The sequence below is a fragment of the Lontra canadensis genome, unplaced genomic scaffold (genome assembly GCF_010015895.1).
Source record: "Lontra canadensis isolate GAN:19392208 unplaced genomic scaffold, GSC_riverotter_1.0 scaffold40, whole genome shotgun sequence".
In the NCBI taxonomy this organism is placed as follows: domain Eukaryota; kingdom Metazoa; phylum Chordata; class Mammalia; order Carnivora; family Mustelidae; genus Lontra; species Lontra canadensis.
Window position 1 is genome coordinate 13050790 of NW_022631034.1, and position 72089 is coordinate 13122878.

The following is a 72089-nucleotide window of genomic DNA, read 5'->3' on the forward strand; positions in this document are numbered from 1 at the left end:
CTTATTACTGAATGGTTATCTAAACAAGGGGTCTGCATTCAAACTACAGCCTTTTAGCTAAATCTGGCTTACAACATTTTTTAAAATAAAATTTTATTGAAATGCATCACCCCACTTTTTATTGATTTATTTTTTAAAGACTTTTTTTTTTTTTTAAAGATTTACTTATTTATGAGAAAGAGAGAGAAAAGAGAGCACAATCAAAGAAAGAGGAAGGGAAAAGCAGACACCCTACTAAGCAGGGAGCCTGACTCTGGCCTTGATCCCAGGACCCTGAGATCATAACCTGAGCGAAAGTAGTAGATGCTTAACTAACTGGACACCCAGTGGCCCCTCCACACTTGATCTAGATGTTGACATCATCAAAGGCTGTATTGAGTAGTTCCTGCAGAAATCTTATGGCCCACAAAACCTAAAATGATTACTATCTAGCCCTTACAGAGAAATTTTGCCAGTCCCTTGACTTCTTTGAATGTTGATAGTGGGTATACCTTAATGAAGCTTCAGCTAGATCACTTCAGAGATATTAATTACTGTTAGTTCAAATAATCAGAAGTAGTTTCTAGGACAATAGAAACCTAAATAAAGGCAAATAAATCACTTAATATTGGAGTTTTCTGAAGAATGTATTACTGTAAAGAATCAAATTTATAATCCTTCTAATCTCCAATACCCAGTTATAGTTCTAGTTTTATCTATGCATTTCATTGCATCCAATCAAGAGTGTAGCACCTCTGGGAAATTTGGCATTTCTCAAATAATGTATATTTTTCCCTTTAGCTATCTGAATCTCCTCATGAGGTTCTTTCTTCTCTGAATGCCCTTCAATTTTCCCTATCTGTCAGAATGCAGAAGAACAGTCAGAATGCAGAAGAACCAGAATCAAAACTCACATATGTGAGTCTTTAGCCCTATTTTTTTTCCCACTCTACCCTCTACCATGTTGCCCAACTTCTATACTGAGCAATGGATCTCATTTAGCTCACACACACACACACGTCCATGTACACACACATATATTCCCATGTTGTTATGTGTATGTGATATGTACATTTCATAATTCTACATATATATTCTGGAGATAAATATATTTTCAATACAAATATACACCATATGTTGCAAATATATAGCATATACACACTACATATTACATATGCACATTTATCACTATATAACTATAAATAAGTATATATCACCTATTATGTGTCAGCCTCATTCTAGACACTAGAAATACAGCACTGGCAATTTTAGATGGTGATCAGTGGCAAAAATACAGGGTTATATGGCATGCTGGGAAGCACTTCCTATTTTAAACAAATTGGCCACAAAGGGTCCCAATGAAAAGGTGACAATGGACCCAAATCTAGTGGAGGGAAGCCAGTGAGTCCAGGCTATTTTTGAAGCCAGTGAACCAGGAGAAGCAAGGGTAATTAGGGAGGTCCTGATGGGGAAGTATGCCTAGAGTATTATAAACAAGAAGACCAGATCAGCAAGACTGAAGCTTGGAGAACAAGAGGGGGGCGGGGATGAGACACAATTATGAGGAGACGTATTGGTCATCTGAAGAACCTGGGGCATGGCTCTAAGTGAGAAAGTAAACTCCTAGAGGGGTTTGAACTCAGTTATGGTTGCTTTGATATGTATGTCATCAATTTGCTTCTTTTACCTTATGTTATATTTTCAGATACACTTTATGATTCTTTCTAATTGATCTCAAGTAGGTATACCACAACAAGCTTGCTTCTGGTTATCTGCTATCCATTACACTGCCACATATCGAATAATCTGTTACCAAAAGTTCACAAGCATAGGAGGTACTTTGTCTATTTGTCTTCACAAAGGGACTGTAGCTTTTATATCATCAGTATAGAAAATCTACATTTTAATTTTTATATTTGATGTTCATGTGTAATCCTGGCAAATTTGTCATAGTCTGACAAATGTTATCTATTCATATCTGACTGGTTGATTGATAAGCATTTTTGGTGAAACTCTATAGAAACAGTATTTAAAATTTAATTTTATTTATTTATTTATTTATTTATCTATTTATTTTGGAAAGTGAGAGAGAGTGCATATGAGCAGGGAGGGAAGAAGCAGAGGGAGAGGAGAGAAAGAATCTCCACCAGGGGCTCAATATCATAACCCTGACCTGAGGTCATGGCCTGAACCAAAATCAAGAGATGGATGCATAAGTGAGTGAGCCATCCAGGCGCCCCTGAAAATTAATTCTAGTAGACATTTAGGATTTGGAAATATATATGAATACCATAGACACCTTTTCACTGATAAAGTATATTACTTTCATTAAGAATACATTTTAACTTCCAATGAACAAAACAAAACAATTCTGAGTGTTCTATTTTCCCTATGTGACCATAAATTTAGATGCAGTTATTTCAAACAGAAATTTCATATGATGATAAGGTAGACTGTTAAAGTTTTTGTTGTTGTTTTGCTATCTTTATGTTATTTTTCTGTTATTTTCTTAATAACTCTTTTTTGATCACATTTATTTCCAAATTTTAGAATCTTATCCTATGATACACCCTGTCTTACAGAATTTTCAAATCTATTATGAGTGAATTATGCTTATATATTTCTGCTTTAAGTCTCATGAAACAACATCTCTAACATTGCTCATTTTGGCCTGATTTGTTGATCAAAATAAAAACAAAGAACTATTAATTTAAACCTGTGGTAAAAATGTGTCCTATCTAGACACATGACATGTTGAATATTGTTAGAACTATATTGTGTATCTTTTATACATTTTCATCTTGCTTAGCTCAGTTGTGGGTGTAATACATTGAAGATAATTATCTTAAATATTCAAATAAAGTTTTAGAGGAAATTTAAAACATTAATGATTTAAAAAAAACAGCAAATCTAGTGAAATTGGAGTTTAATCAGGACAAAACAAAATAAAGTTTCCATTTTGTCTGATCATTAAATTGGAGGCAATAATAACACTGACCTCACTGGGCTGCTGTAAGGATTGAAGTTAATTCATCATATAAAGTGGCAATCCAAATAGTAGTTTCTCTAATGCTATCAGTTGTGATGAAGATGAACATAACGAAGGAAGATGAAAATTCTTCCAAGTAGAAACAGAGTTTTCTGTTAAGGCTATTGCTTTAGCTTTTCACCAACTTTTTTAATGAATTTACAATTCCTTAATCTGTGTCCTTAGGGTGAGTCTAACAATTTTTGTAGGGAGCTGCCAAAAATTAGTTATTGTTCCGTTAATCATTGCTAATAAGAACAGAGAATTTTTCCAGTTGTCCCATGAAAATTATACTAATTAGAAATGTCTGAATTTGTGCATCTCCTTGGAGATTAATTTATTCATCATAATCAGTTAATCACTTTTCTTTACATAATTAGATAGCTTCTGGTGGAGAGGAAGACCCTTTAGTTTTCGTAAAGTGAAGAAGACCATTTTAGCTGACACTAGTAATACTTGGAAGTCAGCTCAAGACCTTCTTAGCATGCAGCATCCATAATTGGATACTGATTAGTGCTGGTACCATTGTTGCTCCAAATAACAGGCTTCGGGAAATATTTAGGAAATTGACTTTGAAAAAGTACAATAGCCTTATTGATGGGCAGTATTTTTTTTTAATTTTATAAATTATTCAGCAACTGACATTAGCAGAGATTCACTTTATAAATATGATCAGTCTCTACTACTTTCCTCGTGCAGTTTAACAAGCTAGATCTCTCCAAATTATCTCTGACCGAAACACCATCACTGTTGTGTTATTCTGCTTCTTCAATAGAGAATGAAGGAAAGAAGGGAGTCATACATTTCAAGGTAAATAAATTTAATTAGTCAGGCAGTATAGAGTCAAAAAGTAAGTATGGGCAGGAAGAATGCAATTGATATTAGCAAATAATTATTATTTTAATAACATAGCCAGTATGTGTGTGTGTGTGGGGGGAGTGTTCTCTCTCTCTTTTTTTTTCCTCCAATAAATCAATCTTTATTTCTATTTATAGATTTTCAATTATACTTCTAAACTCTGATACAATTTCACTTTCTTGGTTTACATATTTATTCATTCCAAGGTATTTATTGAGCTCCTACCTAATGTGTCATTGTGCTAGGTGATTGATTCTATATTGGTGTATAAAACACAAAAGGTGACTGCCCTCTTGGAGTTGATAAGTGATAGAGAAAAAGACACTTAATATGTACATAACTAAATTAATTAGTACTTATCATTGCGGTAAGGACAATATAAGGAATAAACATGGTGCAAGAATGTCTACTATTATTGTTTCAAGTTTGATAACACAGTCGAGGATCCCCTCCAAGACCTTTGGTGATGCAGTGCGGTTGAGGAGAATTCCTGCCGGAAGTCCTAAGACATTTGAGGAAGTAAATTATATAACATCTTTTCTTTCAATATTAAAGATAAAATTGAAATAATTCATGCATGCCTTAAAAATAGGAAGACTTTTTTTCAAGTATATAGAATAAAAACAGAACACATTTGGTCATACCACAAAGCTACTACTAAAAAGTTCTTTCTTTCTTTCTAGTTTTGTCTCATGCCACACTTTAGTAAAATTCATATTACTCCTTGACTATTCTTCCTCTGCTTTTGCTTTCTTCTTTCCCTTCCTTCTCCTACTAGTTGAAGTACACTTGAGGATCAAAGCAAGAGGTCCGTCTCCTTGAAGATCATCACGAACGACTCACTCCTCTCAAGTTTACTGATAATAGAGGGCTGCAAAGCTTCAGAGCTTAGGGAAAACAGTAAGTAGCATTCTTTGTATTTTTATTTTGTAGGCTTTTTAAATTTTTTCAGGTTTTTCATATTTTTCATTTCTTTTTATACAATTTTTATTAGAGAGAGAGAGAGAGAGTTGGGGGTGGTGGGAAGAGGCAGAGAATCTTGAAGCAGACTGCCTTCTGAGCACAGAGTACAACTCTGGGCAGGATACCAGGTTGATTTCAGATCAATCTGAGCTGGAACTCAGCAACTAAGCCACCCAGGCTCCCCTCCAAGAGTAGCTTTAACTGAGAGGAAATTAAAATAAGATCAATCCTAAATATGTACGAATAAAAAGGGGAGTGTTCTCTTAATCCCAAATATCTTTTTACAAATTTACTAAAATAATAAAAAATTCCTCTTCCAGAACTTCATTAAAAAATTAAATTTACATTTTGAGAAAAAGCAAATTCAAATCAGAAATACGTACTGAAAGGCAGAAAGGAGAAGTATAAGAAGACACTGGTAAAAACTTGGGTATACCCAAATATGCATCTATTAAACAAAATATTTGATAATTTTGGCTAATGGAGTATGTAAAAGTGATGTTCCACTAAAATACTGGAAGATCATAACATTTAGGTTTGGAAAAAAGGAAGTGCCAATATTTTGCATTTTTCAGCTCATTTTACAGTGTATGAGGAGGGCAGATTTACAGAAGATAATTGAATTGATTGCAAACATTTTTAATTATCTTACCAATACCTATATCCAATCCTGTTATTTTCCCATGAATTTCAATCAAAATAATATTAGTAAAATATCATTAGTCAAAAATGACATCCCAGGTATTTGCATTTTCTACTATAATTTGTAAATAAATATAGAGATAAGTTTTTAAAAAAATCCAACCATCATGGGGCACCTGAGTGGCTCAGTCTAAAAGGTGGCTAACTCTTGATTTCAGCTCAAGTCATAAGCTCAGGAGTCCTGAGATGGAGCCTCACGTCAGGCTCCATACTCACAGCAGATTCTGCTTGTCCTGCTCCTTCTGCTGCTACCCCTGCTCTCTCTCTTTCTTAAATAAATAAATAGATAAATAGATGAATAAACTCTTTTTTAAAAATCTAAGAATCACTACTTCTTTTAAAGTATTTATTCTTACATAAATTCTGAGAAATTTGTAGAGATAGTGTAGGAATATCTCTTCTTCCATATTAACCTAATTTCATGTATTTTCCCTGTTTCTTGAGGAAATTTTTGACTTTTAAATATATTGCTTTATATTCTGGAAAATTAATTATTGAAAATATATTTAGCAATTATTTTATAAGAATCATGAAATTATAATTATAATTATAAAATATAACATAAATGTAAGATAAAATATAATAATAATTCTTATGTTATTATTCTCTCTTAAGGCAGAAGAGCAGGACATATAAACTGGTGTATAATGACTATTTTTAGATTTAACAACTTATCATCAAATTTGTAGGTAATCATTTATTGCCTCGGCACTTTACAGTAAACAAGAAGCCCACGTGAAAATCACAACATAAAATTTATTCCAAAAATGCTTTAAAAAACAAATATATTGAATATATTTTATATATTGGTTACATGCATTGATTTGCATAATGCACAACTTAAACAAGAGTAATCCAAACAGTGAGGTGATGAACCCAAATTTTATTGGTGATAGAAGAAGTTATAGACCAGGGCGCCTGGGTGGCTCATTTGGTTAAGCGACTGCCTTCAGCTCAGGTCATGATCCCAGAGACCTGGAATTGAGTACCACATCAGGCTCCCAGCTCCATGGGGAGTCTGCTTCTCCCTCTGACCTTCTCCTCTCTCATGCTTTCTCTCACTCTCTCTCTCTCTCGAATAAATAAAATCTTTAAAAAAAGTTAATATAAAAAAAGAAATTATAGATCAAATGTGATGTGTAAAAATTTCATGGAAAATTGAATAAAAGTTTTCTGATGTTTAAGTCTGCATTTTGGCAGAATCTAGACAGTAAAAGCCAGATTTAAAATAATACATTGGAAAAATTTGGTATTTTAAATAAGTTGTCATTCAGTGAATGGGCAAGACTACAGTACAACAGCAGTGGATAAGGTTAACACTGTCTAAATTAGGGGAAGGAAAAAAAATCTTTTGTATTTCTATCAGTATGATTCCCTGCCATTTCTGGTCATTGTCACCACAAATTCCTGAACAAACTAGAACTAGAAAATTGTATGCAGAGCCAAGAGCCCCCCCTTGGCAACTCTACATCCTTTCATACCCTGTCCCTATGTTTATTTTATTCATTAAATATTTACTGAGCACCTGCTTTATGGTGGAAGGTATGGTACAAGAGAAAGCCAACTTTAGACATGTGGGAAGTTAGTCTAATGTCAGGAAGACTTGCAAGCACAGTTTGGTGGTGTAACATTATATTATTTTTTATAAGAGTATGACTGCCATAAGAGCCAAAGATGGGTTGTGGTTAATTTGGCCTTGAGAAGTCTGAAAAATCTGGATAAAAGGGTTATAATTTTAATTAGGTCCTAAAGGATAGATCAGAATTTGCAAATTGAACAAGGTGCTAGAAAGATTTAATTATAGGACAAAACACAACACACACACACACATACACACACACCCAGAGAATGTGGTTAAGCTAAAGATATGATATAGACAGGAATATATGATGAGTTGCAAAAAATTATGCAGATGCTTGAACATGGTATTGGCCTTGGTTCTGTAATATTTATCCAATGAATTTTTTATGCAGGGATTTTCATAATCAAAATTGTTTTAGAAAAACCACGTTGACAACATTGGGAATGATAGATTAGAATGAGAAAAACAGATACAGGACCTTGTCTCCTCTACTACTTCTATCTCAGAGAATAATACAATTTTCTTCATATTTGCTAAAACAAGAAACAAAACGATAGATGTTTTGGTTCTTATCTTTCTTTCAAGCCATCACCAAATACTGTCTTATCTTTGCCCTCCAGTCCAAAACTCTGAAACTGCACTGCATAGAGGGCAATTATTTCCCCTTGTGATCATTAATGATTACAGATTGAGTTTCAGATCTTTATTCTTGCCTTTGTCTTTCCCAGGAATCCATTTTCCCACACAACCACAGAAATGTTGCTAAATCACTAATTTTGTCTGGAGAAAATCCTTTAATATTTCCTTGTTACACTACAAAGTCCAAAATCCTTGCCATTTCATATACGGGTTTTAATAATCTTGTGATTACCATAAATTATCTGCCCTAGATATCCATTTTGTTTCACTCTCTTAGGTGATCTCCTGTGTGTCCTGATAAACACCATAGAAATGATCACATTGTGTTCAACGTTTCGTTTTTACTTACCTGTTAAGCCATCAAACAATTAACTTTCTGAATGAAGAGATATTTCCATAGAACTGTATTCCAACACCTATTGAAATATGTGGAACAAAGTGATAAATATCAGTAAATATTTCTTGAGTTCATGAAGGATCCAGGAAAGGAAAAAAAAAAAGACCTGAACTAATTTAAGAATACTGGAAATATGAATAGAAAGAATATTCACAAACATTGTGGTTGAAGAGTTGATGATTAGGATGATTTCAATATTTGCAGCTTATTAATAGTGAGTGAATCATAATTCCACTAGATAACACAGTTTTCTTTAAAAGCACTATTTTGGGGTGAGCTCCAGGCAAACTAAGGCAAGTGGGTAATGGTGCCATGAGGACAGCATGTAAGGATGTGACCAGAGGAGCATGAGTCTTTGTGATGCATATATTTGAGGTTTAGATGTCATCATGTGATGAAGTCCTATAGGTGTAGGAGAGTCAAACTGAGAAAGAAAGCAAATATAAATTAGCGTGTTTGGTAACAGAACAGAAATAAGAAATAGTACCAGTGATGTATGAAATGGCAAGGGTGAAAATATGAGTAGCTAACAACTCATCTAGTATTTTGAATGCTCTATCATCTTTAGTATGGCCCATAGTTTGGCAATTAGATGCTTTAAAGGGAATTAAACATAAATGGTTCAAAAAACATATCAGTTCTTAGATGGCTTTCTTTGTAATACTCTGCTCAATTGATAGCAAATAATGATGACATTCATAATAGTTAACATTTACTTTATGCTATGTGTTGTGTTTTATATGTACTTTATTTGGTCTTTATAATAACTCTTTGAAATTATTTTTGTTTTATAGATCAGGAAATTAAATCATATTGTGTTTACCATGTTTAATTAAGGGTTGGATCTGAAAAAGGAAATCAGTCCTTTCTGACTCCATGGCCCATACTTTTTTTTTTTTTTAAGAGATTTTATTTTTAAGTAATCTCTGTACACAGTGTGGGGCTTGAACTCACAACCCTGAGATCAAGAGTGGCATGCTCTACCAACTGAGGCAGACAGGCACCCCCAAAGCCCATACTTCTAACCATAAGTTTAACATTTTTTTTCCACAAGTGATAGGAGAAAGAAGGAAGGGAGGGAGGGAGGGAAGGAAGGATGGAAGGAAGAAAGAAAGGAAGGAGGAAGGAAGGAAAAGAAAAGGAAGGAAGGGTGAGTGAGCCAGCATGAGAATAATTCCTTGAAGTAAGTCAAAAGGAGGCCTGGTTATACAGAATACACAGAAATTATAAATTAGAGATTAATTTTAAGGTCAAAATCAAAGAAGAAACCAGGAGATTATGAATAATAACAATGTACAGATGTCATTTTAGATTATGTTTAGTCCTGGTGTATATCCTAAGAATGGGCATCCATTTCTTATCAATCTGAATTACGTCTGCCAAGAGATGATTTCTGAGAAAAACTAACAGTAATATTAACTAGAAGCTAAAGATTGGTATCACTTTCAACAGATACTACCTCTGAAAGATGCACATGGAAACAAAATGCTTGTTGAAAATTCTCTCTACCATGTACATTGATTTTATGCAAGTAACTCCCTCTTCTGATGGATTCTCTTACTGGGGAAAAAAAAAAAGTCAATAGCTCAAAAAACTATAATACTAAGAATAAGGAGTTTTCAAGGGGCCTCAAAGAATTTACGTAGGATTGAATAAAGTTTAGAGTATGACTCATTAAAATTTAGTTTTTAGGTTTTTTTAGTTTTTTAGTTTCACTTGCTATTTGTTTCCTCAACATACATTCCCTCATCTTCTGGCAAATGATCATGGGTAGAGGATGAAGAAGACATTCAGTTCATGGTATGGTGGGGTTATACCTCTGGAAAAGTCCCAGTATAGGAAAATGTGACCTGGGCTAAGTCAGCATATCACATTACAGAGGCCTAAAACCAATCTCAAGGTTTTTCAGGAATACTAGGAAGGACTCCATCACTCTTCCACTAGAATTGAATCCATAAGTGTATAATCTCTCAGGCTGCTGGCTACCATCATGGAGCCTGGGGGAAGCAAAAGATGAAGCACCAAAAGAAAGAATCCAGCATATGGATTTCAAACCTTGTTGACTGCATGGAAGCCTCATCTCCAAAAGACTATGAAGCTACTCCACTCAATAAATTATTCTCCTTTGCTTGTATGCCAATTTAAAGGAGGCTTCCTATAACTTGCAATGCCAAGAGTCTTAAGAAAAGTTGTTTTCAAGAAAAAGCACTTGACAAAATACAACATCTGTTTCTGATTAGAACTCTTCAGAGCATAGGGGTAGAGAGAACTTTCCTCAATATCATAAAAAACCATCTATGAAAAGCCCACAGTGAATATAATTATCAATGGGGGAAAGCTGAGAGTTTTCCCTTTAATGTCAAGGAACATGACAAGGATGCCCATTCTCAGAACTATTATTCAATGTAGTGCCAGAAGTCCTAGTCTCAGCAATCAGACAACAAAAATAAATAAAAAAAAGACATCCAAAGTGGCAAGAAAGAAGTCAAACTCTCTCTCTTTGCAGATCACATGATACTTTATATAGAAAACACAAAAGACTCCACCCCAAAGTTACTAGAACTCATACAGCAATTCAGCAATGTGGTAGGATACAAATCAATGCATAGAAATCAGGTGCTTTTCTATACACTAACAATGTAACTGTAGAAAGAGAAATTAAGGGATCAATTCCATTTACAACAACAACAAAAACCATAGGATTCCTCAGAATAAACCCAACCAAAGAAGTAAAGGAGCTTTACTCTAGAAACTAGAGAACACTTATGAAAGAAATTGAGGAAGACACAAAAATATGATAAAACATTTCATGCTCATAGATTGGAAAAATAAACATTGTTAAAATGTCTATACTGCCCAGAGCAATTTACACTTTCAATACCATCCCTACAGAAATACCATTGGCATTTTTCAAGGAGCTGGATCAAACAATCCTAAAATTTGCATGGAACCAGCAAAGACCTCAAATCACCAAGGGAATGATGAAAAGGAAAAACAAAGCTGGGGACATCATATTTCCTGACTTCAAGCTATATTACAAAGTTGTAATCACCAAGACAACATGGTATTGGCACAAAAAACAGACACAGAGACCAGTAGAACAGAATAGAGACTCCAGAAATGGACCCTCAACTCTATAGTCAATTAATCTTTGACAAATCAGGAAAAAAATATCCGATGGAAAAAAGAAAGCCTCTTCAATAAATGGTACTGGGAAAACTGGACAGCTACATATAGAGGAATGAAACTTACACCATACACAAAGATAAACTTGAACGAAAGACCTCAGTGTGAGACAGGAATCCATCAAAATCCTAGAGGAGAACATAAGCAGTAACCTCTTCAACATTGGCCACAACAACTTCCTTGGAGAACATCTCCAAAGGCAAAGGAAACAAAAGTGAAAATAAACTTTTGTGACTTCATCAAGATGAAAAGCTTCTGCACAGCAAAGCAACCAGTCAACAAAACTAAGAAAACTAAGAGGCAACCCACAGAATGGGAAAATATATTTGTAAATGACATTACAGATAAAGGGCTGATATCCAAGATCTAAAAAGAACTTCCCAAACTCAACATTCAAAAAACAAATAACCCAGTCAAAAAGTGGGCAGAAGAAATGAACAGACACTTCTTCAAAGAAGACCTACAAATGGCTAACAGACACATGAAAAAAATGCTCAACATCACCAGCCATCAGGGAAATACAAATCAAAACCACAATGAAATACCACCTTACACCAGTTAGAATGGCAAAAATTAACAAAACAGGAAACAATAAACGTTGGCAACGATGTAGAGAAAGGGAAACCCTCTTATACTGTTGGTGGGAATGTAAGCCTGTACAGCCACTCTGGAAATCAGTATGGAGGTTCCTCAAGATGTGAAAAATAGAGCTACCCTACGACCTAGCAATTGTACTCCTAGGTAGTTACTCCAAAGATACAGATGTAGTCAAAAGAAGGGGCACATAGGGGCACCTGGGTGGCTCAGTGGGTTAAGCCTCTGCCTTCAGCTCAGGTCATGGTCTCAGGGTCCTGGGATCGAGTGCCACATCTGCCTCCCTGCTTAGCAGGGAGACTGCTTTCCCCCTCTCTCTGCCTGCCTCTCTGCCTACTTGTGATCTCTCTCTCTAATAAATAAATAAATAAAATATTTTTAAAAAGGGACACATATACCCCACTGTTCATAGCAGCAATGTCCACAATAGCCAAACTGTGGATGGAACCAAGATGCCCTTTAACAGATGAAAGGCTAAAGAAGATGTGGTATATATATATACAATGGAATATTAGTCAACCATCTGAAAGGATGAATTCCCACCATTGTATGGACATGGATGGAACTAGAGAAGATTATGCTAACTGAAGTAAGTCAAGCAGAGAAAGAAAATTATCATATGGTTTCACTCATATGTGAAACATAAACAACAGCACAGAGGGCCATAGTGGAAGGGAAGGAAATCTGAAGAGGGAGAAATCAGAGAAGGAGCCGAACCATGAAAGACTATGGACCATGGGAAACAAACTGAAGGTTTCAGAGGGGAAGGGTTAGGGGAAGGGGTAACAGGATGATGGGTATTGAGGAGGGCACATGTTGCGATGAGCACTTGGGTATTGTACATAACTAATGAATCATTGAACACTACATCAAAAACTAATGATGTATTATACAGTGACTAACTGATTGCAATTAAAAAGAAAGAAGAAAGAAAGAAAGAAAGAAAGAAAGAAAGAAAGAAGAAAGAAAGAAAGAAAGAGAAAGAAAGAAAAAGTTGCTTTCAATTAAGTGTTTAACTTGCTTTTCAGACACCTTTACCAGTGAATGATTTCCTATTTACTTTTTGGTTATTCATTCATTAATCTGGTAATTCATATCTGTTTTTCTACCTAATATTATCCTGACACTGTGCTAAGCACTGTAGAGGTTTCAGAGATGTCTGCGTCATCAATGATGGGTGGCATATGATCTAATGGAGTAAGGTAAACATGTATATTTTCTTGCTCAACAAATATAAGTAGGTTCAGATAGGAAAATCCCTCAAGGTTGATGGAATAAAGACAACGGATAAGATGACATTAATACAGACATTAGGGATCCATTATGTTTTCGATGTATAAAGCTGTGAGGAAAGGCATTTCAGGCAGAGAAAGCAGTAAGAAAACATTCATGTGGCAGGAAGAATGGAGTCTGTTTAAGGGAAAGCAAATATTTCATTTTTGCTGCCCACTTTGGCTGGAATTTTGTCAATTTAAAAAGCCTGTATTGTAGTATATTGAGAAAAAGGCAAAAGTATTATTTTTCCCCCTCTGGCAGCTGCCCATGAGTAAGACTTCAAGTCACACACACACACACACACACACACACACACACACACACAGAGGAAACTACTGCTTAAGTCATTTTTCTTGGAAACAATTCTGCAGTGTGGGCTGCTTATCATTCCTTCATCCCACAAACAGCAAATTTTGAAAGTGAGAACCTGACTTTGAGCTTTCACAACAGTGCTCACCTGACTTCTCTGCCAAATAAGTCAGCTTTACACCCAGAAAGCTCTCGACTCACTCAGTTCAGAAGGCACGGCATGAAATATCCTCTGCATAATCAGGACGGCTGCTAGAACATTAGGTGGTTTGAAAGCTGTTTAAGGTTAACCCTACAGGAAGCAACCTAGTATGTGACTTTGCAAAAGCACTCAATTCGTATAGTATCATTGAGATCTTTTTGCTTTCCGGTCACGCAGAAAATGTAACATGTGTCATATCCAGGACACTACTTCACTAAAGAAAGTGATGAGCTCTGTGTGATGCGAGCACAAAGGGGTGTGTTCAGGGGGGTCAGCAAGCCTTGTGGTTGGCAGTGTTTGTTGTCTAAAAATCACAGAAGCATTGACTGTGTGAGAAGAAATCTTACTTAAATGTCACTCGTGACTTCTGCCTAAACACATTTGGTAATTGCTGTCCAATATAATTGTCACTAACCACATATGGCCATTTAAAATTAAGTTTATATTAATTAAAAATTTAAAAAAGGCAGCTCCTTAGTCACACTACTCACACTCCAAATGCCTTATAATTATGTGTTGCTAGTGCTTCAGTATTAGAAGTACAGATATAAATAGTGTTTACATTCTGGCAGAAAGTATTGTGGTGCCTGGGTGGCTCAGTGGGTTAAACCTCTGCCTTCGGCTCAGGTCATGTTCTCAGGGTCCTGCGATTGAGCCCCACGCCCTGCTCTCTGCTCAGTAGGGAGCATGTTTCCCCCTCTCTCTCTGCCTGCCTGCTTGTGACCTCTCTCTCTATGTCAAATAAATAAATAAATAAATAAATAAATAAATGACAGTATTATTGGGTAATACTATTCTGGTACTGTCCAACAAATGCTTTGAGTACACCAGCAATATGGAAGTCACCATGCACTGACAGACTTTCCTCCAACTCCCTGTCTCCTTTTTCAGAAAGAAAATATGTCTCCTTTATGCTTATTACCCTCCAGTTGTAATGTGGTTCTTTAGAGACATATAAACTAAAACCATCTTTCATCTGTCAGTACTTCATGAGATTGAATTTGAAGTCCCTTACAATACCCTTAGATATTGAATATCTTCTATTTCCACTAATTCAAGATTTTTAAGACACCAAAACCAAGGAAAAGGAGCATAAATAAACAATTCCTGGAAATTTCAGGATGAACATCTAATAGAAACCTAGTAATAATTATCATTTTTTTAGCATAATAAATTACACAGAATTGACAACAAATGCCTTTGAACATGTGCTTTCTAAACATGATAGGTTATAACTATAAAAATAATAGGCTGTATTAAGTTAAAATATGATTATGGTTGTTTATTGAACAAATTTAAAACAATGATAAGCCAGCACATATTTTGTTGTAAGTGTCCAGCATAATGACCAATCTATAATGGACACTCAACAAATGTTGAATGAATTGAATTAACATGGTAATAAAGTAATATAAGTGGCTGACTGATTATCATTTTGTCCTCATTTAGCATGCCTGGCAATCAAGATCTTAGAGCTCAGATACAAATTCGTATTCCAATTGCAGTTTGAGGTATTCAGGAAGCTCAAGACTTACAAAAGTTCTAGAGGTGTATTAAAGGATGTACTTTACGATAGTGACTTCAACAACCAGATTCAAAAAGTAATGTTGTGACTTATGCATCCCACTTCCATAAGCTGCTCTTCCCACCCTAATTCTTGAGTACACTTTCACTTGACTCAAATATGAATCTCGAAAATGCCTACTTATTTCATAGTGAGGAACCTTATCCTTGGATTTATATTTAGAGTTTTAAAAACTAAAATGTTTACCATGTCTGTTATTAGGAGACTACTTTATACCCTGTGTAAAAACAAAGCAAGGATAAATTTTGTACTATTATATTAAGCAAATTTTTCTTGAATTGTTTGGATTACAACTCATTTATCTAGAATTTTTTTTTCAGAAAGCAAATGACTAAAGGAAAAAAATTGTATAATTTACAGCTCAATTTTCAACAGAATATATATTACACAACTTAGCTAATTAATAAATATCTATAATTATTCTGCTTTGTCGCTTTTCTGCAGTCATGCAGAAAAAGCCATTTCTTTTTTTTTTTTTTTTTTCCTGTTTCACATTTGCATCACCTCTGGTGGAATCCGGCATTGCTTTTGGTGTCCTAAGTATGGAAATGCAGGTTGGCTAGGGTGCACTGACATTTGGAAGTAAATCTACCAATATTACTACCACCAGCATAATAAACTCTCTCTAAATTACTCTCTCTGAATGAACTGACTTGTAATCATGGAGATAAGAGTACTTGGGACAGTGTTTGTGAGTTTAAATGTTAAAAAGGAGTGTTAATGGGACACCTGAATGGCTCAGTCAGTTAAGTGGCTGCCTTTGGCTCAGGTCATGATCGCAGGGTCTTGGATGAGTCCCGTATCAGGCTCCTTGCTTGGCGGGGAGCCTGCTTCTTCCTCTACCTCTGCCTGCCGTTCCCCTGCTTGTGCTCTCTCTCTCTCTAACAAGTAAACAAATAAGATCTTTAAAAAGGAAGGTAGTTTTGTATGAATAAAAGCACATGGAGCGCCAGGGTGGCTCAGTCAGTTGAACATCTGACTCTTGGTTTTGGCTTAGGCGATGATCTCAGGGTCATGAGATAGAGCCTGGTGTAGGAGCTTCTCTCCCTATGCCCTTCCCACCATTTGGAAGCTTTCTGTCTCTGTCCCTTTCTAAAAATAAATAAATAAATCTTTAAATAAAACAAAACATAACAAAATAAAAGCATGTGATAGCTGTGTGGACAAAATAGTTAAGAAAGATATTTTGTACCATTTTGTACCATTGTTTCTCAAAAAATGGTCTTCAGAAACAAAAGCATATTGCAAATGTCATGAATAAATTACATGAATAAATCTGTATTACATCATACATACAATTCTTCATTTTTAAACAATTTTTGGCAGTTTTGGCTAAAAATGTTAATAAATCCTGAGATCTTCCTTTGTGCAAATCTGTATCTATAGGTTTCTCATCATAAATTCTAGAATTTTAATTTAACCCTTTAAAATAAAAGCATTTTCATTTTTCTTATATTTGTAAATTTATCTAAAACTGATTTACTCTGCATAGCAGTATGTTTCTTGATGATAAGTCTATGCCACAAACTTCTAGCCAGCGGAATTCCAGATATTCAATAAACACTTCTGAACTGGTGTGAGTTAGATTTTAGAATATATAATTTTCTGTTGACATATTTGTCATGCAAGAAGATGTCATATCAATATTTGGGTTAAAAGTATGTATATATGTGTTTGTATACACAGATGTGTACATTGTAAATTAAGTATATGTATACATATATAATATGAAGATATACATATGTATATATATATTGATTATAGAAAACATTTCAAAACACTCATATTTTTGACTATCATTCCATCATGACTTAATAGGACTGGTAGTTAAATTAATTCTATGAACACTCATTCTCAACTGATATTGATTGCTACTCTGACATTTAAAGAAAAGTCAATTTCCAAGGTTGCTTCTATAAAACAATATACTTTAGTGATTATTTTTTCAATATGTTAACAGCCTTGACTTTGCTTCAGAACATGAACTATTTATTACAATAAAATAGTTGAAAACACATTTTCTTATTTGACTATATTCTCAAAACTACTTTTTCATAATTACCCATGCTTTGTTTAGAATGATTTAGTCGAACCAAAGATCTCTGGTGGAGCCAGAACTTTTTTCAGTAAAAAGTAGTGAGAAGTTGAAATTGAAAGCAAATGTTGTATAAATATCCTCTATATTAAAATAAGTTTTGCCACTTCTAGCCTTTACAAGGCTAAAGTTTTAAGTGTAAGCTACATTGGTCTTGCAGGCATACCATACATTCTAAAAAAATGGTGACGTTTCCCTATGCATAATAGGGAGCTATTGAAGGTGAGAGAGTGATATATTTTACATTTGTAATTTAGATTATTAGCCTGTGATATTGGTGAACATGGGTAAGGGGGGAAGTAAATATACTATTCAAATAGGTAAAATCTATGGAGACATAAAAGAAAGGTATCAGAAACCCACAAAAGACAGAGTAGGCAACATGGGATGTTTCATTTATATCATATGGGACCACAGATGCCATCAATGAGGTTGTGTACTAGAAGAGAAGTACGAGGTAAAGAAAAGTATATTTCCACTTTTACCAGGTAGTAAATGAGCCCTACAAAGGCTTTTCAAAAAGACTTACATTTTCTCTAATGTCATTTTACTCTCCTTCCTTCAATTTTCTAAACTTGAGTGAGACCGATGTAGCATTAAGCTACATCAGACATAAATTGTGCCCAAGATGAAGAAATGATGGTGTCATGTGGAAAGGAGAATTTCATAATTTTCTACACCACCATTAAAAGAAACTTTCATACTTTATGTCAGTTTCCTAGGTTTATGGAGGAATTGATTCTCTCAGGATCATCATATGTTGTGTAATGAGGGAAGCAGAATAGGACAGAAGGAGCTGAACTACAGCAACCAACTCTTCTGCTCTGAGGCGGGCAGAACCCTTCAGAGTAATCCACCATTGAGGCAAAGAGGCCACGCCTTTTTAAGAAATTTTTAACTTTTGCATTTTTTTTTTATTTTTAAAGATGTAATTTATTTATTTCAAAGAGAAAGCATGAGAAGGGGGAGCCATGGAGGGAAAGGGAGAAGCAGGCTTCCTGCTGAGCAAGGAGACTGATGCAGAGCTCAATCCCTGGACCCTGGGATCATGACCTGAGCCAAAGGCAGATACTTAACAGACTGAGACACCCATTTCTCCTGGGGGCACACCTTTTAAACCCCATGTGACTAGTCATGGGATGTATGTCCCTTTCAGGGACAGACGTGTCTTTGGTAAGGCATTTTGAGTCAATTCCCAGGGAGGGACTTGGCTGACTGAAGTCAGGCATCTCTTTCCTGCACACAGCCAGGGTTATCAGTGCTTTAGTCCTAAAAGAAGCATCTGGGCAGAATACCACAACATCTACCACACAGTCGAAGATAGAAAGTAATTTAAGAATTTTCAAACTACTGTCAAACCACACACACACCCATAGGACAAAATCAACAATGACAAGAAACCAAACCAGAAAGACAGTTAGCTTTATGGGAATTGCTTTCTCTTTTATTTATGTTTATATTGCATTTTTGAAAAAGGAAAATAAAGATAAAGGTCATGATAGCTGCATTAGTATGGATTGATCTGGCTCAGTGAACTGAATCCCTTAAATGAGAATTTCTGTAGTAGTTAAAATAGAAAGAACTTTTTAACAGGGACTTTGATTGATGACCATAACCTATATAAGCTTTTGCCTTAGTGATATGGTGAAGATGAAATGCTACAGCTTGTTTGAAATGAGGAATCATGTTTTTAAAGGACATTTTCTTCTGTTCATTGGACAATGTAGTGACTTATGAGTTGCAGCAACTTCTGGCTCTTTGTATCTAGAATTTGTATCTATTTTTGCTTACTACTGTAAGCTAAAGTTTTCAGTTGAGGAAAGTCTCGACTAAATCACATTTTCTTCCTGAAATTATTAAGTTCAAAATAAAATAAAACTATTCATCTATTTTATTATATTAGAAAATAAGTAATTAATAATTTTTGAGCAGATATTTTTCATAGCATTCTTTATTAAAATACTATGTATGTTATATCTAGATGTCTATAGGTCACTGTTATGAGCACTTTAAATATTTTCATAAGATCCTTTAACCTCTTATAGTTAAGAGAATACATTGAAAAAATATTTAAAATAGAACAAAGAACCTAAATACTTTGAAATTTCTCTAAGAATTTTAGAAACTTAAGGGAATTTAATCATAAAGGGTCAGCAAGGTAGTGGTTAAAGAAAAATGTGTTTCTGAGAGAATGGGTGATCGAAGTGTCATCATACTGAATACATACTCACAGTCACTATGTAACTAGGGATAAGCCATATGGTATGATTCTTTTCTCCTTTGGAAGATAAACTAAGTCAGGAAAAATCTAGAAAACAATAGTTCTGACTCATACATGGGAAAAGATCTAACAAAGTGGCTTAATGGCACCTGAATTGCTTTGGGATTACATAAAACTACATCATGTTAGAGCTGGAAGGGACTTAGTATTCAAATTTCCTCATTTAACAAAGAAGGATGTTGAGTCCAAAACAGTGAAGTTCCTTCATCAAGGAAACTCGTAGAGGTGTTCATGCTCTTGTCTCTACCCTATTGTATGCCTATCGGAGGATAAAGATGTAATCTCAGCTTCTAGTATAAACCTTTTGTTGACCCTTTCCCTAAACCCTGTGGTATATTGTAGATTTCTAAATTTCTGAATAGTAATTATAGAGTTCATTCACTTATAGAGTTCATTCCCCAACTATGCCTCAGTTATTTTATAAATCAGGCTATCTCTTATTGATTTTACTAATATACCTCTTGTGTATTTCTGGACTTTAATCTAGTTCAGTGTTTATCACTGTCATTATTTTAAAGATGAGATAAAGTTAACTGAGTTATAGAGGTTAATTATCTCATTCAAGGCCACTTAATTTTTCTGAGATAGATTCTATTTTCAAACCCAAGTTGTTCTGACCCCAAGTTCATTTCTTTATTTTAAATGCCTGAAGGAGTTTCTAGCATCTAATAGGAACTCAATGGAAGTATGCCAAATGATTGAACAAATGAATAGTGGCTGCTAGAACCAGCATCCCCTCCTTATAACTTTGAATTATGTGTTCTTTCTATTAATCATCACGTTTCATCATGTTTTGTCCCATTCTACCACCCTATTTTAAATTGGTCCTTTTTTTAAACATTCAGTTCCAAGAAGTCATCACTTTAAACGTGGCAAAATGTCTTAACTTCTTCATTTAAATAAGAAAGAGAGCAGAGCCTTGGATTGGACTCTCCCCACTACCCCACCAAGCATGTGGGACAAGAAGGAAATGCCAATAATCCTCTTCTGGTTTAAGAAGAAAACAAGATTTTATTATTTCAGAAAATGAATGTCAGTTTGGATATTACTAGGACGACTAATTGTTGGGTGACAACTAATCAGAGTCACAGATGTTACAGAAGTTAAGGCTTTATAGCAAAAGTTTCCACAGTCCAAGATTCTAAGACTTCTTAAAATAACTTTGCAAAAAGAGTATATTATGGAGAATTCAGTTTGTTTTTCTACAGCTGTAAGGGAAAAGGGAATATTTTGTCCTCCTTATCTTCCTGAGAGTTTTCTCACTGCAGTTGTCGTTTTTAAGGCCAAGAGCTACAATCCCATTAATTAACTCCAGGAGAAGAAAAGACAGGGCTGAGAAGCTCAAAATTCATATCATGCAGAGAAAATGGTACAGAACAAATTTATTAAAACACACACACACACACACACACACACACACACACACACAATATGGACTAAGCAATATTCTGTATCTGAAAAGCCTTCCTCAAATATTTTAGAAGCACAATTTTGGCTCCCTTTCCCGGTTATCTTGACTACACCTTCCTAAACCAATACTTAATATTTGACTTTATATTATCTGCTAGTTCTTTTTCTATGCTTTTTACTACAGGAATCACATGATTTTTGTTTTGTTTTGTTTTTTTGTTTTTTTCTTTTTGAGCCAAGAGCCATGAGAACCATTATATAATGGTCTATCACACTATACCAAATATTGCTTTATAGGCTTGGTATATCATATTATTTATTTGCACAGAAAATAAAAAGTCTTAAAGATTAAAAATTGGATGATTTGACCAATTATAGTGGCTCAAAAGAAAAAGAAGTAATTCTTATGAAATATATCTAACCCCTGTGGTCTATTTTAAAGGAAGCTTCATATTATTCACTAGATTAGTTTTATCATTATTGTACATAATAAAAATTATTTTTTTATCTGATGATCTATTTTAGAGGCTTTTCAAAATGCTTTAAAACTATAAAATGTTTTCTCATGGGGGCTACCCTCTAAGAAATATTGTTCATACATGAACATTTATTAACGTTAGCTATATAATAAAAAAAGGCACTGAATAATGAAAAATGATCAGTAATAAGGTATTTACCACTGTTCTATTTTTTCACTGAGCTGCAGTATATAGTTTTTCCAAAGAAGCAGCACAGCAGAGTGGAGAGAAAACCATTTCTGGACTGACACAAATCTGGTTCAAATACTATTTTGGAAATCTACCTTCTCAATAACTTTTGGCAAGCCATCAGTCTTCTCAACTATTAGATGAGGGAAATATTTCTTGTTTTTATTAGTCAAAATCACAAACATCTTTCAATAAGAGCATCTGATTCATATGGAAAATTCTACCACACTTCAAACTTGGTGCAAATAAGTTCAGATTTTTTATTATCACTTTAAATCTTATCATGGATAACTATGCAATATTTTAGTAAATTTTGCAGTATTCACAACAAATACTTGTATAGCTTGGTGAAACACAGAACACATTTTGGGACAAAAAATATGTTAGGTCAACAAAAAGCATATTCCACAGAAGATAGTCAGTGATTTATTTTCTATTGAGTAGTAAATAAATTGAGCCCAAACTGAAATATATTGAAAAGGAAAGACTGATAAAAAATCAACTTTATTTTCTTTCTTTCTTTCTTTCTTTCTTTCTTTCTTTCTTTCTTTCTTTCTTCTTTCTTTCTTTCTTTCTTCCTTTTTTTTTTTTTTTTAACTGACAGAAGTTGGGTTAAAGAACATGACCTTAGATATGAAAGCCTAGTTTTCTCCTCACAATGAATCCCAGAATCAGGAAGAATTACCCACTTTGAAGGACTTACCTTTGTTAAGATAAAATATAATGGAGACCAGGCCTGAAAATACCCCAAGCAGAAAAAGCCCTTTAAGCCACATAAGCAAAACTAATTAATTCTACTCTATTTCATGAACATAAGTGAATTTTAACTTAGGTTATTTCTTGTAAATGCCTTTGCTAATCATAAAAAAAAACAAAACAAAACAAAACAAAAAAAACCGACAACTCAAGTCATCTTCCTATAATGGTAAAAGATAATCACTTTTAACCAATCCCCTGCTGTCTCGAAAATGAAATGCCATTATAATAACCTATCATTGTAAAGGTTAAACAACTTGCTCATTTTCACTTAAGAAGCCATCCTGTAACATCTATGCTTCTGAGTTTCTTTTCTTTTTTTATGTAATTTAATTTTATTAGTGTGTGTGTGTTCCAAAATCCATTGTTTATGCACCAACCCAGTGCTACATGCAATAAGACCAGGCTCACCCAACCCCCACCCCCACCCACTCTAAATTTTGGGTTTGTGAAGAGTTGGTTTTTCACTCAGTAAACTGTTGGTATCAACTATAGCTCTCTGAATTTTCTTTAAATACTATGTACAAAACAACCTGTACCAGCAGAAAGGAGTAATTAAAAGTAGGCATGTTTAATTTATTCTTCCCAAATTTACCAACCAGAAAAGCCCTTCCAATTTTCCTGAAAAAAGTAACAAAAGAAGTTGAAAGTGGAGAAGGTCTACAATCATGCAGCTTCCACTTGGATGTATCATTACTAATCAAACGAATATTCTCTCATGTGTAAGTGTAACAGTAAAACATACCACAGGTAGAGCGATTTTGTAAGATATGATTGTTCTATCACTAATGCAAAATGTAACTGCATTTATAGAAATACAAATGATTATTTTATAAACTTGGATTTGATAAAATTTAGTTTTGTTTTAACATTCTCTTTATTTCAAAATTTGTTAACATATTAAGGAATATGCTCAGGATTGATTTGGTTTCTTTACACTTATTCACCTCTTATTTTAATCAACTAACTTTCTGAAAGTACAGCATTATGCTTAAGTCAAGTACTGAAATATATCTGTTTCATGGATTTTAGTTGGAAGCTAGACATACACAGTATTCCATCAGAAAATCATTTCTTTCTATTGTTATGATCGAATACAACTCAATAAACAATGTTGGTGCATTTAGTGAACCAAAAAACAACTGATCACTCAGAATATTTAGAGATTTGAATGCTTTTCCTGTATGCGATTTTGCTTTACTGAATCTTATCAATTAAAATACAAATAAATTAATTTATGACATATTAAAATAAAATAAAATCTCTTGCACCTAAAATGTTTCTGAATATAAAGTCTTTAAATGATTCCAAATGAAGGTGAGATCTACCTTTTGTCATTTTGTAACCATATTTAATATATTTTTCATTTTATTTTATTTTATTTTTAAGATTTTTTTATTTATTTATTTGACAGAGAGAGATCACAAGTAGGCAGAGAGGCAGGAAGAGAGAAGGCGGGGAAGCAGGCACCCTGCTGAACAGAGAGCTTGACACAGGGCTCATCCCAAGACTGTGAGATCATGGCCTGAGCTGAAGGCAAAGGCTTAACCCACTGAGCCACCCAGGTGCCCCAATATATTGTTCATTTTAACTGTAAAAGAGGAAGTTTAGTTAACATAAAATGTGTTCATTCAGTGCTACATAATATAATTTATTTAATTTGTTTAAATTTAACTGGCAAACAAATGGAAAAATAGGTTAAATAATTAAATAAATCTTTATAAAACTGGACCCGTAGTTGGGAATGGACTTGAGATTACTTCATATACTTTTTATAATTATTATGGTGAAATATACAGAATCATTATATTTAAAAGGCTATAATTGAGGAAAAATGTGCAAAAATTTGGGACCATGTGACTGGCAGAATGAAGGAAAGGATTGAGAAACTGGGTAAATCTAAATAGATGACCAGTAAATTTAAATTAAAAATTATTTTAAAAGGGTCCTTCCCTCTTTGAAAGTTCTTATATGAGAGCCAGCATCTCATACTTCTTGACTTTCTGGAACTGATCAACTGCAAAAGCTTTATTCAAGTCCAGAAGGTGTCTATAGAAGAGGGAATAGCTTGACCAGTCCATCCACCCTGCATTGACCATTGATGCTAAACTTAAAGTTGCTGTCAGATCACTACTACCCCAGGAATACATGGGAGATTGAGTTTGGGCTCAAGGATATCAGGATAACAGGAATGTTAGTTTTCTTTTTTACTTTCTTTTTTTTTTTTAATTTATTTTTTAAAAAAGATTTATTTATTTTAAAAGGGGGGAGGGGCAGAGGGAAAGGGAGAAGGAGAGAGAAACTAAGCACTATGCACTGAGTGAGAATCCTGGTCTCATGACCCTGAGAGATCATGAGCTGAGCAGAAACCAAGAATCAGAAACAACTGTGCCACCCAGATGTCCTCATTTTTATTTTCAATATCTCTGGAAGATTCTTAAGGGATAGAAAACTGCAGTTTTTGTTGTTGTTTGTTTGTTTTTAAAGATTTTATTTATTTACTTGAGACAGAGAGAGAGCAAGAGAGAGAGAGCACAAGTTGGGGGAGGAGGGGCAGAGGAAGAGGGTGAAGCAGGCTCCCCGCTGAGCAGGGAGCCTGATGTGGGGCTCAATCCCAGGACCCTGGGATCATGACCTGAGCCAAAGGCAGATGTTTAACTGACTAGACACCCAGGCACCTCCCCACTGTTGTTTTGTTATGAAGCCAAAAAGTGCATGCCATCAGGAGAATAGATTTCTGATTATTCCTAGGTGAATGATACTTCTGGGAGAAGAACCCAGTGGATAGAAAAGATGAGCTACTCTGTATATAAAACTACATGAATTATGCACTGAACAGAATCTATGTGTAGAAAAAGCAGATCTTCAATGATCCAGACTCAAAGTACATTTTTTAAATACATGACTCAAATTCTTATGCTCTTAGGATCTCATCTTTTATCTGGGGAAAATATCATTTCCAAACCTTCCCATTCCTTTTGCTGAATTAAAATTACAAAGTCTATATATGTCTCCATCTAGAATTACTCTCCTATTTTTCCTCAAGTATTTTTTTTTTCCCCTGTGTGAATCGATTAGCTAGGGTAAATGATGGTCATTATACTTTTAATCAAAATTTATTTATGTTCAATCAAACTCTCACCATGTCCTTGATTCATTTTACCTTTTTTAACCCTAAAATCTGTAAAATCTTCCATATTTCTCCTGGCTTTTGTTTCTTTTCTGACATAAACCCAAATGGCTTTGTCTCTTTCTTCTCAATTAACTGGTAACCAACCAACTTTCCATCTAATCAATACACCCACTCAAAAATGAACCAGAGGGCTTTAAAGCTGTGTGACTTAAGTAGTTCATGTCACCTCTCTGGGCTCCAGCTTCTTAATTTATAAAATGTAAAGTCAAACCTATATGTTTTCTAACATCTCATCTATATCTTAAAGCTAGGAAACCAAGAATGGGAATGGAGGAGAGAGATGAAAGATTCTGTGAGGAAAAAAAAAAAAATCTGGTAAATCCATGCCAACTACTAGCAATAAACAAAATAATAATACTTTTCCTGGTGCTATTTTGTAGCACCAGAATTTTGTCTTAAGCTTCAGATCATTTTGTTACTTCCAAGTTGAGGTTGTGAAAAAACTGGACTGGAGTAGAAGCAATAACAGCAAAGAACAATTCCAGGCATTCTACTTTCACCTATTAAGTTGGACAATAAAATAGTCTCTGTGATGCCCTAATTATGAATAACCACCATTTTCCTCTTCTTTCACTAAAAAGTTAAAAAAAAAAAAAGAACAAGTTGTAATGAAACATGTAACTGAAATAGGGCATGACACCTTTAAAAAATAAGCTCTTCCACCAAATGTCAAGGATTCTGTGGTTTAGATGAAATGAAATACCAATAGCTTTGTATTTCTCTCGAGATTGGAACATTTCTAGAAGAGGCTGACTTATACAAAAATGAAAAAAAAATCAAACCACAAAATTCTTAATAAGAGCTGTTTTGAACCTCCAAATATGAGCTGTTACTTTCTAAAATATTTAAGTTATACATTTATGTGTTCAAGTAATTCCATATATTATGTAATCCTTAGGGCAATAAAGAAACAACTTTCATGTGAAAATCATAGTTAAGGCTAGGGAAGTGGAGGTATATTGAATCCCCCCTAAAATGATGATTGGCCCGTACTAGGTCAAAAGTTCATGTAGAATATTTAGTGAATTAATATTTACTTCCATGGACATTTTCTGAATTGTATATACTGAATTGAAATTTTTACTTTCACTTCTTCAGATTTCATCTGTGACTTTTGGAAGATCATTAAACTGCAACCTGTCTATTCATTTATAAAATCAATATTCATTCATTTACTTAAAAAATATCTACTGCATACTTTCTAAGTACAAAGCGAATGGCTTGCTGCTATGTCAGATACACTGACAAATTTAGACATGAGTCTCACTGAACTTATTATCTTGAGAGAGAGAGTAAAATAACATATATATAAATAATGAGTTCTCAGAGTTATGTAAAACAAAAGAAAGACTATTATATAGGGTTGAAAGCGACAAATGTCATAAAGAAGTTTGGATGAAGTACAATGTAAATTCAGAGGAAGGCAAGATTATTTAAAGCAGAGATATATACAAGGATTGTGATGAGTTGAATTTTTATCTGGGCATAAAAATGCAGATTGAATTTGAACATAAGGAAATATGGAAGGACCATATTCCAGAAAGGAGCAGGTATCCACCAAGGAGCTCAGTTAGCCTAGAGCTTAATGTGCAAAGAAACAAACAAAAAGAGCATAGCAATAACCAGATTTGGATCAAATTGCAAGAAGTGCTGACGACCAGTGTTAGGAACCCAAGATTGATTCTGTGAACTTTAGTTAGACATGGAAGGTTTTTGAGGCAGGAAGAGATAGAAATTAATTATCATTTTAAGAAGATTAAATCTGATTTATATATATTATTTCTGTCTTCCCTGGGTATATAAAAGAATTCCTGGACATATAAAAGAATTCCCGGAACACTCTTACAAAGGCTGGGAGAAACATCTTACTTTTTTCATCAGCAACCTATGCACTACTGTTTGCATTAACTGTAATAAAAGATTAAAACATAATGAGCTCTATCATAGTTTATTTACCTTGATACTGAAACAATGTTTCTTATAATAAATTTACTTGCTGAGAAGGAAAAGAATAGAGAATAAGTGACAATAGCTTTTTCCCAAGTAAATTAGATGTTAGTGTCAATGAAAAATTAGTTTTAGGATTTGAAGTACTGTATCACATAAGAATAAACAATATTAGGTGAATGGGAAACCAAATGGCATGGAATCCATCTTAGAGTGAGCACTGTTAAGTTATTCTCAGAGAGAAAATGTATATAATTATAAACAAGACCAATTCTCCAGAGTTGTGTCAGCTGGATGGCCCGTTTGCACTTACAGTTGTAACTACATTTAGAGCAATGTATTTACACCTTCCTGCCCATGTCCCCCTTATGTCTAAATTCCTTCACAAAAGCATCAGAAATCTGAAAGATGGCTTGTCCAAATTTTGTGTGTGTGTGTGACTTCTCTATAAGATTATCTTTTCTTTAGAAGAATGCACAGAGGTGCTTCAGTGTGGGCATTGAGACTACTTATTTCCATACTCAGCCCTTTATAGTATATATGGTCCATCTTTCCTGCTTCAAACAGCATCTCTCCACCATATACATTTCCTTTGATCATTTCTACTCATCTTTGCCTTACTTTGTTTTGAGGTCTGGGCCATACCTTTAAAATATTTCTGTTTACCTTCATGGTTTTACATATGGTAAACATTGAAAAAAAAAAAAGAAAATATGTAAGTAAATAAATAAATGGTCTATTTGGGAATAAAAACAACCTGAGGGGGGAAAAAAATGCTATTTTCAACCCTTTCCCCAGACATAAGTATTTTGAAATCACACCATCTTCTCATTTTACATTGGGGGGGAAAAAAAACAAACAAACAAAAAAAAAAAAAAAAAACACTTACAATCCTTCATGTGGTTAGAAATCTAAACACTGCCAAAGATACATTTCTCATTTCACACTTCAGAAATGATGCAAAAGATCATTTTATCCCCCTAGGACTTGAAATAATGGGTAGTCTTTGTATGTGCTCTGGTTAGAAAAGACTACAGATTACCCACTGTTCCTTTTAACTATACCCATCCAGACACCACGTCATCACCACTAAAAGCTTCATTTTTTAACAGGAAGGGGAAAAAAGAGAGAGAGAGAGGGCACATGCAACACACCTGTAAATGTGTTAACTGCTCAGTAAATGTTAATTATCCATTCAGGGTAGCAGTGGGCTGTTGCACATCCACCAAGTGCTTGGAATATGTTGTTTGAGGTTATCCACTTCTAAGCCCCAACTGATTTTACAAATTTCTCTTTCAAAGCATACTACGTGCAAGATCTTACACCAGCTCTTCAGAAGCAAGGTAGAATATAAATCTGGCATATAAATAAATAAATATTGCTCACAGGCAGGACACCCAGTCATTTCTTTTTATCTCCTTCTGTTTTTGTTTTTCAGGTTTACACATTAGCTGTGTTGATTTCCCCCTTTCACTCACTTCATTAGCATTGATGAATTCTAATTAGCTATTTTTTTTCCCAAATATAAGAGATACAATTTTCTGAGTACTACAATTACCAGTTTACTGAGGGAGTTTATAATAAGTGAATAACTGAGTTAAGTATTGGATGAACTATTTTTACAATTTTTTGTAACATGAAGTCTCAAGGAATTGTGTAAGAAGTATAATATGTATAGGCTTAGAAACCATTTACTTGCTTCAGTGCCTGGGCTGGTTCCCTCCATTTTCTAAGACATCATGTTCTTGTCTATAAAATTGTGATAACAAACCCTAATGCGTGGGGATATCTTGAGGATGTAATTAATTTTTGTTACATAGTAGGACTTTTCAAGTATGTTTTATTTTAACGTAATATAAAACAAACAGTCTAATGCAAATTAATCAGGTTCATAGTTACGGGAACCCAAACACCCTTTCAATTCAGTTGATTTTTGTCAAACAAGTCCCATTATGAAGCCAACAGTGAATTCTATGTGGGTACAATATAATTAATATCTCTTAAAATTAATTTTCACTGAGTATTATAAATGAGCACAAATAGTATTAAGAGAAAACTACTGATATTCTGTGTTAACTCATTAAATGAAAGTGCATATTTAGGTCTCTTCTCCAGCTTAACTGTCAAGCATTTTCTCAGTCAGTGACTTGCTGCTATTGCCGCTATATCCAAAATACAGAATCTGACATAACAACCAATAAATATTTATTTCATTTCTATGAAGGGGAAGGACATTATGTACAAGGTACAGCCCACGCAAGACTGTTGAAGATGACATGCCTTGACACGCCCTGATAAGGATTTTGGGAAAGAAAGTAGCTCAATTTTCATTATATGTTCTTTGATACATTTTGATTTTTAATGTATATTCATGTATAATATTCAAAACAACTAAAAGAACGAAGAAAACATCTGTCTTCAAAGATTTTAAACTGGAGTGAGAAAAGAATATGACGCACGAGCATATGATGCCCTGTGTTTGGTTTAATACTCTGCTGTCATCTTAAAAGTCAATAATTTTTGGATAAGGGGTCCAACATTCCCATTTTTCATTGGGCCTGTGTCTTATGTAGATGAACCTTGATACACATAAATGTGGATTATAAGGGAGAATGTGGTAAGAACAAAGTGGACAGTACTCACAGTTCCTGACAAAGAGAAAAGAAAGCCACTGTGTCTAACAAGCAGGCCAACATAGGATAAAATGTATCATCTGTTAAAAGGAACAGGTTATGCAAAGCATCTTCTTACTACTGTAAATAGTCCAATCTCTAATGTGTCTTAACTCATTTTCAAATAGACCAAACCCTCTCTTCCAACCAAAAGATGATTAGATTTCTATGGTTATGACGTTTTTCAACCTGGATGCACTAACATTTCGAAGTAGCATCTGTTCACTCAGGTAGAATAGGTTCCTAAGTGCAAACTAATACCTATTAGTAATCAAAAGAGTGTAGACATTTGTTAACTTAGCGAAAGTTAATTTCTCTCTCCTTTAAATTTAAATTTTCTATCCTTCGACTACGTTGCTGCTATTGCCCTTTAGAACGACCCCTTTGGGGATTTATCATGTCTATGATTCATGCAACAGGAGCAACTTGTTGTCAAACCACTGACAAGATCCTGTCAGATGGGTCACTTTGTGACCCATCCGAACTTAATTGGTACGAATTGTCAAAATCTTGGAGATGCTTCTGAATGCAAGAGTTTATTGATCCAAACCATCAAATTAAGTTGCATCAAGAAAAGACGTGCCAGAAAACCTAAGTTTTTGAAAATTGCTATAGACCAAAGGACGCCTGTAAAAAATGGAGAAACAGTTCAGCACCAATGCCCCCTTTTCCCAAATCTATGCATATTGACATGAGCATGTGGACATGATGCGTGGTGCCTAGCTTTTCTTAAGGAGAGAGACTGAGGTTTACGCCAAGTGACTAAGGAAGCCAAGCAATGGCAGCTGACTGTTTCAGCACACAGACATGCAGAGATGCCACAGTGGCAAATGGCACTGAAAGGCATGAGAAAAGTGGGACAGGAAAAGCACTGGGCAAGACATAGGATGATTGATGGCATGCCTCTTTTGCTGGGTGCCATCTGGTGAAGAGTACAAGGAGATAAGTGAATAGTGTGTAATTCTGAAATAGCTTGTTACTTTTATGAAATCAATCAGTATAATAGAACTTAAAATGTACATGTCTACTTGCCCTCACAGATTCCAGCCCTTTCCTTCTCCTGTCAAAAATATTTTTGGTAAGTAAAAAGAGGGCGCTTGCCATATGTGTTTTAATATGATAATTTTTAAAGTTTATATTTTCTTTTCCTTCCCTTGTCAAAGAAAAGGAAAAAATTCTATTGCATAGATTCTATTCCAAAAGTCACTTGAGAAAAGATTTGCAGAACAAGGTCCTTCCTATTTTGTTGTTGATTATTATATTCACTGACATTCCCTAGTGTTTAAAACCATAACTTTAATTTAGAGTGGAAAATGAATAGTCAACATACACTACCACCATGCATTTTAGATATGTCTTGTGAAAACCCTGTTATTCCTGTCATTGATGGGTCCTTAATCTGAGTAAGTTTTCTTAATAACCTTGCTATGTTTATTAAAACTTACTTTAATTTCCAACTCCCGCTACCCATCTCACCCTCACAGAGAAAAGAAGAATTTTATGTCTATGCCCAAATCCACTGTTTAAAAGTCCTAAAGTCATTTGAAACATTAAACTAACATGAGGCTATTTTTTTCAGTGAAATGCCACCAAGGCTTTTTACACAATGACTACACTGGAAAAGTCTCATCTAGTGATGGTGAGGTCCAGCATATAGTTCACAAGAAAATATACATCATTATTGATGAAGGGAAAGTTGTGTCTATATTTCCATAAGGAATTTGCATAAATCTCCACAGCAATAGGACTTTAAAATATTCTATGAATTTTGTCTTGCAAGTCAAGCTCCTACAATGAATTTAAAATAAGGTGGGTTAGGTCTGTGTTATAAAATGAAAATTTACTTATTTTCAATTGCATGGATTAGAAATGGGATAGGGAGAGGGCTTATTCTATCCTTTTACCCATTTCTGGACTCTGTGTATACTGATTTCAAATATTATTATGGATCAATATCATCTTTAAGCCAGTATTTTAGCAATATATGTGTAAAGATGAGATCAGTTCTATCAAAAGAAAATTAAAATTTATTACATTTAATGCAACAATTTATAGAGATTACAGCTCCTTGTTAAAAAGCAAAATTCCATTAACTAGGTAATTATTACTAAAGAAAAAAAAAGTGACTCTAATACCTTTAATGAAATTTTAAAGGTATTGCTTTGGGGCTTAAAGTAACCAGACAGTATCTTCTATGAATCTGGTTTTAGAAAAAAATCTAGGTCCCCTTTTGTATCCTACTCCCAGAGTCTCACCAATGAAATGGAGGCTCTCCAGGATCAATCCTAAAGCTCTTACAATAATACAGAGGGAAAAATTAAACCATCAAAAATAAGAATCTGGTAAAAAGATAAAAACTCAACCATAGACCACTAATCTGAAAAGCCAGAAAGACCTTTTTTTTTTTTTTAATGAATTAATTTATTTATTTTAGAAAGAGAGACAAGAGGACGTGCACATGCACACATATTCACAGGGGAAGGGGCAGGGAAAGAGGGAGAGAATCCTCAAGTAGACTCTCCACTGAACTCAGAACCTGATCCCATGGCCCTGAGATCTGAGTTGAAATCAAGAGTCCAAAGTTTAACTGACAGAGCACTCAGTCACCCTTAGAAAGACTTATTAAATTTTATATGTGAATAGAAACCCAGTTCCAAGCTTGTTCCTTCCCCTCCTAATATTAATAAGATCCTTCCAGAACATACTCTTGGTTTGATTTACTCCACCATGTTGGGCTGTGTTGAAATAATTTTTATCAAGATAATTAATAATATAATAATCCTGACCTATCCAGTAATTTATGAAATATTTGGTATTTCCTGAGATCCTACTAGGTTCTCTTCTAGGTAGTGTGTCAGTATCTGGGCTTAAAGAGATAAAAGATAAGTCCATATGTACCTTTAGAAAGAATTAACAAAAAAGTAAAGAAAGAAAATTAAAAAATGAAATTCCATTCCAAAAACATGAAAAGCATTTTCCAGATCCCTCCCCTACTGGCTTCATTACTACTACTATGAGTAGACATGTGATAGATATGTAAATAAAAGTTATTATGTGACAGGTGGAATGACAGCATCACATAGAAAACAAACAAATATGAGATGGATTCTGGTCATAAGCACGTGTTTGTGATTTCACAGTAGGAGTGATGCTTTAATGATTCCATTCATGTATTCCAAGCTGCTACTATGTCTGCTTTTTGCTTTAACTAAAGAAATATGCTACTTCAAGGTGTGGGCCATGGATAATAGTGATTGAACTGAAGAAAGCAGATGGAAAGAGGAAGAAATAAGAAGGCCAAGGAGAGAGAAAATACAACTTTCTTACCAAAATTCAGAGCTCTACTTCTCCTGAGTACAGTAGAGGAAGAGCGTAAACTATGTACAAAATTACCCAGAAATTGTTAAGGAACTAATAATGAATACATCTGTTAGGAACACACAACAGCCTGGCATGACAAACTTGGAAAAACAGGAGGGTTTTCTATCTTTCTATCATTTTGTTCCCTTCTTTGGGGCTTGTGATGTGTGTATGTGTGCATATATATACATATTATTAATCAAACTTTTCTCCTCGATCTGATTTTAAGAATGTATGTAGGTAAGAAGCATGTACCAGGATCAGGCCATTTTCATGTGCTCTGGCAGTGCCACACCATGATTGTGATATCGTGCTATCCAGCACCCAGGCTCATATCATAGAACAAGAAGGTTACAAGTAGCTTAAGAACAGACATCATAATGCACAAGAGTCAGAAGAGAATGACCGATGAGAAGACATATAAGAAAAAGGTTTAACATTTAACAAAATGAGGTTAAATTATACTAATAAAAATGAAAAAGCACATGAATATAGTTAGATCTAAGTCACTTCCCAGAACATCTCACAGAACATCTTATGCCTGATAGCTACTCAGTAAATATGGATTGACCATGTGGGCCTCAATATTGATTGTATATGGCCCATTAGGCTGACCTTACCCTCCACCCAATTCCTATGGAACATGGGACCCCCAAACCTTAATGCCAGCCACAGAGAAAGCTAGGGAAAAGAACCAGTGGACAGATTTTATTGTCTTTTTAATTAACCAATTCCATCTTTTGATTAAAGTGTTAGAATAGTCATGAGCCCTCATCATTACATTGGGGATAATGGGAGTCATGTTTCCCAGAGCTGGTGAAGAGAGTAACAAACACAGAAAGGAGAAAGGTAGAATAAAAAATCCTTGAAGTTGAATCAATATTGAGAATGCCGGTGTGAACTCATTTTTTAACATAGTTATCTATAAATATACATATAGAGTTGATACAGGCAAGCATGTGGATATGTGTGCATGATTATACAAACACCCATTTTCCAGCTTTGCCTGCAGACTACCCCAGCAGCGATAATACTCCAGCTTGGATGAGCACAACTATCATCTATAGATCAGTTTCTAAATTTAGTTCTCCAATAAAAGAAGCCAAAGTTCTTGGAGAAATGACTGATTCCAGATCTAGGTTAAGAGAAGTATAAGCTATACCTAGAATATCTTTTTTGTGCTAAAAGAAAGGGCATGATTAAAGAACAAGAGGAATCATCATGATATAATATCAAAGGACACAGGATTCAATTTAGGGCTCTTTCTGCTGCCAAATCTGAGACAACGGGTACATCTAAATAAATAGTGAACATAACACATCATAACCCATTGGATCCTGAGTTTCTGAAAGATACAAATGAGAAAACTGAATACATTTAAATGGGGTCTGTATTAGACTAAATGATAGTATGATATCAATGTTAATTCCCTAATTTTTGATAATCCTTTATGAAGACACTGTCCTTGTTTTAAGAAAATGCACACTACTCTAGAATGGTCAAGAAAAAATGATACATATAATTATATACAGAAAATGATAAGGCCGATGTGGCATAATGTTAACAATCTGATAAAAGGCTTTGCCTATAAAAAAGGTTTTGTCTTATTCTTGCTACTTGCTACTTTTTCTGTAAATTTGAAGTCATCTCAAAATAAAAGTTTAACAAAGAAAATAAACAAGAACACAATATAGGTCTGGTGCTCATAAAAAGTCTCTTTTTAGCCCATTTTCTTGTGATTGGTTTGTTAGTAGGTTGCAATTTACATACAGCTATATCTCTTCCAATACTGTATTTCAGCATTAATTTACAAGGTAAGCTTAGGAAAGTTTGTGAAAGCCTGTCTTTGAAACCAAGCAGAATATTTTAATCTGACTTTAACAGAATGAAAAGTAAAAGTTGCTATTTTACTTTGAGGTATCTTCATGACATTGAATAAGCCTGATGACTCACAGGTAAATATTAAAAAAAAAAAAAGTCAGTAACTCCTGATTCCTCATTAATAATGTATAGTGTTAAAAAGGTAGAGGGCAGGAACGCCTGAGTAGCTCAGCAGGTTAAGCCTCTGCCTTCCGCTCAGGTCAGGATCTCAGGGTCCTGCGATCGAGCCCCAAGTCGGGCTCTCTGCTCGGCGGGGAGCCTGCTTCCTCCTCTCTCTCTCTCTCTGCCTGCCTCTCTGCCTACTTGTGATCTCTCTCTCTCCCTCTCTGTCAAATAAATGAATAAAATCTTAAAAAAAAAAAAAGATAGAGGGCAGATATACAAAATGGGGGATGCCTCTGGTATATTGAATTACCGTTCAGAGTTTAAAGATGTTTTGAATAATGCTAAGAAACTAACAAACCCTAAGGTCAAAAGTGAAGAAGAATCCTCTTTGGAGTATAAGAGATTAAAGATTTTTTTCTGAGAAGTCAGATCATTAGACACTGATTCCTATGCCATGTACTGCCTTTATCTCTATCTATAGTATGTCATAATAATAATAATTCATAGGCTGTCCCTGAGTTATTGAGGAATACTCTATCACATCTACATATTTACTTCACAGGCAGATAGATGCATATGGGTTATACTTCAAACAATATCCAAGAAGTATTTTAAATTTAAATATCCCAGAAATATCATAGTATCATTTATTACATTTAAAACAATGCAATAGGGGCACCTGGGTGGCTCAGTGGGTTAAAGCCTCTGCCTTCGGCTCAGGTCAGGATCCCAGAGTCCTGGGATGGAGCCCTGCATCGGGCTCTCTGCTCAGCGGGGGGCCTGCTTCCCTCTCTCTCTCTCTGCCTGCCTCTCTGCCTGCTTGTGATCTCTGTCTGTCAAATAAATAAATAAAATCTTTAAAAAAAAATAAAACAATGCAATAGACATCAAATAAAAGATAGTTATTAATTTTACATATTTATTATGTAACATGAGACATGGTCCAAGTCTTACAACTTAGATTTAGAATTTAAGTAATTAAAAAAACTAGAATGTAAGTAATAAAGCAATGTAAAAATAAATACCCATTTGCAAAGGATGATACATGTGCCAAAAAATGGGTAGCATGTATATTTCTGAAATTGAATTTTGAGATTCTCATTTTGGGTTTTTTAAAAATATTTTTCCTATTTTCAACAATGTTAAGGTTCACTATGTGATTGGATAATAGGTATTATACCTACATATGTAAATACATAATATTCTAATGACTAAATGTCCTTGGCTACCCAGAAAAAGCTTTTGGCTAGAAGTCTTAATCCCTGAGATTTCTAAAACATTAAGGCTTTATTGTGTGGAGCATTATTGATTATTGAAATAGAACATTGCACGCTGAAACTGCATGCTATTTAATCCATAGGATTAAAACTGAAAGAATAATCAATTTAGCCAAAATCTTTGATAGAGACAAACCCTATAAACGTGTATACCAATATTATCGGTGGTTACCCTAGTCTTCAGTGGATAGAGTTCAAGCATGGATTTCCAAAATTCCCACTAGAAAAAAATGTGGAACATCAATGATTTTTTTTTCTTTACTGTTGATCATATAGACCTTAGGAACAATAGCATAAACCACTTTATTTATCTATACAAAAAGTGACTTCAGAGGCACCAGGGTAGCTCAGTCAGTTAAGCATTGGCTTTCATTTTTTTTTTTTTTAAGATTTTATTTATTCAATTCAGAGAGAAAGAGAGCACATGCACAGGAGAGCCTGAAAGAAAAGCAGGCTCCCTGTTGAGCAGGGAGCCCAGTGTAGGGCTTGATCCCAGGACACTGGGATTATGACCTGAACAAAAGGCAGACACTTAACCCACTGAGCCACCTAGGTGCCCAAGCATCTGCCCTGAGCCCGGGTCATGATCCCAGGGTACGGGAATCCAGCCCTCCTCCCAGCTAATGCTCTCTCTCTCTCTTACTCTCCATCTCAAATAAATAAAATCTTTTAAAAATAAATAGATAAATAACAATAAAAAAAGGACTTCATACAAGAAATTAGATGCTCACAAATATTTCTGAAAAGTTGCAATTATGTGCCCCACCATGAGCCTCCAAGTTACATAAGTCTTGGCACCATCCACTGAAATGGCCCATCAGGGATACCCCCTCTGCCAGTATCAAAAAGAATTGAGAGAGTTCTTTTAGAGCTATAATTAAGGAATTAGAGAGCTATCACTATTATTGTGGCAACTGCCTCTTGACACCCACAATTAGTAATTTGACCCTGTAACGCTGTTACAGAAATGCCCAGTGCCTCAACGAACATGCATTGCAACAACAGCCAATGGAGAGAGAAAAGCCTCATTAATTTTCATGTTCAGAATCAACTGTAAGTGCATCTATATGAAGGGAATTAATCTGGATATTGAAACTAGGTGTAAAGGATTCTGGGATATTGTAGTTTCAATTTTTCAACGTGTGCCATAAGGCAAGGCACATTAAAAAGGTGGGTCATTGAATTCTGTGTTCTGTATTATGATACCTACTTCATTCTTCTAGTCATACTTTCAGTAACATACCTCAAAATCCTTCATATAAATTTAAGTGGGTCACTCTATAAATTGGCTATCACCTAGTGACTTGTTTCTTCCCTTCAGTTTTTCTGCTACTCTTCCTCTATTTGCAATCTTTCTTCTATCCCAAATGAGTTATTCTAATTTTATTCCTCATCTTGCTATTCAGCTCTTTTTGAAAATATTGTCCTACAGAAGTCAGTTTCTGCTACTCTATACCCATTTCTCAGTCTTTCTGATCTTCAGGAGCTGGCTCCCAAATTAATTCATTTCAGGATACTATTCTGAAAAGGAAGGGGAAGAAGAGGAAGAGGAAGAAGAAGAAGAAGGAAGAAGAGGAGGAGGAGGAGAGGAGCGGGAGAGAGGAGAATGAGTATAGAGCAGCCTCCTCTTCATTTCTACTTTGCTCTTATTTTGCTTTCCGTCTTTTATTCCCTAGTAGATTTTGAGGGCCTTAGAGGATTTACTGTACTTGGTATTTGTAACAACTCTCTCCATATCAACTAGCATACTGCTTTGTACATGGTAGATATTCAATAATTACTGGTTTTGTTATTAAAATGATCTATATGGTTATCATATAAAAGGATCTAAGTAAAATGTGATATTGTATTTTGAAAAATTATAATTAAAATAATTTTCCAAGTGCTTAGTAAAGCATATGGAGATCAAAGTTAAATTTTCAAGGGAACTGAGATTTCTATTTAGAATCTGGATTAATTCTGCTGTCAGTGCAAACTAATAGCTAAAATCCTCTAGTGCTGAAAATACACTTTGATGGCAGCATGCATATAGTACATTTGACAGTATAAAGTATAAAAACAAAAATTTAGCTAAATCTAACTAAAATCTAGATCTAAATCTAGGTCTAACTGGATTTATTAAGCCATTCAAGAATGGGTCAATATCCCATCTAGCAAGTAGACCAGAGTTCAAGGAATTGTACAAAACAGAAAGATTTTACAGGAAAGGGTGAGTGGAGGAGATTATTAGCAAAACAAAAGAAAGGATTGTTTCAGGCAGGGTAACTTTCCCTTAGGGGTAAAAGGGCAGGGAGTCTTATGCAAATTATTTCATCCTCCTTTGTGGGATGAAAAGGGCAATGTGACAGATTAGCTCTTTGGTGCTGATGGAAATCCTGACTGACTGGTAAGAATCCAGTCCTGGAGGCACCTGGGTGGCTCAGTGGGTTAAAGCCTCTGCCTCCGGCTCAGGTCCTGATCCCAGGGTCCTGGGATCTAGCCCTGAATTGGGGTTTCTGCTCAGTGGGGAGCCTGCTTCCCTTCCTCTCTCTCTGCCTGCCCCTCTGCCTACTTGTAATCTCTGTCTGTCAAAAATAAATAAATAAAATCTTTAAAAAAAAAAAAATAAAAGAATCCAGTCCTGGAGGAGGTTGGAACTATAGTTAGGTATTAAGCCAAGGTTTGGTTACTTGGCCTGACAAAAAAGTGATTCCATTTCGAGCCTGTGGTTTCCTTTTTTTTTTTTTTTTTAATTGTTTGTGCTTTCCTTTTTAATTAAAGACAAAGTTCATTCTTAAAAAGTAAAGAGGTGACATCTTAATAATATGTGTAATAAAGGGGATGTGATAAGCACACATGAGCCTGATACATATATGAGGCTTTATGAATATATGATTTTTATGGACATAGAAAATATTTGTTTGAAACAGTGTAAAGACTCTTCTATTAAGAAGTAAGGCCCATCATTAAGCAAAATAAAGAATGGATGAATATAAGAAATTTTAGAAATATTCTCAAAATGCAGATCTACTTGGATAATTTAAGGGTCTCCATAGTCTCATCCCTTAAGACATTTAGAACTGAATTGAAGAAAAGATTATTTATTATCTTATTAGTTTAAAAAAAGTCTCATTTAAAGGAATAAGTCCAGATGATCCTAATTAGGTCAATGTAATTTCTATGATACATCCATTTTATTTCCAGATGCTTCAATTTTCAACTGAATTACTTCTGGCAAATAAACTGTGAAGCTACTGGTGTTATTTACTTATTTATTAATTTAGTCACTAATATATCTATTCATTTATTTTACTTTTAGTTGAACAATGAGTTTTGACAATAATTTTTGGCAAGCTATGTAAAAACTTATAACACATACATTTGCAAATATATATCATTAGATGCAATTGCAGGTCTAATGTTGGAATTGAGCAAGAAACTGGTGCATTTCCTTGAGCCAGCTAAAGCTAAGATGGCAGGCTTTATTTCAATTTAAATAAAACCTGAAGGTATTGCTGCAGAAAGCTGGCTCAAGCTGTCTGGCATTCTGCCTGGAAGAGAATCTTTGATAGTGTTCTTCTTTAGACTATATTAGCTTCACCAGTTTTTCTTAGTTAATATTAAAAATTTAATTCTCCAAACAGTATAATTCATCAGGGTTTTGCAATTGTTTCATCCGCCTCCTCTTTTCTACATTTTATAAAGCATTTCATTCAAATCAGATCCTTGAATTCACGAGATGAATAATCTACATTTTGCTGACAGTTTTCCTTTCTGAATTCAATATGATATTGTCATTCAGAACTTAGAAGCCCCATTTAATTATATGCTACTGCAGAACTCTGAGCTCAGAGTAGTAAATATTCCTAAAACCTAAAGGGGACATTTTTAAAATGTGTTTCTTTACTTTATTTTCATGTAAGTTTTCAGAGGCTGGGGATTATCAGTCAAAGTGAAAGGTGGATTAAGAAGCATTTGTAGGTTTTGATGTGCTTATGATAAAAAACAGTCTTGCTTTTCATCTGCTTTATAGGAACAAGTACTCCCTCTATAAAATTGCCCAGAACATGTAAAGGAAAAAAATCATAATCTCAAATGAACTAGGTTTCACTTCTTTCATGTTTTGGGCTTTTGGATTTTCATGTCCTGATATCTGAGCACAGGAATTTCCTCATGCCCCATGGGTGTAAATTTCCTCAGAGATGCTGAACCTCGCCATACATGCATTCCACCATTCCATCTCCTAGTATCTTCACGGGAGGGTCACTAACAGATATTAACACAATCCGAAAGCAAAGTCATTGAGTTTATTTTTCTGTGAGAATCTATTGGTAATTTCAGGAGGCCTGGAAGTTTATCAAACAGATTTCTTGGTCATTCAGAACCATTTCACTCCTCAATTCTCTTTGACGTATTTTTGGAATAACTCTGTTGCCCCTTTTATCAGTGTGCTAGGGATAAGAACCACCAGAGTTCAGATTTTTCATATTTGCTATGTATTTTGGGGTCTTGTCCAGTTTTGAAAGAAAAATCTTAAAATGAAAAATTAAAATGACCTCTTGATATGTCAAGTTTGATCTGGTAACTTTTGTTTCTGCTCTGAGAGTTTGGTTATGTCACCTTAACAATTGCTAACTTACTATTTATAGAAGTTGATTTCCTTTTTGATATTACATTTGTAAGGACCTATTTAGCCCGAGGCTTCCATCCAGGTTAAACAATAACCTTGTTGTTTAACCCTTAAACTGTCCCTCTCCCCCCTTCCCTCAAGGGACTTACTCAAAAACAAGTCCCGGAAACCAGCCCCAGGCAACCAAGCCCAAATACAAGGGTGGGTCAGGCCAGGTGGAGACATCCGATCAGTGGGGGGTTACATACTGTCTCCCTAGTTACCAAGGAGTATGGGCCCCGCCGTTTGGGCACCTTTTGGGCACCAATTCTGACCAAGGTGTTAGGCTGGTTCAAATGTCTACTATAGGGTAAGTTGTAATTCAATTGGTCACTTATGTGTGACCTAGCATGACTGTGCAGCTTTCTTTGTGTGTTACAATTTCATTGGCCACCTATGCGTGGCCAGGCCCAACCACATGGCCTTTGCCCTTAAAAGCTAGCTTCAACGGACGAATGGATAAGGAAGATGTGGTCCATATACACTATGGAGTATTATGCCTCCAAAAGAAAGGATGAATACCCAACTTTTGTAGCAACATGGACGGGACTGGAAGAGATTATGCTGAGTGAAATAAGTCAAGCAGAGAGAGTCAATTATCATATGGTTTCACTTATTTGTGGAGCATAAGAGTAACATGGAGGACAAGAGGAGATGGAGAGGAGAAAGGAGTTGAGGGAAATTGGAAGGGGAGATGAATCATGAGAGACTATGGACTCTGAAAAAGAACCTGAGGGGTTTTGAAGGCGCAGGGGGTGGAAGATTGGGGGAACCAGGTGGTGGGTATTAGGGAGGGCTTGGATTGTACGGAGCACTGGGAGTGGTGCAAAAACAATGAATACTGTTACACTGAAAAGAAATAAAAAAATTAAAAAAAAAAAAAAAAAAAAGCTAGTCTGTGAAACAGAGAGGGATTGCCCTGTCTTGTAAGATGTGTGGCCCCGAACGTTCGGTTTGATTCTTGATGCTTGGCACAAAATAAAGCTTTGCTTAACCTTCGCTTTGTATCAGTCTCGCTCCTTTAATCACAGACCCATTATTGGGGGACCTAACACATTTATTAAATCCCCTTGCCTCATTCAACTACCAGGCTTCTTTGCAATTTTTTTTTTTTTTTAATTATGCAGCAAAGGTTTAGTGACCATTTAGTATGTGCAGGCTATTACGCTTTGGTGCTGCGATAGATGCACTCTTAATTACCACAACTTTTTTCTCCCATGTGAACTTGTAGAAATATGAGAAAAGGCAAGATTTTCATGTATTGCTTTACAGTTTTGTACAGTTTTACAACTGTGATTGTAGTTTTCCTAGTCGTGAGAGACCACTCAGCTCCTTAATCTGAATGGTCAAGGTTACAAATAAGACTCTTTGCAACAACAATACTAAAAAAGTATTTCTTACAGGAAAAAACATATTAGAAATTGCAAGCTAAATATAGAACTTTCTTGCTAGGTTATAAATATGGATAACATACACAACATACAACATATATAACATATAAATACGGATAACATATAATCATTTGGCATTAACAAATAAGGATTTGTTATAATTTATAGCTTAATCATTGAATGAAACCACTGGCAACTGAATGAAAATAAAGGAAGATACCAAGATTCCATCTGATGGCATAGTCTTTTCCTCGTCTTTTTAATAAGCCTCACAAGATTACCTATCAATGTTTTTAAATGGTAAATATCATAGATCAGTTCCCTCAAAAGCATTACCAGAGCAAAAGATTTCAGTACATGTAATTTATTTGGAAGCATGGCAAGGGATTGGGGAAGTGAGAAAAACTTTAACTCTGCAGAAGATACCATAAAGAAAATAAAAGAAACCAACGGCATGACAGAAAATATTTACAAACCATATATTTCATAAGGAACTTTTACCCAAAGAAGGCAAATGACACTTACAACTTAACAATAAGAACAGTGCCTCAATTTAAAAATAGATAAAAGTATTTGAATAGACATTGCCCCAAAGATATACCAATTATCAATAAGCTCATGACAAGACTTTCAACATTATTAGTCATTATGGAAACACAAATCAAAACCACTTAAAAGCACTGGGATCACTACGATCATTGAGACAGAACATAACAAATTTTGGCAAGAATATGGAGAATTTGATACTCTCATGTGTTGCTGAGGGAGATGCAAAAAAGTGCAACCACTTTAGAAAACAGCTGGGCCATCCTCAACCTGTTAAACACAAACCTACTGCATGATGCGGCACTTCCACCCTGAGGTATACACGGAAGAACAATGGCAACATGAATCCACACAAGAACTTGGACACAAATGTTCAAAGAAGCATTATTCACAAAAGCTAAAAAGTGTAAATGACTCAAGAGTTCATCAGCTACTGAATAGATAAATGAAATGTTACATATATCTCTATAATTATGACTTGGAAGTAACAAAAAATGAAATTGAGACACATGTTACAAAACAATTGGAACTTGAAACATGCTACGTCAAAGAAACCAGTCACAAAAACACCACGTACTGCACCCTTCCATTTTCATGAAATATTAGAAATCAACAGAAACAGAAATTTGATCACTGTTTGCCTAGGGCTGGGGGAGTAGGGAGAGTGAGAAGTGATTGGATTTTGTGCCAACAAAAAATGCTCCAGAATTAGATTGTGTTGATGGCTGCTCTACTTTGTGGATATACTATTAAAATAGGAAACAGGCAAACAAAAATGACTAAATCATATACTTTAATCAGATGAACAGTACTGTATATACACCGTATCTCAATAACGTTTTTGATTTTGATTTTTGGTTTTGGTTTTAAGTAATTGTGAGTAAATAATAGCAATCAGTACCCTCAAATTTAGTTAAACCTAAAATAAAACATTAGGTATTAAAAAAAAAAAAAACCCTTGTTCCTAGCAGCTTGTGATTTAAACATTGTTTATAGTAGTCTCCTTATATAGAGAACTAAGGTTTGAAACATTAAAACATTAAGTACATTTCTAAATATCTATAAACAATTTCATGCAAATGCCCCACCGTATCTAACTGGATCCTTTAGTAAACGATCTGATACATTTGCATTAATGGAGATACCTGTGCAATCCAGAGAACTGTCAAAGAGAGTGGTTTGCTGAGTTCACTATTATTTTCTAAGAGAAATAAGATGACCAGTAGCAGACTAAAGTAGGGTCACACATTATCATAATCTGCCCTCAACATATAGAAGGGTAGAGAGACATCAAGAGCTGCACTGTTTCTTGCTTTGTCAATACATTCCCAAGGTGTCTCTATCCAGGATTTTCATATAGTAGAACCTTAAATAACCAGGTTAACCATTTAGCTTACTACATGGCTGTGGTTCTTGACCAAAGAATGTAAGTAAGCAAGTCTATAATACATCATAAGAAATGAAACCTAAAACTCTGGTAAATCTAACATTCTATCAGTGTCTTAAAAATCACTCTCCATCAGGCAAAGATTAGTAATTTGGTCTCCTTCTAAACCTGACAGCTAAGGCTTTAGGACATGAAGAGATGGGTACTAGCTGAAATGCACGTCTGCCTAATACATCTCTAATCTGAAGCCAAGTGCCTAAAATTACATCATGGACAACAGTAGAAGAAAAATTACAAGTCTAACCTCCCTAGAAATTTCTCTCTCTCTCTCTCTCTATCTCTCTCTCTTTTTCAGGGCCTCTCACAATCTTATCCAATAATAAATGAAAATGAGCTGATGAAAAACACCATATGCAAGCTTGGAGTTTCCTTTTTAGAACCTAAAAACTTTGAAAAAGATAGTGGTCTCTGCATAAAAGAAAATTCTTTTTTTTTTTCTTTTTTTTCTTTTGATGTTCTGCAACTAGTAAGCAAAATTACTTACATAATTAAATCAAATACTTGCATTAACATCAAAAAGTAAACTCATACATGCAATGAGTAATTTAAAAAAAATTCTAATTACAGAGTGGAATTTAATTGGTTCTCTGTAATAACAAATATATAGCTTCTTCAAGTAGTCACTTTGCTTCAGTTCACTAAAAAACACCACGTGCAATAGAAAAATTGATTCCAATCTGGAAATAGCTTCAATTATCCTACAATATTATGTCCAACAACATATATAAGGCAATGCTTCTTAACCAATATAATAGGATGACAGAAAAGAAATTATACAGGGAATAGGCTTATTCATGTATTTATTTATTTATTTATATCTGCTTTATTCCCTATAAACAGTTTGTGCCTACGCAGAAAGAGCTTGTGTGTGAGCAAGGAGGGTTGATGAAGTACACATTTTAAATTTAGAAAGAAAACAGAGATATAGTAAAGATATAATGTTTAGGGCAGGTTGGCTGATGAACAGATTTTATTTTCACTGGAAACTTATGCAAATATTATCTATACCTTGAGTTAAATAATCATCAAGCATTCATTAGACAAATCAGGTGTCAGGGAAAGCTTTCAGTGATACGTTGGCAATCCTAGAAATCATTTTTTCATCAGGTTTGGTAGAAATAGATCCTGTCAGCACTTACCTTTCAGCTCTGTAACTGAAATAGTGTTCTTCTGGAAAGAAACGTCAATTGGCCATGTTGCTTTAAATATAATAGTGACAAGACTTTTCTTTCTTAAAGTGCAATCTCTTGACCTTGAATTTGGCAAACTTGCATTAACTTCCAGCTATGCTACAAAGTGCCTGAATAATCTTGAATGGTTTTCTGATGTCTCAACTCCTTAGTGTTCTCTCCTAAAAATGGTGACAATATCTGTTCCATCTGGAACAAGTATACTAGTGTGAATACCAAAAATAAATAAATAAGTGTAACTATACAAACTACTGGTGTAGGTTATGAGAATAATGTACATTTATACAACCATTGACTTTCTGTAAATTGATTTCATGTGTACCCTCAAAGTAACTACAGGAGCTCTAAAGTTGAGACTGATAGGTTAGAAGACTTGCTGTAGCCCATATGGCCTATGAGAACAATAGAGAGGACACTTATTTGCTAGTCATGTAATAATAAATTATCATTTGTATCACTTTAGATTCTATAATGGGTTTTGAGTACATGTTATATTGTTTAATTATCTGAGAAAACTTTTTAATATCTCCATTTGTATGTAATAATAATTGTTGACATGTCTTAAGTACTTACAAGGCATTATAAACATGGTGCCTATGCAGGTCTTAACCATTTTCATTAGATAAGAATCCAGTGGAGTAGGTACTATAATTCCTCCTATTTACAGATGAAGAACCTAAGTAAAGACAAACTAACTAACTTGATTAAAGTCATCCATTTGATAAATGGCCGATACTAAAGCCCAGGCTCATACTCTTAAGTATTACTTGCTTCTCAACAGATGAAGCTAAGACTCAAGCAGCAACAACTCATATGGGCTCCTTAGTTAGTCAGCATCAAAGATCTCTAACCTTTACTTTGGATTATTTTGCTATTCATGAAAGTAAAGTGCATATGTGTATCTAATGTCATTAAAATGAAAATTAATGGAGCAGTCAAATGGCTACAGAGATATAATTATAATAAAAATGAAATATAGTATTTACATTTGCAGAAAATATATATCTTCACTTTTTCAAATATGACATGAGAGCATATCTTCTCTCTAATGCAATATTAAAATATAATGTAAAATATCTAAAAATTCTTATCTTCCAGAAAATGTAATGTTTTGTATTTAGTTTATGCCCCTTGACTGTTTTCTACATCAATTTTTTTTTTTTAAACTGGAAAATCATGCTGTTTTTCTTGCTTCTAGCTACCGGTTTAGCAGCAGGTGCTTCTGTGTAATATAGCTGTATTTAATGTTTAATTATTTTCCAAAATGTGTAAATCATTAACAAAAGATGATATTCTTATCAAATTCTCCAATATTCTTACATTAAAGCAGTTGTTTTAAATGTTCAACAAGTACCTGATCCAAAATGTATACAAATATGAGAATATGGAGATATTCATTTAAAAATAAATAAATATAGGCACTCTCATTGGAAGCAGTTTTAGTATATCACTTGAAGAATGTTCCACTTAAAATTCTGTTTTACCAAGTTCGTTGATTTAATCCTGTTTTATATTCAGATAAACTAGCTGTTATTTATTGCCTGCATACTAGCTCTTCCACAAGCAAATATAATTCACTTTTTTTACTTTCCCCTTGCTTGGTTAGTCCACAGTTATTAAAGAGTCAGGAATGGAAACAGGCCAATCTAAATAAAGATAATATAAAATGAACTAAAATTTTAAAATTATTATGCATTGTGAAAAAAAAGTCTGCTGAGATAATATTTGTTTTCTTCTCAGAGGTGCTATTCCTGTTGCACAAAGTCTAACTCTGCTCGTGCCATTTTCCTCCAGTGGAATAGGTGACTACGAGGTCAGATGTCACTTTACCTATGAGGATGTCATTGACTTACAGAATAAAGGCAGTAAGACAGGCAGTATTATTTTCCAGAAAGGTGTAGGGCATAGCTTACTAAGCTCATGTTTAGGTTAAAGTGCCAGAAAAATGCAGTAATCCCAACCAAATCATTGGAGGATACTCTCATGGTCATAAGGGGTTTCTTTCAGTAGATCCTATAAATCATATATGGAAAGCTTGATCTTCAAAGTTGTTGAAGCTAAAAAACAAGTGAGTCTCTTTTCTGGCTCATTTTCTAGAAATAGGAGTGGAAAAAAAAAGTATTGGCTGTTTCTGCTGAAAAGATTGAGTAGGTAGGAAAAGCAACTGAAGCACAGAAGCTTCTTTCTGTCATTTTTTAATAGACACCACAGTTCTTTGTTCACCTCTATCAAGTCCTCCCTCTACTCTCTTCATGATAAATATCACTGTAAGAGGTATAAAGTGCAGACCAGCATCAATCTTGTTATTCCTGGTTTTGGAGAGGCATAGATACAAACAAGTTCAATGAAGTTATGAAAAGAACTCGGTTTGTTAAACCAAAGCCAGGTATCTTCTATCCTGGAGAGGAATTACAACCCAAATATTATCTTCTACAAGGAAGGATTCATGAGTTTGGAAAGCAAAACAATTCTTTCAAACCAGTGAGGCATGAAAGTTGGAGAGATTATTGGTATCCATACTAGACCTGACCATATTTCCAGAGTGGGTTGACAGAGATGGAGCATCCAGGAGCTGGAAAAGATAGATTGCAAACCCAAGTGCAAAAAGTGGTCTGCCTAGAATTTTTGTACAGACAGTAGTGATTATAAAGTAACAGTGTCTCTATGGCCAGGCCACTATTGACAATGCATTGTGCATCACAGGTAAGTTGTTCTCCACCTTCTTGGTCAGATCAACCTTTACTTGTAGTTCAAAATTCTTGTTTAGACGTTGCAGTGAGTTGAATAGTATCTTTCTAGAATCCATGTCTACCAGATCAGAATTTGGCCTTAGTTGGTAATAGGCTCTTTGCAGATGTAATCAGTTAAGATGAGGTCATAATAAATTTGGCAGGTGTGGGGTCCAGAGGCTAAATCCAATGACTGATCTCCTTACAAGAAGAAGAAAGAACAGATGGAGATACAGCTAGGGAAAAAAGACATGTGATGGTAGAAGCAGAGATTGTAATGATGCAGGTACAAGCCAAGAAATGTCAAGGATTGTTGGAAGGCAACCAAAAGTAGAAAGGTACAAGGAAGGATTCTTCTGTAGAGCCTGCAAAGGGAGCATGACCCAACCTTGATTTTGGATTTTTGGCCTCCAGAAATCAGAGAATAAATTTCTGTTGTTTTAAGTCACCTATTTTATAGTAATTTATTACAGCAGCCCTAGGAAACTAATACAGATGTCATGTCAAATCCTCAAAAAAGTCTTCTCTGACTCTCCTGTGCTTTATGTCACTACTCCAGCTAACCTAGAAGTTTGCATGTTACATTGAACTCTTTTTTTCTATCACATTTTAAAGGAAGCTCCTCATTTATTTGACTTTGTTCTTTGTAAAACAGTAAGATATTTAAGGTCAAGGATTTTACTTATCTTTACAAACCCAGAACTTAGGTTGGGGACAGAAATCTAAGAAAACAGTTACAAAATGAATGGCTGATTTTTTTATTATTATAATTGAATCATTAACTACAGTATTTGATGATTTTCTACAAATAACCAATGAGGTGAGCACCATTTCATTTAATTAGTAATAAATACCATCACCATCTATATACAGTAATAATTTATTGAGCTAGGTGCTGAGAATATTGTAAACCTGACAAGATCCCTGCCTTTGAAATAATTTAATGGGATGCAAAAGAAGGAAGGAAGGGAAGGGAAGGGAAGGAAGGAAGGAAGGAAGGAAGGAAGGAAGGAAGGAAGGAAGGAAGGAAAGAAGGGTGGGAAGGAATGGGGGAGGAAGGAGGGAAAAAAAGAAGGACGGGAAGAAGGAGGGAAAAAAAGAAGGAAAGGGAGGGGAGGAGGGAAGGAAGGTAAGAAGGAAGGAAAAGTGGGAGGGATGGGGGAGGAAGGAAGGAAGAAAAGAAAGAAGGAAGGAAAGAAGGGAAGGAGGGAGGGAGGAAGGAAGGAAAAGGAGGAAATAGGGGGAGGAAGGAAAGAAGGAAGGGAAGAAGGATGGAGGGAATGGAGGAGGAAGGAAGGAAGGGAAGAAGGAGGAAAAGAAAGAAGGAAAGGGAGGGAGGGAAGGAAGAAAGATAGGAAGGGAAGGTGGGAGGGATGGGGGGAGGAAGGAAGGAAGAAATGAAAGAAGGAAGGAAAGAAGGAAGGAAAGAAAGATGGAAGGAAGGAAAGAAGGAAAGGAGGGAGGGAGGAAGGAAGGAAAGATGGAAGGAAGGAAAGAAGGAAGGGAAAGAGAGAGAGAAAAAAAAGAGTGAGCCCAGAGAGAAGAGGAAACCTACCCTAAGATACAAACTAAGGTCAGATGGATTTTAAAATTTTGCTTTTAACTACTTGGATATGTCTTTGCCCAGGAGAGAGCATTTTTGTTCCCCCTCTGTGAATTTCCATCATATTTGGAAAGGGAGTGCCAGTACGGACTACTGTGTACTGACAGCAGTTTTTGCATCTGGCTAAACTTTATCCATGTAAGATGGTTTACAAAATGTGGTGTGCATGATAATCACCAGAGATTTTTTGGACTCACATCGAAGAGGTCTGGGTCAAAATCCAAAGATGCATCTTTTCAATAGCCATCCCAGAAACTTTGGTTTCAGCTATGCCTTTGAGAAACACTGCTTCAGGGAATTCTAAAGACACTTTTAAAGGAAAATGTGATCTTTGTTCCCATCTATGTATCTTTTTTTTTTTTTAAGATTTTATTTATTTATTTGACAGAGGGAGAGAGAGATCACAAGTAGGCAGAGTGGCAGGCAGAGGGGGAGGGGGAAGCATGCTCCCTGCTGAGCAGAGAGCCCAATTCATGGCTAGATCCCAGGACCCTGGGATCATGACCTGAGCCCAAGGCAGAGTCTTAACCCACTGAGCCACCCAGGCGCCCCCCATCTATGTATCTTTGTTCATACCTTCACTATAGCATGGAATATGCTATCAGTTTTTCTCTACCAATACTGAAAGATGTTCTTCAAATTCATTTTCAAATCTCACAAAATTTCCTGACCATTTCGTATCACACCAATCACTTCTGCTCTGACTGCATAGGACTTATTACGCAGTTGTTATTTCTTTCAATTTTTCTATTTTTTGTTGTATTTTTACCTCCATTCAGATGGCCAAGCACCTTTTGATACATGTAGTAGAAATTAAATGTTTTACTTTTACATAGAAGTGTATTGAAACTAATTTTGAGAGACCACAAAGAAATAAGTTTGCCACACTAAATATTTCTTGGTAATCAACTATCTCAGACATTTTAAATATTTCTTGGATACTGGTTTTTAGAAATCGTCCTAGCAAAAAAATATATATGTGTGTATTGTGTATGTATGTTTGTCTGTGTATACAGGGATTGCAAATCATTATAACTAGTGTTGTTCCTGCTCAAAATTTTTCTTGGAAAATTTAATATTCATGCATAATATTATTTTGCCTGAGAAGCTTATTAAGCCCAAGTAATATAATCGCATGTGCTGAGAGTGTTTCCAATCGCATACATACAACCAAAGACCATAGTAACAGAGACTTTCATTAGTTCGTAGTGACATTATAGGTAAAAAAGAGGGCATTTAAGAAAAGCTTGATGAGACTGATTTCTTCATAAACAGCCTGCAGCACATAAACACCCCTTTTAAACGAATTACTAATAGCATAAAATGGGTTGACTATTGCATCCAAATGGAATTCAGAAATGTGGAGTTTGTTGATAATAATGAGTGGCAAGGGTGCGGAAAACTTTTCTAATCCAGAAATTTATAGTATTCTCTATATATCTATCCTTCCGTCAGTCGGTCATCCTGAAACTTGATTTAAAAAATTGATTTTACTTTTGCACTTTTAAATACAAATAATGATCTCCTTTGCTTTCCACCCACAGCTGCAGAATCCCACCTGGATTAATCTAGTGATTTATCGAAAATGAGCACATTGATCTTCCTTTCCCTTCCCTTCTTGGCTCGGTAGAGGTACTCCTGGACCCAACTTTAGCAGCAGTATCTGATATTTAAAACCCTATAGAGACCGAGCTTCCCTGGTTGAAAATAAATTGCTGCTCATTTTGGTCAAGCTCAATTGGTTTTCTAGAACAGGGCTAAGCTTGATGGTGATGTCATGACCACTCAGTTCCTGGTGGAAGAAATTGATTGATTGGTCTTGCTCAGAATGTCAGAGGAACAATGCACAGAGCGCAAGACATGAGCCACAGTGGGATTCCTGGGTTGACTTTGTGGTGAGATTTAAAATCCCTGGCAAAAAGGAAAACATGACAGTTGTGATGATAAGTGCCTCTGTAGGGTGGCTTCTTCAATTGTAGCAGGTCATGTCACAGAAACACTCTAAACAGCATGTATCAGGTAAAATAATTGCTTCTAGGTCACTTACAGAAAATTCTGAAAAGAGAGCTGTTAAAAAGGCATATCATCTTTCTTGAATACAATGTACACATAATTTTTAAAGGCATTTGTCCAATTTTGTAATTTTTGTATATTCCCCCTTATTATGAATGTGTAAATGAGAATATTTTAAAATACAATGGCTCACAATTAACAAACACCTTACCCAAACAAACAAACAAATGCTGACTAATGAAAATTTTAGTGCAGAAGTTGCATCTGAGAAGAGCATTGAGGGTTGCTTGTTTCCATATGGAGAGCAAGGCTGTTGGAACTGATTTATTATTTCACTCTTTCATTTATTGATCTTTTCAACACTATCAAGTGAAAGACATGCATAGACCTTGGGGCCACAATGGTGAATAAGTATTTCTCACCACCAAAGAGTAAATACTGAGGTACATTAAATGCAGTTTGATGGATGCTATAATACATACAGGAACAAGTTACTATGGGGCATTTATGAAGAAAGTTCCAGTATTAACTACCACTGAGTGTAAGTCTGTTCGAGGAGCACCTCACAAAGGCTAGAGTAGGAGATGGAGCCAGAGAAATCTTTGCTTTAATACCTACTTCACCATCATCATCTATTTACTGTGTAACACTCTACATTTGCTGGACTAATTAACCTCGAATTTTGTAATTCTTCCAATAATTTAATTTCAGTCTGATACCAACAGAACATTTTCCTTCCTTCTTACAAGATGCTAAGGTAGTACAATCAGATCTTAATTCATGCCATACACTCATTCAAAGCAAGGCCATGGCTTTTCATCATCACAAAAACTATTCCAAGCAATTAAGATGGACATTACATTCTTCATCACCTGACTGCTATTATCCTCTTCAGGCACCTCTAACCTCTTCACTTTGGGCTTTAGACCCAAGGACTAACAAGTTGCTCGTACTTGCTGAATATGTCACACAGCTTCACGTACCATGACCTTCTTATGTTATCTTCTCTGACTGGGGGCCTTTTGCTTAGTTGGCAGAGGCCAATAAATATGATCTCATTCATCATTCACTCTATAGAATGTTCTCCAATGCCCCCAAGAACAGTTAATCTTTTCCTCTCTGTGTTTACCTTCCTTCGGGTATTGTACTACTAAGGTAACACTTATTTCCCATTCTTTCGCATACAGTTGATCTTCATTATGTATGGATTCCATATTTGCAAGTTTACCTACTCACCAAAAATTTATTTGCCACCCCCATACACTTGGCATGTTTGTAGTCATTAGAGGACATGTGTGGAATGATGAAATATTTGAGTTGCTCAATGCAAGTGTTCCCAGCTGAAGTAAAACAAGGCACACACTGCCTTTTGGTATGAGTTCTCATACTGTAAGGAGTCCTTTTCTTAACCTGATTTGGTGACACATTTTACATTCTTGTGCTTTGATTCGTGATTTTTGCTTTTGAAAATGGCCCTCAAATGTAGTACTGAAGTGCTGTCTAGTGTTTCTAAGCACAAGAAGGCTCTGATGTGTCTTATGAAGAAAATACATGTGTTAGATAAACCCCTTTTGGGCATGAGTTATGGTAGTGCTGGTCATGAGCTCAGTGTTAATGAATCAATAATATATATTGTATACAACATCTTTAGACAAAAATGCACACAACAAATCCAGGTTATGTACTGTTCAGTTGGCAGAAGCATTGTGAAAAGAGGCTCACAGGACCCTAACCCCGTATGCTCTAATCGAGTGTTCATGATAACTTACAGAACACAACCACTGCGAATAAAGAAAATTGACTATGTGTGTCTTAACTATTCTATTGCTGACTCTTGAAGTGTGGCACCGTATTTTGTTCATCTTAGTGTCTTTGGGACTGACTATCATGCTTAATACTATAGGAGTTAATAGGAGACATTTATCAAATGCTTGTTTAATAGAAGGATGGATAAATGTATTAATTAATCAAACAATGACAGTAGCTCCTTTCTTTTGGCAGACTAAAGGGAGCCATTGAAAAATGTTAAACTAGCTATTTCCATGAAAAAAATCCTAATTCAAGATTAATTTGGAATCAAATTGGAGAAAGAAAAAAATATATATATATGTTCGAAATATTTACTCTTACACACATACTATTTGTATGTATTTACAAAGGCTTCTAAGACTTTAGGTAAGAACTATGTACACTTAATATAAAAAAAGAGTGAAGAGCCTAGATGAAATTAAAGAAATTCTAATCAGAGAAATTTTTAAATATCCATAGTAACTATATATCATATAGATTCCTCCCATCAATTCACATACCAAGAGGCAGAGCCAGGAAAGAAACTCAGGTTTCCTGCCTAGTAGTCCAGTTTTTAGTATTTAAAATGCTTTGGGCTGTCACAGACCACAAAACTAAAACAAACAAACAAACAAACAAAAACAAAAACAAAAACCATAGATCCAACTTTGCATACTATCTTTTACTATCTGAATATAGAATAGGGTTCCCCAGGGAGAACTGAGATAAAGGTAAAATTAGGACAATAGGGAGGACAAGTTTCTCCTTAACACCGATATCCTTCTGGTTTTCATCATGCTCATGCAGCAGAGGCAGCAGTCAGGGAAAAAGTTCCATGTGGACTCTGATTTCCAAAACTCACGCCTAGACAAAGCAGTGATGGCAATATGGCACTCATTCATTTGTCCTGTAGAAAGGGAAGAAGGGCAGAAATATTCACCTCCCAGAGCATCGTGAATGTTATTGACGTCTCAGTGGTAACAGAAACTTCCTTGTGAGAGCTAGGTCCTCCCTAACTAGACGGAAGCTTTTGTTTATTACTCCTAAATAGAAATGCAGTTAGCGTGGCGTATCAGGGCACCTCAGATAATTCTGCTCTTAACATTTCTCCAGGTTGATATTGCCCTACAACTATAGTTCAGTTGAATTTTGAATGACAGAAATTGTTTGAAGATATAGTTTGACAACCAATATTTGCTGTTTGTCACAAAATTCGATCAATTAATCCATCATTCAAATATAAGGAATGCTATTCTGGGTCTTGCACTATGCACACAGGAAAGTAGATAGAATAGTATAAAGAAATTTAACTCCCATATATTTTTCATTCTCTGTGAAGTTGCAACTAGATTTATTTGACAGCGGTAGACTTATCTGGATACTGTTTAAAAGAGAAAAGACTGTGTTTTATAAAGGTGATATCTGTATAAATATTTGAATAACATTTATTTGTTTATTAGGACTTTAAAATATTTTGAGGAGTGATGGACACAACTCAACCTATAACCATATTCTAGATAATCATTAAATGTATGCTGAGGAAATACATAAATACAGAAAAGGTTTTCTAAAAAATATCTGAAAATCATAATTCCAGTGAACTCTAACTCAAAGAAGGGAAGAACACATTTGAAACCAAAAAGTATTATAAATGGGAGCAGGCTGAAGATCACATACTCCACAAGTTTGCTCTTAAATTTGTGATACTCTTATTCTTTAAATTTTTTTTTTTAGATTTTTATTTATTTATTTGACAGAGAGAGATCACAAGTAGGCAGAGAGGCAGGCAGAGAGAGAAAGGAGGAAGCAGGCTCCCTGCTGAGCAGATAGGCCGATTGGGGGCTTGATCCCAGGACTCTGAGATCATGACCTAAGCCGAAGGCAGAGGTTTAACCCACTGAGCCACCCAGGCACCCTGTGATACTCCTATGCTTAACGTCTGTGTAATAAGCTGAGTGCAGGCATCTTGTAGTGAATACCTGTTGAAGTGGCTACCTGCTTCCATCCTACTTTTCTACAATCTGCCTCCCCACCCTCCAAATCAGAGATGACAAAAGAAGAGTCCTGGAGGGGTACCTGGGTGGCTCAGTTGGTGATCAGCATCTGCCTTCGGCTCATGTCATGCTCCCAGGGTCCTGGGATCCAGCTCCGTGTCGGGCTGCCTGCTCACTGGGGATCCTGCTTCTCCCTCTTTTCCCTGCTTGTGTGCTCTTTCTCATTATCCCTGTCTCTCTCTCAAATAAATAAACAAAAATATTAAAAAAATATTTAAAATATTAAAAAAAAGTGGGGTTATGGAAAACTGGAAGTTGTGATCACTAAGCATTATCTTGTGCCTCCAGCCCTACTGTAGTTGTTTGGACCAAGGTGGCCAGTTTGTCCATACCAAGCCAATAAATTCCTTCCTTGCAAAATTTCAGATTGAGACTATGTGATTTCAACTTTAGGTGATGCATACTGTATAACTCATATCTTTCAGCCATATAAAGTAGCATATAGAATAGCATATAAAGAGAACTAGCATGTAGTTCAAAAAGGAAAGAAAGTAACTGCCAAAGGGGACAGAAGGATAAGAATTAGATATGTCTACTTTCTGGCTCCTAAGAGTGCCTCTGGTTCCATAAATAAAACAAAACAAAACAAGATGAACAAAAGAAAACACTCTCAGTTATATATTTCTTTTTGCTTAAGCTAGCTTTAGAGTTTCTTGAGAAGTAGCATTAATAGCATAAACTTCTGAGCCACAAATCTTGGAACATGAATTCTGCTCTGCTACTATTTTATAAAAAATTTTGAACCTTTTTATTCTTTAGTATCTGAGCTATAAAAGGAAAATAATAAAGCAGCACAATTTATATATTGGTGGTAAAAAATATAGAATACACACACACATATATACACAGAATATATATATATAGACAAATACATATATATACTTATATATAATTTAGATATATAATATACAAATTATGTACTTATGTACATATATTAGGTAAATACATGTTATATATAAATATTACATAGATATAAACATATATAAACATAATACATAATATATAGTTAAGTATTATGTTTATAATAGTTATATATAGTTAACTATATTATGTATTTATTATATATATTATAAATAAACAACTAAATGAGGGTTATATAGACATGGATAGATGATAGATAGATAGATTATATCCCTCATTTAATTTCATCACCATCTGTAAAGTAAGTACACACATCTAGAAGAGGAGCAGTGCCTAATACATAGTATGTATTCTGTAGATATTAGCTTTGTAAAAAGAATAGACATTCAAACAGTAGTTTTCTTGGATGTTTTTCTTGGATGCTTTCTTGGATGCTTTCCATGAGTTACTCACCATGAACAAGCCAAAACAAGTGCTTCAAGGGGAGGTCGTTCAATCCAGTCCCATTTTTTTCTCTAAGTTGTTAGATGTTATCAATTGGGCTTCCCAAATTATTTCTCTAGAGAGTTGGCACAGAGCTCAGAGTGCACACATCAGACTATCCCCACCACCTGCAACAAGATAGAAGAACAGAAGTGAGCTCTCTGTTCTGGAGTACACCATGAATGAAGCTGGACTCTCTCATCTTTGTAATCCTCTCCAAGGGAAGACAGGAGAACAAGGAAATAGGGTGCCTAATTGTGCTGACCATCCATTTGAAAGTGTCTCCAGTAATGCTCATTTTTGGATCCTAGGGCTGCTATAGCCAAGTGCCTCAAGTAGAGTGGCTTAAACAACAGAAATGTATTGTCTGACAAATCTGAAGCCTAGAATTCTGAGATCAAGGTGTTCACAAGACTCTTGGCAAAGACACTCACTAAGGATCTTTTCCAGGTCTTTCTCCTAGCTTCTGCTAGGTTTCTGGCAGTGTAACTCCAATCTCCACATGGCGTTCTCCCTGTGTCCATGTCTATCTCTGTGTCCAAATTTTCCCTCTTTATAAATATACTAGTCATACTGGATTAGGATCCACCTAGTGACCTTATCTTAACTTGGTCATATGCAAAGATTCTATTTACCAATAAGGTCACATCCATAGATACCGGGGGTTAGGACTTCAATATCTTTTACGGAGTACAATTCAACCCATAATACTACCTTTACTGGACAACATAATAGTCAGCCACCATTGACAAATATTAATCATGGAAGGCAACCAGGCTAATAAGGAGAGTAGGCATCAACTTCTGGTTATTCTATTCCAAAGTTATTTTCTATTCTGACCTCGGAGAATAAATGATTGACGGATATAGGCACAGAAACAATGGAACCAAGACAATTCTCCCAGATCTGACTCCCTTCTGTTCCTTTTTTTTTTTTAAAGATTTTATTTATTTATTTGACAGACAGAGATCACAGGTAGGCAGAGAGGCAGGCAGAGAGAGAGGAGGAAGCAGGCTCCCTGCTGAGCAGAGAGCCCGATGCGGAGCTCGATCCCAGAACCCTGAGATCATGACCTGAGCTGAAGGCAGAGGCTTTAACTCACTGAGCCACTCAGGCGCCCCTCCCTTCTGTTCTATATGGCTATTCTCCTTAAAGCCTGAAGGAAGCAGGATGTTACTGTTAGTTTCTATAAATATTTACATATTGAGAAAAATATATTTCAATCACTATAAGTGCTAGAAGTACAAACATGAGGAAGATACACAACACCCAATCTTCAGACACTCTCATTCTGCCAAAGGAAATAGATAGTTACTAGATAAATTATAATAATTATGATTAGTTGCTTAATGGAATTATAAACAGTGTTATCAGAGTACAGAGGAACAAAATATTAAATCTATCTGGGATCATTAGAAAAAGTTTTATGGTCACATCAGTATCACTCATAAATATTGAGATGGAAATAAAATGACCTTGAGCACAGCATCAAAAAACAAATAAAATTTCATGTGTTACAAAAGAGGATAATAATATGCAGTTGGAGAGCATTCATAATATTAGAAGTTGTGATTATTATACCCTCTTTAATATTTACAAAATTAACATAATATGTCACATCATTAAAAAGGTCTCACATACACACATACACATACACATAGAAAATCAGATTTACCCCATGGTTGCTCATTTCTAGTCCTGTTCCCAAAAGGGATTTGCTTATTATTATTACTATTCATAATGTGAGTAGTGGTAATAGTATCTAAATGTGTTCTTTGATTATCAACATTAGATTTTTTTCTCTTAATATTTTACCAAAATAAATGAGAATTTACTCACTCCACCCTACTTCCTCTACTCCTAATGTAGAAATACCATTCTATTACCATTTTTACTTATTATAACTGACTCACAACCATAGATAACTTCCCACTTTTTAGAATGATGTTATTAGTACTCCACACTTCTCTTCACCCTCCTCCCCTCAATTTCTGGTAGTTGTATTTTTACTTTCATATTTTTAAGAATAAAAATACTTATATTCTTTTTTATAATAACAAACCTTCCATGAATGATCTATAGGTTGATTCTAAATGCTAAAAATGCATGACTATCATTTACATTAACACAACTATGTAATTATGGTTTATTGCAGAAGCAAGTATTTTGATATAAATGCATTAGCCTCTCTAAATTTCTAATGCCATAATTCCTGTGCTACTCAAATGGGAATTTTCAAATGGATTTTCTACATTTCACTAATTGCTCAAAACCATGCTGATTTAATTTGCTTGATATTTGGACTATGATTTACTTGCACTGCTCTCAATATTTTTATTTTGAAACAAAGTCATACTTAGAAATGTTGAAAAGCATGCACTGAGAGTTCACATGCAGGGTTCCCCCAACTTTCTTAATGTTAGCATCTTACAAAGCCACAGTACTGTTATCCAAATAAGGAAGTTAATTTCTACAATACTATTAGCAAAGGTATGGACTTTATTTGAATTTTACCGGTTTTTCTCCTCCTGTCCTTTTTCTCTTCTAGGATCTCACATTGGATTTATTTCTCATATCTCTTTGGTGTCTCCTAATCTCTGACAGTTCTTCAGTCTCTCCATGTTTTTTGTGACTGAAACTTGTAAAGGGTACTGGTTAGTACTTTATAGAATGTCTCTCCATTTGGATTTGTCTTGTGATTAGGTTGTGATTTTGCATTTTTGGCAAAAATAACAGGATTCATATGTGTGCTCATTGACCCTCATCCTGGGGACGTGATGTCCGTGTGTTTTATTATGATTGATTTTAATGTTACTCACTTGTTTAAGGTAGTGTTTGGTGGGTTTCAACACTGTAGAATTACTATTTTTTTCTTTATAATTGATAAATATTTTGTAAGTGATCTTTTGTAGCTAAACAAACATTCCATCTCTAATTTTAAATTACTAATTATAGCACCCATCAGTGAATCTCACTGTAATAGTTATTAATGAGATTTTGTCTAATGGTGGTTTTATAGTTTTATCATTCTTTCTACATTTATTTTTTTAAACAGATTTTATTTATTTATTTGGGAGACAGAGAGCATGACCAGGATAAGAAGCAGTCTCTCTGCTGAGCAGGGAGCCCAATGTGGTGCTCAATCCCAGGACTCTGAGATCATGACCTGAGATGAAGGCAGATGGATAACTGACTGAGCAACCCCAGCACCCCTTTTCTACATTTATTAATTAGAATCATTTTGTATGGGAGAGCTGTCTTCTTGCCTCTGTTTAATTACTTATTAAACTATTTATATTAGTATGGGCCCAAGGATATTTATTTTATTCTCTGGCTTAAAATGCAACACTACCATTATTTAATTGGCTGTTCAATGTTTCCCATCTTTGGCCATTACTAGTTTCTTCTACTTGGGATCTTATGTCTTTCTGACTTGACAATACCTTTTCTAGCACTTGTTATTTTTTAGCCTAGGAAGATGTTCCAAGCATATCTTTTAATTTCTTATATTTGCCCTAGCCCTGGAATATACTTTTCTCCAAAGAAATTTTGTTCATTTTATTATCTACTTGGGTCTATTTCTGAACTTTCTTTTTTAATGATCAATTTGTCCATTTATGCATAGATGGTAGGTACCACATTGTTTTAATTATAAAGGCAAATTTTAATGTCTCATATGGTTATTTCCTGTTTATAGCTTTTCTTTTTTAGTGTTTTACTAGGCTAACTTAGCATGGTTGATTTTCCATATGGGCTTTAGTATCATATTGTCTAACTTCATAAAATAATGGATGGTATTTTTACTGTGGCCACAATGAATTTCTGTATGAACAGCAAGAACTAATATCAATGTAATGTAGAATTGTCATCTCTAAAAATACAGAATATATATGCCATTATTTCAAACCTACTTTTTTAAGTTTCATAAGTATTCATAAATTTTTTTCTCATAGAGATTTTATGTCAATTTCATTCTTTATTATTTAACATTCTTTGCTACTATGGTAAATCAGGTTTTTGCTATTTAGCTGATTACTATTTGTATATATGAAGACTATTGATTTTTGTATGTCAATTTTAGACCCTATGCTTTTTCTGAATTCTTATCATTTTACTTCTTTTATTATTACTTATCTGTGGCTTTCCGAGTATATTATCATAGATGCAAACAAAGATCGATTGACTTTTTCATAACCATTTTATCTTATTAGTTGATTTCTCTTGTCTAATTGCGTTGACTAATGCCTCTAGTACAAAGTTGAATAGTACAGTGTCATCTGTTATCACATTAAATAGTTTTTAGCTTCAGTTACATAATTCTGGTATCAGAATCACTAGCACTTTCTGTTCTGATTCTTTGTTTTTTTTAAAGATTTTATTTATTTATTTGACAGAGATCACAAGTAGGCAGAGAAGCAGGCAGAGAGAGATAGGAGGAAACAGACTCTCTGCTGAGCAGAGAGCCTGATGCAGGGCTCGATCCCAGGACCTGGGATCATGACCTGACCTGAAGGCAGAGGCTTTAACCCACTGAGCCACCCAGGTGCCCCTCTGTTCTGATTCTTATGTGCTAGTATACATAGCTTTCCTTCCTTTTCTGAATCCCTTTGCTTTAAGTATATCTCCTATGCACAGCATATAGTTGGGTCTTATTTTGTGAACCAATTTCTTTTTCTTGACTAGGTGAGTTCATATTTGGATATATTAATATAAATATATGAACATATGGCAGATAAATCTAAGATGAACTTTTTCATTATATTTATGTTGTTGCATTTGTATATATAGGTATTTGCTCTGTTCCACTGATTTGTAAATCTTCTTTGGGGATTTCAGTGACAGAAATACAATTCCTTTTTTGCCTGTCTTCCATTTCTGCTATTTGTTCTTAGATATTCTTTATTTCATATTTGTATCCTCCATTATCATTATTTTTTCCTGGATTGTCTTCCTGCCTTTCTTCAATATATGTTATTCAATTTTCATTTGTGTTAATTCTCATTTTAGCTCTTGAAATTTGTTATGAATTTGTAACTTTTTTTCTTATTTTTCCCATTTCTTCTTGGAGTTCAATCCATTCTTTTCTTCAATTTCTCTCTGTTTTTTTTTTGCCAATTTCACTTTTCAAATTTCTGATTCAAATACTTGAGGACATAGAATTCTGTTTGGAATGCCAGTTTACACACTTCTATTTTGTTATTTTTTGGGGAGAAGGAAGGGGTACATTTTCTGTGTTTACTTTTTTTCTAATTTTCTTCAACAGTTTTGTAAGCATTTTAATTTTCTTTTGTTCATTTTATGGTATTAGTGTGCATATTAAGAAACCGTAAAGCAATATGCAGTCTTCCTAGTGTAGCCTTACTCTTATTTCAGTACAGCACAATCTAGATACTTTAAAAGAGTCCTCTAATTTTATGATTCTTTTTAGTCTTGCATAACACTAAATTTCCCCCTCTTTTTCTATGTTTTTCCTTCACTAACATTGCCAAAGGACGTGCCTTTCCTTTTTGTTTTGCTTTGTTTCAGTGTCCCCTACATTGGTGCTTTATTCATGACTCTGGAATCACTTGCTCTTGAAATGCCTTCCTTGTAGTCTGTGCTCTAATCTGCCCAAACACTTTTCCAGTATTTTCAGATTTGGGTTGTTGTTTTAACTTGCACTGAGGCCTCTTTGTCATCCATCCTCATCGGCTCATCTGTCTTCCCTGTAGTTTGTTTGTTTGTTTTGTTTTGTTTTGTTTTGTTTTAAGACTGCCTTTGACCATCACAGAGCAATGAGGCGAACTGGAGATGAGGCAGACAAATGAGGGCTCACATATTAGGATTTAGTAATTATATTATTTTACTCATTTTGTGGGTTTTGTGTTCTCTGTCTTTAAATTCTGATGATGTCTTTCCATGAAATGTTTCAGGTTTTTTGTTTGTTTGTTTGTTTGTTTTCTTCATAAGAGTTGGGAGGATACTTTTGGAGATACTGTATTTTTTCCTGCCATTGTCCTCAGCTATCCAGAAGTCTGACCTCTTACACTGATTTTATTTTTTTAATATTTCAAATGCACTTCCCTTTTCTTTATTATTAGAACATATATGCTTCATATCTTTATTATATCCATAATGCTTTTCAGCTTATTCCTTAATACAGTTGTTGCTGATATTTTATTATTTTTGAGTATCATCCAATTATATTCCTAATTTTTATAAGTTGCTTAATATTTAAATCTTTCTCCTAAAGTTTCGTTATTTTTCTTTTTTTCACAAATTTCAAATTATTATTTTCCTCTTTTTGTTGAGAAAGAATTTTCTTTCCCTTGACATTCTGTGCGCACATGAAATGTCATCATTAGAATAATCTGACCTATCATTGTCCTCTCAATTACTTCTCCAGAGAGGAAGAGAGTATCTTATTAAAAACAAGTATATTTTGTATAAGGAACTGAAGTTGTCATGGCTCTGCTTCTTTCCTCTCTTTTCCTTCAAACCTGATGCATTACAAAGATGAAACACCTAAGTAAAACTTTTTTAAAGAAAATATTAGAAATTATTTCCAGATTAGAAAGTCACTGAAGCCCAATGGTATCTGACAGAAGAAAGTGAAATCTAAGATAACAGACTTGGATGAGCACACCAGAGGAAGCCAGAACTGAGACACTACTAAGAGAAGATTTGCAAAACTACTGATAGAGAATCCCCTGGAATAGCAATACATGAAACATATTTTGAATATCTAAACAGACGAAAGTGGAGGGGCAGTAAGGCCAACAGAAAATAGTCAACATATTTTTAGATGGCATTTCAGAGAGTTACGCTTATTGTAGGCAACATGTCTGACAAATTACGCTTCTCTAGGAGAAGAAAAAGATTTGAAGCATTAAAAGGATGCTAAGCAGAACTATAATGAAACTCTAGGCCTGGTTCTGATGTTGCTCAACAGAGAAGATGATTTCTTGATGGGTTCATCCAATTCAGGGAGTTGAAAAAGGGTAAGATTTTAGATGCTTTTGGAAAATTTGGTATGTATTAGTTTTATTTCACTGACTATGGAACACTTACATGAAAAAAATAGATGCCAGAATGAAATATATACACACATATATGTATATATACACATACATATATACATACACATATATACAGAAGACAAGGCAGAGGTAGTGCTTCTTTACACACTAGGAGGCACACAAAGTTCAGAAACATGAACAGCAACTTCCATTCAAAATCTGCTGAGGTTATTCTCAAATTGAAGCAAATATGGGTTATGGATAGGAAAGACAGGCATCCCACCTAAAATTTTGGCAAAGGGCAACAATTACCCCAAATGCCACTTTCTGAGAGAGGAAGCATTATGTTTTGTTACATTTTAGTACTCTAAAGTTTTGGTGGGAGATGATCTTTTTACCAAATAAGTTTAAATTCACAGGTGATAGATTCTAGAACACTGGCATAGATTAACTAGAAACCCAATAAACCTGATACTTGAAAGGATTTTTTTTTTAAACTTAATTACTTTTAATCCAATACCCTTAAGTTTCTGTCATAGTTTCTGACATAGGTTTTAGAAACCAAATTCTGGATTATAAAATCATAATTTTGCTTGTGTTTTTACATTTCAAGGGACAGTGGATGGGCTTATTTTAAGATTTTGGTGGGTATGGGCCAGCGCTATGATGATACCATATATCCTTTTATTTTCAACATGAAAGTTTGGATTGGCAACATCAGATAGTTTAGATAAATAATGTCAGCAATGCTAAAGGAATATGTAGAATGGAGTTTAGCCTGACTCTCTCAGAAACTTTAACTGGATACACTGGGACAGAGAATCCAGAGTACAAACTGGAAGAAGGAAAAAATTGTGGTGTTCCTTTACTGATTTCCAGATCTTAGATTTTCAACTTATGAGGTCAAGGGAATGTGACTTTAACTCTTTGAATTTGATGTGTTTATAAAATTTGACATTAATCAATCGGAGAAAGACAACTATCATATGATCTCCCTGATATGAGGGAGAGGAGATGCAACATGGGGGGTTAAGGGGATAGGAGAAGAGTAAATGAAACAAGATGGGATTGGGAGGGAGACAAACCATAAGTGACTCTTAATTTCACAAAACAAACTGAGGGTTGATGGGGGGAAGGGGGTTGGGAGATGGGGAGGTGGGGTTATGGACATTGGGGAGGGTATGTGCTATGGTGAGTGCTGTGAAGTATGTAAACCTGGTGATTCACAGACCTGTACCCCTGGGGATAAAAATATATGTTTATAAAAAATAAAATTAAAAATAAAATAATAAAGTTAACTATTCATGACAAAAAAATTGACATTAATATTTTGGAGTATTAATCAGTATTTTAGAATTTGGTAATAGGATGCAGTTATATTATAAATTTAGGGCATCTCTAATTTTTGTTATTTTTAAAATTTAAATGTAATCAGTTGATGTTATTGCAGAACTTTTGATGAGATATATAGGACAATGTGGCTGGACAAATTTGAGTTGGAAAATAGAACCGAAGGTATTCTATTCAGCCTTAGATACAGAGAGACCCTGAAATTTCTTTGATTTATCTGCTCTTTTATTTCAGAGCCTTCTGGAAGTTAAATTGCAAATCCTCACCAACGGGAATTTAGAGTGGCTGATATTGGAGTAGAGGACCCAAGGAATGTAGGAGAATCACCTTGAGGAAAATCACTACTGATCTCTTTGCCTCACAGAGAGTCACATTCTGGGTTGATCAGAGGTCCCATGGTTAGACAGAATGGTTTAACAGAACAGATCTGGAGAAATATGGAATACAAGATTAGAGAACCTGTTTTTGTGTAGCATCTTAATTCTTCAAATCTCAGCCCACCATTTCCTGGACCTTCAGGAATCCACCTGTGTTTGTTCAGGAACTTTTATCAGAGGGTTTTAGGTACAGAAAAGAAAATTTCACCCATATTAATGAAATTCTCAATCATATATATGCTAGCTCAGTGCTACTGCCCCAACCTTTCCATATTTTCACATCAAAGATATTGCTATTAATTATGATGAATCTGGATGTCTAGATATAGCAGAAAAGATAGATTCTTGACCACCAATTCCTCCTATTTTGCACATTGCATTGTTATTTGACCCATGATCTTACACCTTATTTGCAGAACTATTCGTTGACTTCAAGTCTATGACTTAGGTGCTTAATCTACAAAAGCCCTAGGCTTGTGATGTTCTGCCTCTATTCTTGCATGTCAGGTTGACTTATGTAATAATACTGCACAACAGTTCAAACTATGTTATGGTATTTAAATCTCTACTATATATTCATCCATGCACAAGGATTAACAAAATCAAGCCACCTGTTTAAAATTCAAGATCGTGGAGTGAACAGAAGCATAAGAAACTTGCCCTTAAGAAGCTTGCACTCCAGTGGCAGATAATTGTAATTATCCTGAATAAACAAGATACTAACAAGGTGTGAGAAGTGTGATGAACACAAAACTGATATTTTGTAACAGAGTGACTGCCCTATAGGGGGAAACGTTATCTCCATGTGAAACAGAAAGGGAAGGAGATTCTAAAGAGGAAACATTTAAGAAGACATGAAGACAAGAAAGAGTCAGTAGCAATAAGAGCTGGAGGATAAGGAACCCATTCCAGGAGGTGAGAATAGCCAGGAAGTGCAAAGGCCTCAGGCCTGGGCAAACTTAGCAGGGCTCGTACCCCAACTTTCAGGGGCTAGTAGGATACATCTTTTTTTTTTTTTTTTTTTTTTTTTTTTTTTAAAGATTTTATTTATTTATTTGACAGAGAGAGATCACAAGCAGGCAGAGAGGCCGGCAGAGAGAGAGGAGGAAGCAGGCTCCATGCTGAGCAGAGAGCCCGATGCGGGGCTCGATCCCAGGACCCTGAGATCATGACCTGAGCCGAAGGCAGCGGCTTAACCCACTGAGCCACCCAGGCGCCCCGGATACATCTTATCTATAAGCAACCAACAGATCTGTACTGATGCATAGCAATTGCAGTACGTGCTTGGGTGCTTGGGAGAGGCGGTAAGTGGTATGGCTGCGGAGAGGAAAATGGGAGGACATGTGACAACTTAGCCCCAGTAACACAGGATGGATATCCCTTGGTGTATACTGTTAGTGTATGGCATAGGAAGGTCATGCTAATGCCATTTACATTTTATTCACTGAACATTTGAGAAGACCAAGACATGTTTTTATCAGAACAGGAACAGAGTCTGATTCGTACCATACAGAGTTGGTGTTTGGAGAACGGACAGCAGAAGAGCAAGAAGGGAGAGAGGTGGTTGTACTCTCTGCTTCAACGGCCTCCAAACAGCAGCTCGTACATGGCACCGTCTTTGACTCTTTGATGTGAGAACCTGTGTGTTCTCTTAGGTGTTTTGAGCTCAGGGGCATCTAATTTTAGCAGAACTCACAAAAGATGAACATTTCCATATTTAACGACACACAGCAGCAAAGCCCCTTGAGCAAGGAAGTCATGACGTTTTGCCAGGCTGCCAGAAGGTTGGCATGTTGAAAAATCACCAGGACAGGATTTGTGGCCAAAAAAGAATAGGGCAGTAATAAGAATTTCTTAAGTCTATACTACAAATTTGAGGATCCTGGTAGGGTCAAAACTTGGCAGAATTCACTACAGTGAGGAAATCAGCTGTTAGAACAAACATGGATGATTTCCCTTATGTAGCTTTCTCTGTAATATGTGTGAATTAATCCACATGACTTCAGAACACAGAGATACTTGTCTTCAACTTCATGTAGAAATACTTCAGCAAATTTTCTTTACCAGCAAAGCATGGAAAATTGTACATTTCCTTGTTCCTTTTAAATATTTCATCTATTAAGTCATATTCCATGCGACAAACACAGCTTACCACTTCTAAACGGTAAGAGCTTTCAATAAAAGTTTAACGGTTGGTACCAGGCAAATGGCTAGTTTTCCCTAAAGTAATCCTGTGGGAATTCTAAAGCCAAGGTTCTAGAATTAGAAGGTAGCATACATAGGTGAAATCTCGGTGGGATTAAGATTTCAGTAGGGTCAAGTTCAAATGTATATAGTATGACCTTGGTCAAAGGAGTTTAGGGAAATGTATTTTAGAGGACTTTGTTATTAGAGGAAAAGTTTGGAACATAATGAATGGCTGTCATTGTAGCCTCCAGAAGAATATGTGGCCCAGGGATGATAATATTAGTTCAGATTATACCACTGTGTAAATTTAGGAGAAACTGTACCCAACTTTCTGGGCCTCAGATTTTTTTTTTTTTTCCTAAACTGATACTAAATTTATTCTGCAGCTTAAGACCATTACTGACAGAAGTAAAATAATTTAAAGGAATTAGTTATCTGGAAGATTGTGCCAATGCCAGTCAGCAACTAGTCAGGATTAATCTGATCCTTTTATTATTGCCATAATATATATGCATGTATGTGTATACACACACAATTTCTTAGCATCTTCATTTCTGTGGTATTTTAACATTTGATTGTAGTGTGAGTGTGTGTGTGTGTGTGTGTGTGTGTGTGTTTAATGTACTATTCTAGAGCATTAGTAATGTTTTAAGTTTTAAAAGTCTTACCCTTAACTCTGGAAAATATTTTGTATATTCTATTTGCAATTTGCTGACTTAAATAACCCCTGCTTCTCCTTCTGAAGCTACTATTAATGGGCAGTCGATCCTCTTGCATTGAACTTAATGTTTATATTTTTCCACTTTTAGCTTCTATTTTTTATCTTTATGTTCTACTTTTGGGGAGATTTCCTACACTGTTGACCTTTCAATTGAATTGTTACTTTCCTAATGAAAATTTGTATTTCCAAGAGCTTCTTCATGTTCTCTAATTATTCATTTTTCATGTTCTAATCTTGTCTTATACACACAATATTTTCTGTCATTTCTCAAACATTACAGGTCTGGTTATTGGCAATTGTTCTTGGTGTGGTATTTTTTCTGTGGATTCCCTTTGAGACTGCTCATATTAATTATTTTTTTCTTATCAGAGGATTTCTAAAAAAAATGTTGAGTTGTGTTTGACTCTCTGTTCATATGTAAGATTGAGGCATTAAAAAGCTGACTGGTTGCTCTCTGTGAGTGGGCATGAAGCTTCCTGAGTTGTGAGTCTGACTGCAGAATGATCAGTTGAGTGGACTTTTCTTTCTTTAAGGTATGCAGCTCTCTAAATGTTAATATATGAAGTCTTTTCTCTGGGGCTATTTAGTTATTTAGGGGAAAATCCACTGAATCTTCTACTTGAAAGAAATTTTGCTTTCCAACAGTCTGAAAGGGGAGAAGGATAAAGTAGTTTAGCATTTAGATTTAACACCATTCAATATGTAGATTTTACTTGATTCTTTTTATTATTTATTTAACTCTGTCCTCAACCCTGCATGAACTGGTGGCAGGATTTTGGTGTGGTCCATCCCCTCTATATACTAATATCCAACCAATTTCCAGATATTAGCACAAGTTTCACTCCCACCTTCCCTGTGACCTGTGCTTACAAGCTTCGAGGTGCTCAGAAGTTCACGCAGGTGAATCGTCTTACTTTCCCTGGATACCCTCTTCTTTAGCATTTAGGTTGTAACTTACTCTGTACTTTGATATTAACAATCTTTCATTTACTTCTTCTCTTCCAAAAATACATTGACATAGTTCCTTTATTGTTGCCTTTTCTCATCTTTTCTTTGCCCTTATGTGCTCTCCAACTATAACTTTGTTGGGGTTGCATGTTTCATAAATATGTAAGCAGCTTGAAGGCATGCACCGTATTTTGTTTTGTCTTTTTTTCACCAGCACCTAGGATAGTGTGTGGCATAAGGTAGGAGTTTAAAAAGATTGGTTTGTTATTAAGGGGTCAATTATTAAAACCAGTATTTATTAAACTGCTACTGAATTCGGAATATAAATATTATAGAGAAAATTTAGAATAAGATATACAACACCTTTCAGTATTGACATAATTCAATTTTTTAAAAACCATCATTTTGTCTAAGTGGAGTATCATTTCTTCCTCCTCTCTGTCAGTACACTTTTTATTCATCCTTTAAAATGTTGGTCCAGTGGGTTCTGATAGGACTTCTCTGGTTTGTAGGGAATTAATCCCATTATTTGCTGTATTTGTATGTTACATATATACTTACTGAATATATCAATTTGTAATTCTTTGTTAATTAACAGCAGAAACCTAATCATATCTGCATTTTTGTCCCTAGAAGCTAACATACTTGACCTAGAATTGGAACTCCACAAACACTTATTAAACTGAAATGAAATGAGTATTTTATTTCAGAAATTATAGGGATGAGCAGAAAGGCAGATCCGGGTATTGCTGTCAGCTGGTTTTAGCCATTATAACATGATCACGAAGCTCAGGAAATTTTGTTTTGGCTCTCCAAAAGGATTTTGTTGTTGGATTTATTGTACAGAAGGAGAAATGTGTTCTCCTACAAAGGGAATGAGGACGCATAAGAAATAAATTGTCTTCTCATAAGGGTTTGGAAACATATAGCCAAATCAGACTTGGCTCCTTGATTGAATTTATTCTATTAGTTGTAGACTATCCTATAGACCATTTAGATGATTGACCATGTGGAAAGTCAGAGTAGATTATCTAGTCAACCTCTTTTTAATATCAATATTTTTCATTAGATACTATAGCAATAGAGATGCATCAATTTTTCCTAGTGCATTTCTATCCTGAATGTTTATATATGTCAGAATGTGATCCAAGGTCAAATGCTGCACTGTATTTTAAACAAGGGAAATTCATCATTTCATAAAGGCCAGTAAGAATTTTTCCCTCTATGGTTAGCTGATTTTTAGGTTTTCACACTTGCAGTGAAAACTTACTTTTTATAGAAAAAAGAAACACCTATCCATTGCAGAAAATGTCTTCTGGTTTGAGGATGGGGGAAAAAATGAGGTGGTGAATGAAAAATGATTTGCTTTTCTGTCAACCTTCAAAGAGGTGATTTTTCTCAGGTCTGCTTGGCGATGAGATTTATTTTGATTCAGCTCTATCAGCAAGAGGCCAAAGTGCAGTGTTTCTTTTCTTTGCCCTTTTTGTTTTGTTTTTCTTTAATTTGAAATTAATCAAAGCAAACATTGCCACACTGTACCTTGTAGCTGATATGAAATAAGAAAGCCAACTTGCCAGTTGTGGTCTGGATTACTATGCTTCACTACTATTGATTGGGGCAGTTATAGTCTTGCTGGTTGAATTTTAAATGTGGCTTGATGCACCCAGGCGTGTGTGATCATCTAAATACAACTCCAGACATTTTAGCAATTAGAAAAAAAGCAATTTTTCTGAAGCTGCTTGGAAATACAAATTGCTTGTCAAATGAACAAA